This window comes from Salvia miltiorrhiza, chromosome 1 (genome assembly GCF_028751815.1).
Source record: "Salvia miltiorrhiza cultivar Shanhuang (shh) chromosome 1, IMPLAD_Smil_shh, whole genome shotgun sequence".
NCBI lineage: Eukaryota > Viridiplantae > Streptophyta > Magnoliopsida > Lamiales > Lamiaceae > Salvia > Salvia miltiorrhiza.
This window is the reverse complement of record NC_080387.1, coordinates 43,580,137-43,641,084: the sequence shown is the minus strand read 5'-3', so window position 1 is coordinate 43,641,084 and position 60,948 is coordinate 43,580,137. Positions and strand designations below refer to the sequence as shown.

General features: G+C 37.7%; 4 protein-coding genes and 1 pseudogene across 5 annotated transcripts; all 5 read right to left on the bottom strand.

Moving 5' to 3' along the window:
* Window positions 1-19,652: 19,652 nt before the first annotated feature.
* On the bottom strand, window positions 19,653-22,710 carry LOC131008452 (B-type cell cycle switch protein ccs52A-like; annotated as a pseudogene).
* A 160-nt stretch (window positions 22,711-22,870) lies between these two features.
* On the bottom strand, window positions 22,871-24,178 carry LOC131026391 (uncharacterized). Its single transcript, XM_057956265.1, has one exon. The coding sequence runs from the start codon at window positions 23,926-23,928 to the stop codon at window positions 23,032-23,034; it is 897 nt and encodes a 298-aa protein (XP_057812248.1). The 5' UTR covers window positions 23,929-24,178; the 3' UTR covers window positions 22,871-23,031.
* A 1,347-nt stretch (window positions 24,179-25,525) lies between these two features.
* Window positions 25,526-27,542, bottom strand: LOC131026429 (expansin-A18-like). Its single transcript, XM_057956300.1, has 2 exons — window positions 27,311-27,542; window positions 25,526-26,327 (listed from the first exon to the last, which is right to left on the bottom strand). The coding sequence occupies exons 1-2, from the start codon at window positions 27,474-27,476 to the stop codon at window positions 25,699-25,701; spliced, it is 795 nt and encodes a 264-aa protein (XP_057812283.1). The 5' UTR covers window positions 27,477-27,542; the 3' UTR covers window positions 25,526-25,698.
* Window positions 27,543-30,136: 2,594 nt separating this feature from the next.
* On the bottom strand, window positions 30,137-35,333 carry LOC131026356 (PGR5-like protein 1A, chloroplastic). The gene is made up of 11 exons (XM_057956226.1): window positions 34,948-35,333; window positions 34,195-34,307; window positions 33,919-34,015; window positions 33,720-33,820; window positions 33,325-33,381; window positions 31,426-31,502; window positions 31,174-31,225; window positions 30,896-31,006; window positions 30,710-30,807; window positions 30,558-30,633; window positions 30,137-30,428 (listed from the first exon to the last, which is right to left on the bottom strand). Exons 1-10 carry the CDS (start codon window positions 35,138-35,140, stop codon window positions 30,564-30,566), a joined length of 969 nt encoding a protein of 322 aa, XP_057812209.1. The 5' UTR covers window positions 35,141-35,333; the 3' UTR covers window positions 30,137-30,428; window positions 30,558-30,563.
* Window positions 35,334-37,381: 2,048 nt separating this feature from the next.
* LOC131026344 (glyoxylate/hydroxypyruvate reductase HPR3) lies at window positions 37,382-47,494 on the bottom strand. 2 transcript variants are annotated; one of them, XR_009102250.1, is made up of 4 exons: window positions 46,790-47,494; window positions 39,957-40,488; window positions 38,635-39,142; window positions 37,382-37,797 (listed from the first exon to the last, which is right to left on the bottom strand). XR_009102250.1 is itself a non-coding variant. In XM_057956202.1 (3 exons), exons 1-2 carry the CDS (start codon window positions 47,255-47,257, stop codon window positions 39,958-39,960), a joined length of 999 nt encoding a protein of 332 aa, XP_057812185.1. In that variant the 5' UTR covers window positions 47,258-47,494; the 3' UTR covers window positions 37,382-39,142; window position 39,957. The 2 variants fall into 2 exon arrangements, 1 of the variants encoding a protein (XP_057812185.1); XM_057956202.1 differs by having other exon boundaries at window positions 37,382-39,142.
* Between the last annotated feature and the right edge of the window lie 13,454 nt (window positions 47,495-60,948).

Genomic DNA, 60,948 nt, shown 5'->3' with positions numbered 1-60,948 from the left:
GATATCCCTTGGATCTCTTGAAACGAAGGGGTATGAATGGAGATCTGTAAAGGGTGGAGTTGTTGTCACCAAAGACAACAAGGTCATTTTGAAGGGGATGAGGAGGAATGGTTTGTATTACTTAGAAGCCACAGCAATCACAGGGCAGTCTGACTCCATGAAGAAGGATGATTCAATCTTGTGGCTAGGGCTGTCAAACCTTGCGGGCCGGGCCGGGCCGGCCCAACCCAGCGGGCCTAGACAATTTTTTGGGCCGGGTCGGGCCGGCCCAAAATTTCAGCGGGCCTCGAACAATGAAGCCCAGCCCGGCCCTATACGGGCCGCCGGGCGGGCCGGGCCAAAACGGGCCAAAAATTAATAAATATATATATATATATATATATATATATATATTTCCAAAAATTAATAAATTAAATCAAATTTAAAGAAAAAAATTGAAGACAAATTCGATGAAATAAAAAGGGCCTTAAACAATCTACATCTAAATTACGTAATTGACTAAAATTAAATGAAAAAAAATATGACTAAAACTAAATGTAAACAATATGAATACAAGTAAAAAAACAAAAACTAATTGCAAAAACAACAAAAACTGAAAACGATTTATTCACAAATGAATTAATATAGTAATCAAATCAATTGGAATCAAATAACAACCACTAAAAACAATCAAAAATAAATAAATCTTTCAAGTAAAAATAATTTAATATTGATTGTTGATTGCTAATTTAAATCCTAAGTTAGACTTTGACTCGTCATTGTCGTCAATTGAAGAAATGGACTTAGATTGGGTTGGGTCCATTGGGATTTGGGAGGAGATATAAATTTTTGAAATTTTCACCTTCTATACTGACGGGCCGATTTGGGCCCGAAAGCCCGGCGGGCTTTTTGGCCCGCGGGCCGCGTGACCCGGCGGGCCACATGGGCCGGGCCAGGGAGGCCCGAATTTTTTTGGGCCTTGAAAATCCTAGCCTAGCCCGGCCAAAACTACGGGCGGGCCGGGCCATTCTCGGCCCATTTTGACACCCCTACTTGTGGCATAAAAGATTGGCTCATGTTGGAGAGAAAGGGCTCAATCAGTTGCTGAAACAGAACAAGATCAGCAACCCTATTCCATTCAAGGTGGACATGTGTGAGCAGTGCATCTTAAGCAAAAGTAAGAGACTCCCATTTGATACAGGTAAACATACATCTAAAGCTCCTCTGGATTATGTTTACTCTGATTTGTGGGGACCAACACAAACTGAAAGTCTTGGAAAATGGAGATATTACATGTCTATAATGGATGATTACTCTAGGAAGTTGTGGATTTTCATCTTGAAGGATAAAACTGAGGCACTAGAGAAATTCAAAGTGTGGTGTAATGAGGTGGAGACTGAAAAGGCAACCAAGGTGAAGTGCCTGAGGACTGATAATGGTTTGGAATTTGTGTCCAAGGAATTCAATGATTTCTGCTCTGGAAAGGGAATCCAGAGACACAAGACAGTCCCAGGAACTCCACAGCAGAATGTGGTTGTTGAGAGGATGAATAGGACCATTCTGGAAAGGATAAGGTGTATGTTGTTTGACTCAGGGATGCCAAAGAAATTCTGGGCAGAGGCTGCTGTCACTGCAGCCTATTTAATCAACAAATCTCCTTCATCCGCTATTGAATTCAGAATTCCAGATGAGCTCTGGTATGGTTCTACATCCAACTATTCACATTTGAAGATTTTTGGGTGCAGAGCATACATACATGTCAGACAAGAGAAGCTTGAACCAAGGGCCTTAAAATGTGTGATGTTGGGCTACCCCAAGGGTGTGAAGGGGTACAAGTTGTGGTGCACTGAACCAGGAATGGGGAGAGTATACATCAGCAGAGATGTAGTTTTTGATGAAGCTCTCATGCCTTATAAAGTAGGATCTGATCCAGAGAAAGAAAATGCAGATGGTAAAATTCTGTTGGATGAATTGTTTGATAGAAACCATGCTGATAATGAATCAGGTGGAGCAACTGAAGTCTCTCAACAAGCTGCAGATGATGAAGATGTTGGGAGCAGCTCTGATAATCTAAGCTCATACCAACTAGCAAGGGATCGAGCAAGGAGGCAGCCCAAGCCACCTCAGAGATATAACCAAGCTGAGATGGTATACTTTGCTTTGAGCATTGCAGAGGAGCTGGAGTATCAGGAGCCCAAATCCTATGCAGAGGCTATGAAGGGACCAGAGAGAGAACAATGGCTCTTAGCCATGAAGGAGGAGATGAACTCTCTTGAAAGGAATGGTACCTGGATACTGGTGTCAAAGCCACTGAACAAGAAATTAGTAAGCTGCAAATGGATCTTCAAGAAGAAGATTGAGGTTATTGGGAAGGAGCAGACCAGGTACAAAGCAAGATTGGTGGCAAGAGGTTTCACTCAAAAGGAGGGAATTGATTATAATGAAGTATTCTCACTTGTGGTTAAGCATACTTCCATCAGAGTTATGCTGTCAGTTGTAGCTCAGTTTGATATGGAGCTTGAGCAGATGGATGTTAAAACCGCATTTCTACATGGAGAGTTGGAGGAGAAGATCCATATGGTCCAGTCTGAGGGGTTTGTACATCCAGAGACAAGCAACAAGGTGTGTTTACTTCAGAAAAGCTTATATGGTCTCAAACAGAGTTCAAGGCAATGGTACAAAAGGTTTGATGAGCATATGGAGTTGATGGGATTCACAAAGTCTGCATATGATAGCTGCGTTTATTTGAAGAAAAGGAATGAAGTTACTGTTGCATATTTGCTGCTATATGTAGATGACATGTTAATAGCTAGCAAAGATAAGGCTGAAATCAAGGTAATCAAAGATGGTTTGAATCAAGAGTTTGAAATGAAAGATCTTGGTGCAGCCAAAAGGATTCTTGGGATGGATATCGTGAGAGACAGGAAGGCTGGAAAGCTATGGTTATGTCAAAAAGATTACATATTGAAGATGTTAAGGAAATTCAATATGCATGAATCAAAGGCTGTTACAGTGCCCCTAGCTGTTCATCTGCAACTCTCAGATAAACAGAAACCAAAGAATGACACAGAGAGACACCAAATGATAAATATACCTTACTCAAATTTAGTGGGAAGCTTGATGTACACAATGGTCTGCACTAGGCCAGACATTGCATAAGCTATAAGTGTTATGAGCAGGTATATGGTGGATCCTGGTAGAGAGCATTGGGAAGCTCTCAAGAAGGTGCTGAGGTACTTAAAGGGCAGTGCAGACAGAGCTGTTTTGTTCCAGAGGAAGGAAGACATCAGTAAGCCTTTCTTGATGGGATACACTGACTCTGACTATGCTGCTAACACAGACAACAGGAGAACTCAGTTAGGTTACATTTTCACACTCTTTGGATCAGCTGTTAGTTGGAAATCTTCACTACAATCTGTAGTTGCATTATCAACCACTGAAGCAGAGTACATGGCTGCAACCGAAGCTGTCAAGGAAGCTGTGTGGCTCAAAGGATTAGTGCACGATTTTGGTATTGAGGAAAGTTCTGTAACTTTGAAGTGTGACAGTCAGAGTGCTTTGTATCTTATGAAACATCAAACTTTTCATGAGAGATCTAAGCACATAGATGTCAGAATGCATTTCATAAGGGATATAGTTGATCAAGGACTGGTGAAGATGGAAAAAGTTGGGACAGAGGAGAATGCAGCTGATGCGCTGACTAAGGCTTTGCCTACTGCTAAGTTTGAGCATTGTCTTAAGTTGGTAAATCTGATGATTTGAAGTTTGATATAGAATTAAAATGTTTCGGAGAAAGAACTGGAGCCTTTGTTATTGTTGTCGATTATTAGCTTAGAAATCAGGTGGAGATTTGTTGTCTATGATTTCGTAAGCTTATAATCTAGTTTGTATACTCTGGAGTTGTAAAGTTTACTCTGGTGAAGTTGCCAGAGCAGAGGAATCGCTGCTGCCAGAGCAGAGGATTCGCTGCTGGCAGACCAGAGGAATCGGTACGCCAGAGGAATCGGTTCGTCAGAGGATTCGCTGCTGGCAGACCAGAGGAATCGGTACGCCAGAGGAATCGGTTCGTCAGAGGATTCGCTGCTGGCAGACCAGAGGAATCGGTTCGCCAGAGGAATCGGTTCGTCAGAGGAATCGGTCTTCTGCCAGAGCAGAGAGATCGCGCCGCTGGCAGAGCAGAGAGGTCGCGCTGATGCCAGAGTCAGAGCCGAGGCATATCAGAGTCAGAGTTGCCAAGGCAGAGTCAACACTCCAGAGACAGAGTCAAAGTTTCTTTTGCAGAGCTAACTGTTTTGCATAACGGTTTCTTTGATGGTTGTTTACAGCTCGTTATTTTCAAAGCTTGCTATATAATGAGCAATTGGGTGTCTAATGTAAAAACACCAGTCAACACTTGTAACACCTTGTAAAATTCTCAGTTCGCGAATCAATAGTAAAAGCTCCCTTTCTTGGTCCCGTGGATGTAGGGTTTCAGTCCGAACCACGTAAATCATTTGTGTTCATCGCAATTTCTTCGTCAATTTACTTTACACTTCCTATCACCATTATTATCATCAAGGAATCACAATTGCTGGTAACCTTTGAGGATATTTCTTCGTCATAGGTTTCAGTATTTTGTTCAATAGATAATTAATTTAAATAGAAACGATTTTTTATTTTAATTTCAAAAATTTGGGTTGCGAACATTCGTAAGACTACCATCAATTTACAACGCTTCATCAATTTGCGAATAATTCTAGTACTGTAGGATGTGTGCGAATACAGGAATTTTGCAAATTTTGGGATGCATTTATCGGATAGCCTGCCCCGATTTGACAGTCCTAATTAATTAGAGAATTTCGTCTTTAATTTATCTTTGCAAAAAGACACAGGGCCGGGTCTTCAAAATATCATTGCTAATGGGCCAATAATGGCAATTCATGTACTACTCCTTTTTTATATTTTTTAGATTTGCAATATATAGTATTGTCGTTTACTAAATGTACCGACATGAAAATCATGGAAAGAGAAGTAGACACTGCGCTTCTTGTCAAGTCACCAAATTATCAGTCACGATTTCCATATTTCAGTTTTCATCTCTTTCTCAAATAATTGGACCATCACTTTGATGGTTCACATATTTTTGTGCACTGTCTTTACTACAAAGTGTTTTCAACTTCATTGGTTTGCCCTAGCCATCACGCTGAAAGATTGTGATACGCGCAGCCCATCTCTAGCTTGGCCCTATATTATGCTTCAGCCCATTAGCCCATTAGATTTTTATTATTAGATATAAATAATGTAATCTCTAAGTTTATTGAGTAAGGAATGAATATTTTGGTTGATGTTTATCAAATCTCTCTCTTCTCTCTTGATTTCTGGAGTTTGAACTACTCGAATTGCTCCAGCATTGATACGGATCGTATCAAATTGTTAGGATTTTGAGCTTGAAAGTTTGAGAATGCGTCCTTACTGATCTTCTAGTTTTAGGCGATCTTGAGCTGAAAATATCTTCTCTATCAGTTGGTATGTGATCAATCAACTTCTTTTCTTTATGCATATTAGACTTCGTGTACTGATCCTTTAGCTGGAGTAAGGCATACCCCCTAACAAAAGAGCTAATTATTAAAATAGAACCGTAACTTTTAGTGTTTTTTAAAAAGAGGAATATGTTATGGAATTTAAAAATAAGGACTATATATTACGAAATTTGAAAATGATGACTATAGCTTTCATTTTTTACATTTACACTCTTATTTAACACATCAAAATGAGGACTATAGCTTCCATCACAGCTCGAAATAGGAGTGTAAATGTGAAAAATAGAAGTTATGGTCCTCATTTTTCAAATTTCGTAACATATGAATTGCAATCTATAAGGTTACATCAACATACCATCATCAACAGAAGGCTTTAGTATATAATCAAAATATAGAATTTTCCTATTGGGTTCCTTCTTATATGCAAAAAAATGAAATATTTAGAGTTATGTAGCTCAATGTGGCTCAATTATGATTAAATATTCAATGAATTGAACGTTTTTATGATGATTGTTTTGTCATAAATATTTTAGTTTTACTATATGATGCCTATCTAAGATTAATCGATTTTAGATCCTAAGCGTATAGCTATGTGGGTTGACCGATCACAGTGTTCGTAGAAGGGGCCTTTCTCTCAGCATAGAATTACTGATATGGCTGCATTACAATTGAAAATCCTGCGGTCTATTTTTGAAAGAAATGAATGTTTAATGAGCACATGTATTGAAGGTAAGAACCTATGTGTGTTATTGTTTATGACTTCATAACAATTTATGAAAATATTTTAATGTACGAGTTTTGGCATATCTCCATTGAGTGTTTTTTGTACTAAACTTTGCACATGTTTTTAAATATACGAATTGAGCAGTGATGAATGACGATGAAGTACTGTTCAACAGAGCTTTATCGAGTATAGTTAGCTAGGTGCCCCGAGATACATGCTTTCATACATGTATCTCTACTAAGGCTGCGTTCTCTTTGTGGGAAAAGGATGGAAAACAAATAATTTCCCTCATTTTCCATCTTTTTCATGTGTTCTCTTTGTTAGCAAATTTTCTCCGGGCAGGAGGGAAAATTTTCCCGGGCAGCCCCTTTTCCCACATTTTCATCCCAAATCATGATAATATTATCATGACCTGCAGGTGTGATAAAATTTTCCCATGATGTATATTTTTTTGATCTTCCAATTTTACCCTTCACATTGACAATGTCATTGAGTGAGTCTTATTCGGATCGAAACCATTAATTATTTTTTTCTTTAATTTTACTCCCCACCCCCCACCCCACGCACCCACCCACCCCCTCCCCCAAAAAAAATTTTTTTTTTAATTTTTTCTCGCCACCTCCACCCACCCTCCCCTACCCCACGCCCCCAACCCCCATCCACCCCCCAAAAAAAAAAATTTAATTTTTCTCGCCACCTTCACCCACCCTCCCCTACCCCACGCCCCCACCCACCCCCTCCCCCCCACCCCCCCCACCCCTAAATTTTTTTTTTTTTTTAAATTTTTCTCGCCACCCTCCATCCACCCTCCCCTACCCCACGCCCCCACCTACCCCCTCCCCACCACCCCCAAATTTTTTTTTTAAATTTTTCTTGCCACCTTCACCCACCCTCCCCTACCCCACGCCCCCCCACCCCATTTCCACCACCCCCCACCTCCCAATTTTTTTTTTCTCGCCACCTTCACCCACCCTCCCTACCCCACGCCCCCACCCACCCCCTCCCCACCACCCCCCCTCACCCCCCAAAAAAAATTAATTTTTTTTTCTCGCCACCTCCACCCATCCTCCCCTACCCCACCCCCTCCCCACCACCTCCCCACCCCCAAATTTTTTTCTTTTTAATTTTTCTCGCCACCTTCACCCACCCTCCCCTACCCCACGCCCCCCCCACCCACCCCCTCCCCACCCCCCCCCCCCTCACCCCCAATTTTTTTTTCAATTTTTCTCGCCACCTCCACCCACCCTCCCCTACCCCACGCCCCCACCCACCCCCTTCCCACTACCCCACCCCCCAATTTTTTTTAATTTTAATTTTTCTCGCCACCTTGACCCACCCTTCCCTACCCCACGCCCCCACGCACCCCTCCCCACCACCCCCGCAAACCCCCAAATTTTTTTTTTAATTTTTCTCGCCACCTCCACCACCCCTTCCTACCCCACGCCCCCACCCAACACCCAACACCCCCCCAAAAAAAATTAAATTTTTCTCGCCACCTCCACCCGTCCCCCTACCCCACGCCCCCACCCCCTTGCCCTTTTTCCCGATTTTTATTTTTTTTTTTAAATTTTTCTTGCCACCTCCACCCCGCCCCTAGAGTTGTATTCGAGCAGGCTCGAGCTCGGCTCGTTTAAATATTCGGGTGTTCGAGCTCGGCTCGAGCTCGATTCGATCTTTTATCTTGATGATCGAGCTCGGCTCGTCACCCTCATACTAAGCTCGAGCTCGGTTTGAGTTCGGCTCGGGTGATGCTCAATAATGTCGAGTTCGAGCTTGAGCTCGAGCTCGGCTCGTTAGATGTTCGTATATATGATGTTCAAGTTCGAATTTGTTATAAATTTAACAAAATCTCCTTAATTAATATGTTATTCGAGTTCGAGTTTGACTCGTTTAAGGCTCGCGTACTAACTCGATTGAAGGCTCGACTAAAGGTTCGTGAACAGGCTCGCGAACATGTTCGCGAACAATCGAATTCGAACATGTTCGCGAGCTTAACGAGCCGAGCACTGTCAGGCTCGAGCTCGGCTCGATAAAAATTTCGAGCTCGAAATCAGGCTCGAGCTCGGCTCATTTATTATCGAATCGAGCTCCGAACGAGCTTTTTTCGAGCCGAATCTCGAATAGCTCGCGAGTAGCTCTGTTCATTTACAGCCCTACCCGTCCCCACTCACCCTCTCCCCACCCCCCCCCCCCCAAAAAATTGGATGGGGGTGGGAGTGACGAGAAAAATTAAAAAAAAAAAAATGGGGTTGGGAGGGTGAGCGGGGGGTGGGGGCGTTGGGTTAGGGGGTGGCGAGAAAAAAAAACTTGGCGAGGGGGGCGTGGGGTAAGAGGTGGGGTGGAGGTGGCGAGAAAAATTAAAGAATTGTTTTTTGGGGAGGAGGGGGTGGGTGGGTGTGTCGGGTAGGGAGGGGGTGGGTGGAGGTGGCGAGGAAAATTTAAAAAAAAATTGGGGGGTGGTGGGGAAGGGGTGGGTGGGGGCGTGGGGTAGGGGGGATGGGTGGAGGTGGCGAGAAAAATATTTTTTTGGGGGGGGGGGGGGTGGGGGTGGTGGGGAGGGTGGTCGGTGGGGGCGTGGGGTAGGGAGGGGTGGGTGGAGATGGCGAGAAAAATAAAAAAAAAAAAATTTGGTTGGGGGGGGGTGGGGGAGGGTGGGTGGATATGACGAGAAAAATTAAAAAAAAAAATTTGAGGGTTTGGGTGGGGAGGGGGTGGGTGGGGGCGTGGGGTAGGGGAGGGTGGGTGGAGGTGGCGAGAAAAATTTAAAAAAAAAAAAAATTTTTGGGGGTGAGGGGGGGTGGGGAGGGGGTGGGTGGGGGCGTGGGGTAGGGGAGGGTGGGTAAAGGTGGCGAGAAAAATTAAATTTTTTTTTTGGGGTGGGGAGGGGGGTGGTGGGGAGGGGTGGGGGGGCGTGGGGTAGGGGAGGGTGGGTGGAGGTGGCGAGAAAAAATTAAAAAAAAAAAAATTTGGGTGTGGGGGGATGGGGTGGGTGGGGGCGTGGGGTAGTGGGGTGGGGTGGAGGTGGCGAGAAAAATTAAAAAAAAAAAAAAATGGGGGGGAGGTTGTTGGTGGGGGCGTGGGGTAGTGGGGTGGGGGTGGAGGTGGCGAGAAAAATTATTAAAAAAAAATGAAGTATGTCATAAAATAAAATTGAAAGTATGGCATAAAATAAGTAAGTCAATAATAAGGGTAATATTGTCATTTAACAATTTATCCATCATTTTCCCACAAAGAGAACATGTGTATAGAATAAATGAAGTATAGGATTAAAAAAAAAAATCCATCAAAGAGAACACGAGATAACAAGAGTGGAAATGATAAAATTTTCCCACATTTTCATTTCCATCCTTTTCTCATTATAATTTTACAACCAAAGAGAACGCACCCTAAATTTTTTCGCTGCAACACTTTTGAATGTATAATAAGTTATGTCAACTTCTAGTAGAAATTTACTATTAATACTATGAGGGTGTTTGGCTAAGCTTGTTTTAAAGAGCTTATAAGCTCCAACAGCTTATAAGATGTAGTTTCTTAAGAGATTAAAAGTTGTCAAAGTATTTGGGTAAATGAGCTTATAAGCTAGAGAGAGAATTTTTAGTTAGTGAGAGAAAATCTTTGTTAGAAAGAGAAAATCGAAGAAAAATAAAATTAGAATCATATCATGAGTGAATCAACGGGGAGACATCGCGTAGGAGCGTAGCAAGGCTCTGGATACCAAGTGATGCAGGTAGAAGCGTGAAATATATTTGATATTGATAAATATACGAACTCCGTTGATAACCATTGTATGCCGGAATACGTACAATAAGGGTTAATCCGTTGATTCACTCATGAATACCGGAAGAACACCGCGAGAAGGGAACAATTCCACCCTCTACATTTTAACTCTCAATTCGACTCCCCTAAAACATAAATAAAACTCCTATTTATAATAAAACCCTAAACATCTAAAAGGAAACAAACTAACTTGACCAACAAGACAAATCAATAATTAATTAAAGATATAATATATTATACCATTCTATCTTCATCAGATATATGATGAAAATAAAAAATCATAATTGAGTTATTTTTGTAAAATGAGTTTTGCTTATAAGATAATGGAAAAATAAGTTAGGATAGATGAACTTATTTTTTGGAGAGTTTATAAGTTATTTAAACTTATTTTTACAGCTTATAAGCTGTTTAGAAGCTTATTTTACCACACTTTAAAAGAGCTTATATGCTCCTAAACAGCTTATAAGCTGTTTTGAAGAGCTTATAAGCTCAGCCAAACACCCTCTATATAGTACGTACTTGGGTCTACCCAAGTATTCTCGATTTAGTCGATCGAGCTTAATTTGATAATTTGAGATCTATATTCCAGTATATGACTGGAGCATTATTTGGAGTAGTGTACAAAATAATGGATGGAATGCACGTTGTAGAAATCATGCTCGTGGCCCCTTCTCTTTCCAATATGGGCCATATATTCATAATCAAGCTTCGACATATTTTGATAAAGTTGCTATTTTATGTGGTAATCGCTTGCCTTCTGTACTTTCGAATAAAGATAATCTGTGCAAAAGTTTGGTTACACCATTTTTTTTAAAACACACAAAATGAACATTTAGTTTTGTATTTGAATTAATTGATTGTGATATATATGATAAATTGAAAGTTTATGACGAAAATGTAGATAGAGAGAGCGCTACAGTAAAAAAATATTAGAGTTCCTTTTTCATAATCCTAGAAAAATACAAAAGATTGAGGACAAATATGTTTAGCAGCCGGGATAAGCTAAGATAGATAAAATTCAAGATATGTATTGTAGATAATGTAAAATTAGTATCGTATTCTAGTGTTTGATAGACTAAAATCAATAAATACTATGAGTGAGTTGTTTAGTAGTTTAGATTAAAATCTATATTAAGTAATCCAATTATTTACCATTTTAACTTTATATTAAAATTAAGGGGTAATTGTCTGTAAATCCCTAACGTTTACACGGAATTGGTTTTTGCACCTATTTTTATTTTTCTTCTTTTAAATACCTAACCTTTAGTTTTTGTCTGAAATATGTCCGGCGACCGGTTTTTCTTACGCCGGCGCCGAAAATGCCACTGTGGCAGCCGGAATTGATGAGGTGGCAGCCGAAATTGACACATAAACATAGTTTTTACATGTGGCAAAAAAAATAAAATAAAAAATATTTCCAAATCATCATCATCTTCCACACACCCTTATCCCTCCTCTCCCCAACTCGCAGCTGCCTCCCCTGCCAGCACCACCGGCGCCGCCCCTTCGCCGCCCCCTTCCCTCCCCCAACCCGCCGCCGCCGCCACCACCACCACCGGCGTCTACATCATCAAAAATTTGAAACCCTATACCCAATTCCTCTCGATTTCCACGAATTCAGCCCTTCCCACCACCACCACCGGCGTGAACAACGAACCACCACCACCACCAAATTTCGTCAGCCCTTCCCACCACCACCACAACCACCAAATTTCACGAACACTCTCAGCACATCTGGAATTGCAGAGCACCGCCCGCTCAACTCCCATGCCTTCAAGATCTGGAATTGCAGAGCACCGCCCGCACATCTGGAATTGCATAGCGCCGCCCGCTCACTCTCAGCACATCTGGAATTCTAGATCCGTGAAATTGATCGATCCATCTCACCCGTAGCATTGGGCTGCAGCGGAGGGTGGGGAATGGGGAGAGAGCGGCGGTGGGTGGGGGAGCTTCTTGATCTGGAGCTTGGTGAGGCGGAGGACGGCGGCGGGTGGAGCTTGATCGAGATCTGGAGCTTCTTCCGCTGCTCCAGGCGGTAGAACGTTGGTGGTGGTGGCTGCGGGTGGCGGCGCCGGCGGTGGCGGAGGTGGCAGGGGGCGGCGCCGGGTGGGGAGAGGGAGACTTAGGGTTTGGGCTGAGGGATGACGATTGGAGGGGGGAAGGGGGGTTGATTTTCCTTTTTGTTTTTTTTTTAATTTTTTTTTTCACATGTCAAAAAATGAGCCAAGTGGAGAATTTCAGCTGCCACCATCATCGATTCCGACTGCCACAGTGGCATTTCCGGCGCCGGCGTAAGAAAAAACCGATCGCCGGACAAATTTCAGACAAAAACTAAAGGTTAGGTATTTAAAAGAAGAAAAATAAAAATAGGTGCAAAAACCAATTCCGTGTAAACGTTAGGGATTTACAGGCAATTACCCCTAAAATTAATTAATAAAAAAAAAAAAAAGATAATTGAATGCCCCCAAATTACCATTTCAACCTTATATCTTTTCTGGCTACATATGAATTTCTCTCAATTCTTTATGTGTACATGGTTGCCTTGACATGTCTGCCGACATGACATAAAAAAAATGTGCATGAGTGAAATGTCTATATACTTTTGTTGTACTTTGATAGATAAGAGGGGTTTTTTTTGGAGGCAATGCTAGATAGAGCAAACTAATATCAATTGAATTGGCACATATACTAATAGGATTGGTAACTGAATCGGTTTACCGGTTAGTCGAAACTGGATAAGGGGCATTTTCCTAACCGATAACCGAATCGATTAATGGATCGATCAACCGATTAATACACAATTTCTGAATTTGTTCGAAAAAAACCGGTTAATTCGGTTAAAAAAAATGTTGTGTCTCTATTTGATCCAATTTAAACTCATTACTCGAATTTAAGTTCTAGTACCTAGCTACTTGAATAAAGATTAGTTCATCAAAATAAGTATTTTTGAAATGATAAATGCATTATTCAGTAGCATTTAGCAAAAAAACATTTTTCTTTAAAAAAGGGATCTTAAATTAGCAAACATACTATTACAGATTGAACTCCATACTTCAATCTGGTCCAATACTAATATTCGGTGTATATAGAATGCGAGCCTGCTGAGCCTGCGCGAGTGGCGTGCGAATGGGAATGGCAGAACAAAGAATGAGAGAAAGCCCTAGTCTAATTGTGATTTTTAAGTATTTTTTAAATTATAATATTAAAATATAAATTAATTAATTAATTAATTTAATACTTAAACCGGTTAATTCGGTTTAACCGGTTAAACCGATTAACTGGTTAACGAACAATACATTAACCGATAACCGAACCGGTAAAAACCGATTTTCGATTAACCGATAATCGATTTTTTCGGTTCGGTTACGGTTTTAACCGGATAATCGGAACCGGTTTACCAGCCCTATATACTACTCCCTCCGTCCACCAATTCAAGGGCTACTTGCCTTTTTGGGACGTCCACAAAAACAAGGCCTATCTATTTTTGGAAAGTTTTTATTAATTATTTAATCTACAAAGTCAAAGATTCTTTTAATTAAACAAGTAGATTAACCTAATTAATCTACCTACCCTTTTCTCGAAAAAATTAATCTACCTATCAATTACTCCAACTTTCATTAATTCCATTCCACCTACCATCTTCCCCTTTCACTCTGGATTAAATCCATCGAATACATCTTCAAAATCCAAAAACCCTAGCCGCCTCCTCCTGTTCTTCATTCTTCGTTCTTCGTTGAAATTTATCGCAAACCCTAGCCGCCTCCTTCTCCATCTTCGGTCCATAATGTCTGAGTGGGATCACATCCCTACACCACCTACTATCGACTTCACTCTCGATGCTCCCACCGTCCATTCGACGCCCCCTACTTACCCTTTTTCTTTCGATACCCCCTCTATATTGTTGGAGGGTTATGAACCCTCCTATGATTTCAGCGAGTTTGTCCCTGAAACAAACAAGCAAGAATCGAGTACATCTCTTCTCAGCGTTGATGGAGTAGAGACGGCGGATCTCGCCGCTGACGAGGAAGAGACGCCGGTTGTTGTCGCCAATGACGAGGAAGAGACAGCGGCTGTTGTCGCCAATAACGAATCCGAGGTTGAATCGAGCACAGGCGGACTCGCCGTTGACGGCGTAGAGACGCCTCCCTCTGCCGACCCGCTGTCTTGGAAGTATGGGCTCAGTCAACCTCTTATCAACATCATGTTGATATATTTCCCGGGTTTGCGTAATGTTTACTAATCAGGTGATATCTCTTCATATTCTTGGGCGATCTATGATTTCTGATGTTATTCTTGGGCGATCTTTGAATTCTGATGTTATTTGAGGTCGATCTGTGATTGCTGATGTTATCTTGAGCGATCTCTGATTTCCGATGTTATTCTTGGGCGATATGTGATTTCTGACATTTTTCTTGCGCGATTTGTGATTTCTGATGAAAGTTCTTTGGTGATCTCTACTTTATGATGTTATTCTTGGTATTGGCCCTGGATCTTGGAGGTTTTATCTCTGTGTTGGTATTCTTGCTGCCCTATGATGTTCTTGTTGGTTGTTGCTGCCCTATGATGTTTTTCTTGGTTGTTGCTGCCCTGTTCTTGTTTATTCTTGCTGCCCTATGATGTTTTATTTTTTCTGAGGGTTTAGATAAAGCCACCACTAGGATCTCTACGCCTAGTTCTTGGAGGTTTTATCTCTGTGTTGGTATTCTTGCTGCCCTATGATGTTCTTGTTGGTTGTTGCTGCCCTATGATGTTTTCCTTGGTTGTTGCTGCCCTGTTCTTGTTGGTTGTTGCTGCCCTATGATGTTTTATTTTTTCTGAGGGTTTAGATAAAGCCACCACTAGGATCTCTACGCCTAGTTCTTGGAGGTTTTATCTCTGTGTTGGTATTCTTGCTGCCCTATGATGTTCTTGTTGGTTGTTGCTGCCCTATGATGTTTTTCTTGGTTGTTGCTGCCCTGTTCTTGTTTATTCTTGCTGCCCTATGATGTTTTATTTTTTCTGAGGGTTTAGATAAAGCCACCACTAGGATTTCAGTGCCTAGTTCTTGGAGGTTTTATCTATGATGCATAAAGAGTCTATGATGCATAATCTTTACATAAGCCACCACTATGATGCATAATCTTTACATAATCTTCACCTGCACAGTCTATGATGCATAATCTTTACATAATCTTTACAAAATGAGATCCAAATAACCAATACTAGACCTTAGCAAAAGCCAAAATGCTGCATCATGAACCCAATGTCATAATTTGTGCCTGCATCCACTTGAAACTGCATCACATGTTCTAGGCTGTCCTTGAGTACTGAATGATGATATGAGCATTACCTGTTTGATTATGCATTCTTTGGTAACCTCTTTGGTTATTGATTGAATTGGCTTGACTTCTAAGACCCCCTTTGCTCTGTTTTTCGATTTTCTCTTAGTTGGCTCGACTGTTGTAAATGGAAAGATCCCAATCTTTCCATCGAATAATTGTTGCCCATCTGCTGAATATTGTGGCCTACTGACAGCGCACATAAACATCACTTTTGTGATGAAACGTTTGGACTTTGTTGCTCTATATGGGTCTGTTTCATCAGGGAGTAGGTAATATCTGTCCGATGTCTTGGTCATATAGAACCATTTCTCATCTATATGAACAACATTGTGCATGCTTTGATAACTGTACCTTGCGATTGATGCATCATACACAACATTGCTTAAGCAATACTTCATCCTTGCTATCTTGTTCACATCAGTCAAGAGTGGTTTGATTGCATTTGTATGTGGTCGTAGTTCCTTTCGTTTTATCCACTTCCCAAGTAAGCTCTTACTAACCTGAAGCTTGACAGCCATTTTACGTATACTAGACCTCTCTAGAATGGACAATGATTTTACTTTCTCAACATCCAATTGTTTCCTATCTTTATGTATCAAACCTTTGCGAGGTGTTGTGAACAGTACAGGGGTACCTGACTTAATCATTTCTTTTGTTTTGCTCCAGACACGGCGTACTGTTCGGGTCCCTATTCCATACAACAAAGCTGCCTCCTTTTGTACTCCATCCTTGCATTTCCCGTTGCTACTTTGCTCAAGAAGCCAATGAGCCAAAGCATTTTGCTCTTCTGAAGTTAGGACTTTTCTTTTGCTAGTGAACTCCATTTGTGTAAATTTTCCCTTAACTGCTGCAGATGAATTAGTGCTGTAATAGTGATGTCCTTGTGTTTAAGTAGGATCTGAATTTTAGAATTTGGAGGGAGCCGAAAATTTGTGGCCTTCCCTCCATAAATTTTCAGGAAATGAAATGATATTCTGCTCTTTTTAATCAAAAAAACGTGACTTTTAAAAATTGTGTGATTGCTGTATTTGTTTGTTCTAAATGGTGGGTCCCTTTTTAATCAAAAAAAGCGGCTGCCAGATGATGTTTGTTGTAAATGGTGGGTCCCTTTTTAATCAAAAAAAGCGGCAGCCCCTAATGAGGAAAGAGAAATTAAAAACTTAATCAATTCTCTAATTGTTTGCACTTTACAAACAAGTGGGACCCTTTCTCCACTCAACTAATAAAAATACACTTTTTCTTAAAACCCATGTTTTTTGCCCTAGGCCTTTAATTGGTGGACGGAAGGAGTACTTGCATGCATCCTCCTTTGATTTGAGTTAAAAAAATATTACAAAAAGTTGGTGCTCAACCCAAGTAAAGAAAAAACTATAAATTAGATGTCTGGGTTATAACCAAGTAAATTAGCAGCTCTGGCATACAAAACTTAAAACATCTTGACTTTGCATATAACAAACAATATCATACTACTAAAAAACCCAAAATATTTATATCACAAATAAAGGTACTGAATCACCTGATATTGATCCATTCTCATGGTCATGGAGAATGCCTTCTCTGCTGCAAATTATACGTTCATCAACTTGATCTCACCAACTATCTAGTTCCATGTAACCATTGTTTTCTGTAAGAATGTAGCAATACAAAATAAACAAAGCCCGGCAGTGTGGTTGAAGACCTTACACATCAACGAATCAAAGATCTCCCAAGAGATGAGGCCCCAATCTCACTCTCAGTTTTCTGCTAAGTAGGAGGTTTTCGAATTATCTATGTTAGATGCCTATGAGTTTAAGATAACTAACTAGAAAGTAAAATATATTGGAAATCAATAGGTAATTAAAACTAGGGATGTCAGTGGGTGGGTATTACCCGGACCAGAACCAGAACCGTTCATTACCCGTTGAGCTATAAAGCAACGGTTCTGGTTCTGGTTCTAAGACCCGATCCATTTAGACCCGAAACCTGACGGGTCAGATCCGACCCGACCCATTTGATATGGGTCCGGTCCAACCCGACCCGACATGTTTTGCCGCCACCCCCCACCCACCCCCCCTCCCAATTTTTTTTTTTTTTTCTAACATTTTTAAAAAAAAATTCCTTCCCAATCCCACCCCATCCCCCCCACCCCCACCCCAAAAAATAATTTTTTTAAAAAAAATTTAAAAAAAATTTCCTCCCCAATCCCACCCCAGCCCTCCACCCCCACCCACCCCACCCCTACCCCCCAATTTTTTTTTTTTTTTTAAATTTTTTCCTCCCCAATCCCGCCCCAGCCTCGCCACCTCCACCCACCCCCACCCCCACACCCCCACCAATTTTTTTAATTTTTTTTTTAAATATTTTCCTCCCCAATCCCACCCCAGCCCCGCCAACCCCACCCACCCCCCACCCCAATTTTTTAAAATAATTTTCTCCGCAATCCCACCTCTTCCACCCCTCACCCCTACCCCAAAAAAAATTTCCCCATCCCCACCCATCCACCAACCCCCTCCCCCCCTTTTTAAATTTTTCTCCCCACCCCTTTATAGGTCAAGAATTTAATTGAACAATGAAAACGGCGTGTATCATTTTGTAATTTTTTGTTATCGTTTATTAAATAGTTCGATCTATTATATTAGAAATTATGTAACAAAAGTGCGAGTGTTGATCGAAAGCTATAGAGCCGAACGACATAAATATAATTTTAAAAAATGGGGGAGGGGTTGCGGTCGGTCGGGGTGGGGTTGGGCTGGGTAGAAAATTTTAAAAAAATAAAAAAAATTATTTTTTTGGAAAGGGGGATGGGGAGAAAATTAAAAAAAAAATTGGGGGTGGGGGTGGGGTGGGAGGGGTGAGGGCAGTGGGGTGGGGCCTGGGGGTGGGGAGAAAAATTTCAAAAAACAAAATTGGGTGGGTGGGGGAAATTAGGGGGGTGGGGTGGGGTGGGGTGGGGGTGGAATTGGGGAGGAAATTTTTTTTAAAAAATTAAAAAAAAAAAAAAAATTGGGGGAGGGGGGAAGGGTGGGGGTTGGGGGTGTGTGGGGGTGGAATTGGGGAGGAAAATTTTTTAAAAAAAATTAAAAAAAAATTGGGGTGGGGGGGTGGGGGTGGGTGGGGTGGCGGGGCTGGGGTGGGATTGGGGAGGAAAATTTAAAAAAAATAAAGAAAATAAAAAAAAAATTGGGAGGGGGGGGGGGGGGGGGGTGGCGGGGCTGGGGTGGGATTGGGGAGGAAAAATTTTAAAAGAAAATTAAAAACAAAAAAAAATTGCGTGGGAGAAGAGTGATTGATTGTTGTGCGTGTATACTGGACGGGATGCCCATACCGCCTGAATATCCGAACTGAATTGATTGTTTGTTGAAGTGGCGAGAAGAGTGATTACATGGCTGCCTACTTTGACTTTTATTGGGCTTATCTATATCGCTTTGGGCCTATGCGCTTATTTTATGTCCTTTTAGGTTAGATTAGGTTTCTTTATTATTAGTGCTATATGGAGTATATTAGCATTAGTTGTTTTTTAAACAGGACACCAAACGCCAGTTTTCGGGAGCAGCAGTTGGACGCGAGTCTTGGAAGTTTAATCAAGCTTTTATTTTTTCAATCGGTTCTTTATTTTATTTTTTTATGAGTTCTAGCTAATTTCTTTTATTCTAGCAACGATTAGGGAAGCACTAGCAAGATTATTCTGTGAGATCTAATTTGTTCTTATACTTTATTTTATGCTTGTTTATGTGATTCTCTGTGTTTATCGAGATTAATTGTTTTAATTCAGTAGATAATGCGCAATATTTAGTGGGTTAGAATTAATTATACAGCCAATTGAATCGGTCATACGTAATTGTAGTTTAGGTTTGATTAGTGGTAAATTGGCACATCAGGGTCAATGGAAAAGCAGTCTTAATTCAATAATCCTGCGTAAGAGTTTATTGGTTTTGAATCGGGTTTCTCTATAAATTAATGATGTCAACTCATTAAACCTATAGAGCGTCTCTTACGGTTGTCAGTCGATTATGGTAGTAATTAGTGAAGTGTCTTCCTGGTTACCGAATAACTAAGGAGAAATAAGATCACGTCAGAAGCGTCTTCGGTGATTATAACTGGTTTGCTTGCATGAATTAAAGTTATATTTGCATCAATTATCAGAATAATTAAGTTAGGGTGGACTTAATTGATTGCTGGAAATCTTTTATTAATTGTTAGAATTTTCTATTTATTCTTTAGAATTAGAACCATTGCAATTCTTTTGGGTATTTTCTCATATTTTTCCATAAATTTAGTTTGTTGAGTTACTTTGCAGGTTGAATTTTAGGAGAATTCTTGCCGATCCCTTGGAAGACGATTTTGCTTGCTACTGTCTGCACAGTGTGGGAATACCGGCTGATTGCCGAATATTTTTGGTGTAAAACGACGCACCAAGCAACAGTGTGTTCACAGTACTTCACCACTGGCTGAGTTGTATGATGGTTCTATACTAAAAGCTAGCAAGAATAAGGGCATGAAATGAAGGTCATGTCTAGTAAAATTTATGTATCTAGAATTTTAGATAAATAAATACTTACTCGATTGCCATTTCCACTGGATGCTTAATTCTCGGTTTTCATGAGACCACTTCAATCCACAGACCTCCACAAATTATAGTTCGGATTCAGACAAATTACAGGTTAGTAAAATAGGATACACAACTAAAGCAAATCCATGAAGGACCTGACCGCTGATTTATGTCCATTTAGCTTGCTAACATAGTCCTCCCGAGTCCTTATGTCACATTGAAGAATAGTGTTCCAGAGGATAACAAGGTCAGACTCCAGGCAAGGGCACCAACTCACAGCCGGTAACCCTCCATAGTTCTTATTCTCTTGCAGCAAGAGACATCCCATAACTCTATAGCATAAAGTTTTCAAAAGAAGAGGTCATTAGAGTGTTAGTGCAAAATTCTCAGATCCAATTACAGAATACATCCAAGAAAATACTTCTACAAATTGGTATAGGATATATGGTGGTATAATCTGTTCTTGTGCAAATGGAAAATCTGGGTGCAGATGAAACGAAGAGCAAGAAACAACTCTTGCATGTCTAATCATACTGAAATAGAGATTCCTTTGTAAGTATCAAGATTCAAGAAGCTAAGCAGTTACTTCACAATGCCTTAACTCATTTATTTTACCCTTTGATAACTGACAATTGTATCAAGTTTGTTTGCTTCTTCATCTACTTCCACTTCCTGTCTTTTTTACTTTCTTCTTTTGCATTTTCTGCTGACTTATCAAGTTGGATAGCACAATGAAATCATAATATATCAATGACCAATGTTTTGCATAATATCTATGATTTCCATCAATAGGGCACCACCTTAGTCTCCACGTAGTCGTAAATGTCAATCAACTAAACCAGCAACTTAACAATAAAAGTTGGCAGTGTCTCATCTAAGACCTCATCACTATGCAGGAAACTGAAAGTTACAAAAGAACACAAGAAATAAAAAACTTGAGGCTGATTGCTAATACCTAACCTTCAATCAAGAAATGAAAAAAAAGAGGGTTGAATAAAGTTTCATGTCATACTTGAAGCTTGCCGTTGGTGGTTCCAATGGAAAGATGTGAACCATGGTGTGCCCAGCTGACTGAACACGCACTATCATCGATTCTCAAGTCACACAACTTCACTACCTGCATATAACATGGGGAAACAATAGCATATCATGAAGCTGGAAATGTCAAATCATCAAACCAACAAAAGTAAAGAAATCACCTTGCTGCTTGAAGCATTCCATAGTAAATACAGTCCCCTAATCCCACAGCCACCACATTACGCGAAGACCAGTCTACAAGGTCCAGATAAAAGCAATCTTGGAGTTCAAGTGCATCCAAAACCTATAACAAAGTTATTCAAATTATCACACATTAAAATACTACTATGATAAAATCAGAGAGAAGGGTGGATAAATTAAATGAAGGAACCTAAAACCATACCAGCAAACAAACCAAATGATCATCTTAACTTGGTAACCATAAACAACCAATACACGAACCATCAAGAACAAAATCCATGAGAGAGAGAGAGAGTACCTTATAACAAGACCTTGGAACCTTTCTGGGAGTCTTGACAGGGGTAAAAGATGAGGCAGGAATGATGAAGCTGACCATCTAGCTTAACAGAGAATGAGAATTCAAATATTTCTCATTTTCAGTCTTGTATTTGAATATATTACAATTAGGAGGACCAATATGCAAATAACTGTCATCCCCATCTCTCAATCTTCTACCGCTAGCCGGCGCCAATGGCTTGAAGGAGCCAACCTCACCTACGCAGTGGGGCCCGAATTTGGCAGACTTCAAGAGGGTAGTGTAGGTAGAATCGATGTCCCAAGACGAGGAATTGTCGTTGGAGGTAGTGGAATTGGCGAGGTTAATTTGAAGATGAGCGGCTCGGAATGAAACAGTCGCCGTAATTAGTGCGAGAGGATGAGGGCCGGCGATGGACGGACATGATGAGCTTCGCCGCCGGAGTTATGGGATCGGCGGTGGCAGTGCTCGTGCTGCTGGGGACTTTTTGTTTTTCATTTTTTATGAGATCCAACTTGGTGAAGTGGCGCACGGCAGCGGAACGGTGGTTGGCGGAGGAGTCGCGGTGGTTAAAATTGATGTAATAGCGGTTCCCGCGTAATATGTAACGGAATGTTGTATTTATTGCGCGAGACCTCGGGATTTGGAAATTGGAATGTGTAATTAGTTTTAGAGTGTGACATTTTTTTACAAATGATCAAATGATGGGCCAAAACTAACATTTACCCTTTTAATTATAATTATTATTTATTTGTTTTACTTTGTGTGAGTATTTTTTTTTTGGGTTTTTGTCTTTTAAAATAAGTAAAAACTACAATTAATCCTTTAATTAATTTTTTAGTGTATTAATTTTCTTTTAAGATTTGAAATAGAATTCGTTTCTAAGTCTATTACTTGTCTTGATGTATTATGAGGCAGACTTTGATATTATTTTTATCAATAAAATAAATTTTATTTTTTGTTGAAGAGAGTTTGTGTTTTAGTTACATGGCCAAGTATCATGTGGTCATATATTTTAAGATTAAGCTTAGATCAAACTTCAATTTTGTGGAGTTTGTGTTCACATTGACAATCTGACTCAATATCTGCTTACCAAATTTGTAAAAGCTAAATTAATCTTTCAATGGTTTCATAGGCGCACACGCTTGGTGCTTGACAGTGTGATCTGAATAACTCTAAGCTCGGATTAAACTTAACTAACCTTGCTAAAAACTCATGAGCTCATCAAGTCGAGGTCTGTTTAGCTATTTTGGGGCTGAGTTGGCGAGTAGTATTTTATACCTCGAATCAGGAAATATAACTTGAGTGGACTTCACCTCTCCAACAAATTGAACATCACTTTCTAGCATTTTCTATTCAATACAAGAAAACTGGGAAACATGCAAAAAAATATAGCAGACAGCAACAAATTAGCATTGATGGAGGCAACTTCTTTTGCATATAATCCCGATCACCTACCACCGCGGCCACGTTCATTAGTCTACTGAAATTAAATTAAAAGAATGATGGTAACCTAAAACAGAGACATTCTATTCCCAAATTGGAGTCAGATCAGCACAACTGATGAACAAATTATGTGTCAGCATCAAATATTCCTAAACCTCAAATAAATCACATTTCTTACATAGCCAAAAGTTAATAGAAACTAAAAAACGAAAAGAGAAAAGAGACTAAGAATTAGAGGGAGGAGGTCTAGAGTGATGGTGGTGAATGGTGGGCAGAGTCCTGGTTGCAGAAGCCGTAACCGCCCTAACATGGCCCACCATGGACACCTGCAGCGCCTCCTCCTCGTAGGCCCGGCGCTCCATCTCCTCCATCCTGGCCTTCTTCTTGGCCTTGAGCAGCACCGCCATCGCCAGTAAACTCAGCAGGAACACCCCCAGCGCCGCCCCGATGGCGCCCCCCACCGCCATCCTCCACTTGCTGGCCCTCCTCCTCAGCGGCATCAGCGGCGACTCCACCACCACCCCGAAGTGGCCCTGCCTCGTCGCCACGCACACGTTCGCCCGCGGCTGCCTCCACAGGCTCACCTTCCCGTCCTCATCAAACCTCGCGCAGAGCGGAATAATCCCCCCGCCGTTCCCCCGCGCCGCGCCCCCGAAGTCTATGGTGATGGGCCTCATCCCGGTCTGGATCCCGAGCTCCGTGGCCGCTGCGCCGATGTTGTAGGCCAGCAGGCCGAGCACGGGGGAGATGAGCTCGTAGCCGGAGAGCTCGTAGTTGGCGTAGTACAAGGATGACCAGTTGGAGCCCAGGTTTTGGCGGATGATCATCACGCGCTTTGCGCAGGGGTGCACGTACGTGCCCGCTCTCAGCTGGAACTCTTTGATGGTGGCGCCGTAGCGGCGGAGGCTGCCGCAGCGCAGGCGCACCGTGTCCACGTGTATGCCGGAGAGATTCGACGGCAGGTTGATCTTGTGGAGCTTGCCTGTCCGGAAATTCTTGGTGTACGATTTGAATGTGTAGTCGCGGATCACCAGATCCAGCAGCCGCGCGGATTTGATCTCTTGCCCTTGGATTCTCAACGATTGTAACACTAGGAGAAGAATCACAGCCATGCTCCCCATTGATAGATTCTCAAGCAACTGCTTAATTTCTTTAGAGAGAGGCACGCGGAACTGTTCTAATTTTTTAGGAGAAAAGGTGAGTGTAATCACTATAATTTGATCAACTTTGGCTAGTTAGTTAGGAAGGCGTTTCATTTGAGTCTAGCAGTAGAGATCGCAATTATTTGTGGAATTATATATGCTTAATTAGTACAACATAGTCCACTAATATCATGCTAGCTTATCAAGTGGGCAATGCTGCCATTCAAGGTTTAAAGTTTAGGATATAAGCAACACAACTTTATCCTACTAATTAAGTAGGAAATTATTTGATGCCGAAATGTCGGCATTAATCCTATTACAAAACTTAAAGAATGTCAAAACAGGGCATTAATTTCGCTTAGGATCCTCTTCCTGCTTTTTGTACTTCATTATCAATTTGTTTTAGTTTTCTGTCTATCGTTTTCTTCCACTTGAGATTTTCTATTCCAATTTTCGTAGTTCATTATCAATTTTTTATGTACTACTTATATTTAAACTTTTAGTTAACAATTGATTATCAGTGTTCATTGCTTCATAATTATGGTATATATACTTTTAAGCTCTGATTTTTAGTGAAATGTTAATTAGGATTTATTATTTGATAATATTTTTTATTTTTTACAATAGATATTATCAAAATAGTAATATTTTTAGTGAGATATATATGATGAAACATACAATTGTAAAATAAAGGACCCCAACGGATTAATTAATTTACTCAGAATTGGCCTTTAATTAAACCGACCAATTGTTCTTGATTGTCCACATTTTTGAAAGAATGCTTGCCTTAAAATGCAGTGCATGACTTGGAGAATCTAAAGGCCTTGGGGGAATGATTTAGGGAGCGTGGGTTTGTGATTATAATTGATTCAAAAGTAGGCAGAAAAAGAGAATGATGACACGGGAGAGTGAAGGTGAAGTAGTCTCACTTCAACTGCGTTTGGTGATAATAATCAATATATTTATATATACACCACATTTAATAATAAATTTGATTGTATGTTTTGATTACATGCCTCCCACTCCAACCACTTTTGTGGGCTACCATGCTCATTACATTGCTTCTTCTAAGGGGGACCATTCTTGCTTAATTATTTTTCTTCGAGTAATTAATTAAATTGGAGTACCTCAATCTCCTCGATTCATTTATAATATAGTGTATATATACACACACACACACAGTCTTTTTTTGGTGACCACTAATTTTGATTAACTTTCTCAGCATCCCAAAATTTTGAAATAAAAATTTGACTGCTTGTTTCATAAATATCGAAGGGATTTGAGTCAATGACTTCTTATTCACAAACTTGTCATTAAATTGGACCACCATCAATGGGCAATAAGAATTTGAAGGTTAATTGCTTCATATCCGTTGCGCCTTCCATGTAGACTTGATTATAATTGCACGCACGCGCCTTTATTAATTAGTTTTTGATTGGAGTATAAACGAAGTATCATTCTGTTACTGTGATAAATTATGCTAAAGGCGGTCTCTAAATAGATGCATGAACTACAACATTATTATGTATTGAATCAATCACAGATTTTCGCAAGATTAGGTGTAGGGAATCAATCATAAAGAAAGCATAATCTTATTTAGAGACTTCAAATGCCGTTGCTCATAATTTTTACGACATTTAAATTATAAATGGCCACTTGTTTACACGATCAGCGAGCCATTCCCTCACAAAACTCATCACAAGATGAGAGAGAAATAGAAGAAAAAAAAAAGCTATGAGTAGATATGGATCAATGGAAGTTGACATTGGAAGAATAAGTCATTCCGACACGCCAGTTGGAAGGAGCAACGTTGTAAGCAATGATAGTTTCATGAGAAGTGTAGGAAGTGAATTTGAAAGAAAGCGACTGGCCGCCAAGAGTTGCGAAAGCCTGGTAGGAAGCGCCCCAGTTGTGGCTCATGCTGATCCAGCCGGTCTTGCTGCCCTTGACCCACATGTTGGCGATGTCGCCGCCGCCGCCGACGTTCATGACGTACACCAGCAGCCAGTAGCCGTTCCCCTGGAAGGTCAGCCGCACGCCGCCGCGGCGCACGCACGTGACCCTGCGGAAGAGGACGGGAACGATGCCGGCCTTCCACTCAGCGATCTTCATGAAGGCCGGCTTGGCCATGTCGAAGTGGGTGCGGGGAGGGTTGCACCACCCGCCGTTGTTGGAGTCCTTGGACCAGTTGGGAGGGCAGAGATTGGTGGCGGTGATGGTCGCGATCGGCGAATTCCGATAGCAAAACTGCGATTTTACGCACCGCAGCTGGAAGCACTGCCCGCACCCGTACCCGTTGTTGAATAGCACTGAGCTCAGCGCCGCCGTGTCCGTGCCGTATCCGCTGCTGAACAAATTTCCGTACCCACAAGCCCCACCTGCATCCAATAATTCTAATTAATTTTACTTTTTTTCACTTCTTTGTATATTTGACATAATTTTATAGACTAATTAATGAATGGGTTATTCATGTTTTATGTCCTAATTTCCAGCGTTATTAAAAAAAAAATCATAACTAATGCTTTCTATTAAAATAAATTCAATTTTAATTTGAAAGAGTTTGATTTATGTTTCTGTTTTACAAAATTTGGCAACAGAATGATGAGTCATTTCGCCATATTTTTAGTTGGGATTTTTTTCACCTCACAACCAACAACCATTAGCTGATGTTGATTCACAAAAAGAAAGAAAAATAGGAAATGAAAAAATTCCACCTGAAGAGAGAGAGAGAAAGTTCTCCTCTATTAATTCTTAGGAGGAATTTTTTATTCTTTTGTTAATCGATATTATTTAGTAGGTAAGATGAAAATAAATTCACCAGATCTAGAGAACCAAGCGAGGTGACTCATCATTTCGTCATTGAATTCTATAAATACTTAAATCTATCTTTTTCCAAAATTGAAGGTTTTTCAATAAAAAACATTATTGGGGACATTTACTGAAAAATGTTAAAAGTTAAGAAGACAAAATATTGTTAACCTTTACGAATATACTCCATATATATGGTCTTAGAAATTTCAAATTGTTTTAGATTTCATCATTGTTATATATAGCCAATAGAAACTGTATATATATGTGACATCGTTGGGAGTTTGATTGTTCAATGTGTTTGCTACAATTGTTGATTTGTATGAAAAAAGAAAAAAAAAACTACTAATAAATTAAAATGGACCAGTGCAAATGAAACAGAAAGAGGAAGTATTAAAAGGGATATTAGAATATTGGAAGAAGGAACTATAATATTTTTATGATATAATATATATATACTTCCTATTCTTTCTTGATGTATTGAAATCCAACTATTTAGAAAAATCATTAATTAAGCTAAATTATTCTTACAAAAAAAAAAATGATAACGCACCCATAGTTTCAGAAGCTGTCTCATCGCCATAAAATGTGGCATATGCAAGTTTCCAAGGAGTAGGACGAAACACCGGCGTGGCGTATCCCGCTGCGGCAGCCTTGCCGACGGCCGCCACGGCCAAGAAGAAGAAGATGAGGCGCCATGAATGAAGCAAAGAAGCCATTGTTTTCCTTAGCTTAGTTTTGCTACTTTTGTAATTAATACTGGAATATAGTTTGTGTTTGATATGCCAAATTGACTTGGAGATGAGATGTTTATATAGTTTCGGCATTGTACATTAAGTAGTGTACTACGTGACCTTCACAAACATGCAATTTCAAGTCAAACATTTTAAAATTTTATATTTTAGAAGTTGGTTTGGAAGAATAATTGATTTATCTTGTAACACATAGTCTAACAGCAAGAATTTTTTATGCCCTAAATTCTATGAAGACGTGTGGGCATGTCGTCTTTGTTGTTTGGTGCTATGTTTTTTGGTGTGTTAGATTAGAAGTTCAATGTATGAAATTAATCTTATAATTAAGATAATTGCGCAAGAAACTTAGTCTTCTAATTACAAATTTAGGGGGCGGCAATCGGATAAGAAAATTGGCCTAAATGATAAGGTCTGTAAGGATTAAATATAGTTATAGCACTCTAATAAAATGAAGAGTATGTTTACTAGTGATTTTTTTTATTATGAAATGACATGATAGATTTTTATAGGATTGTAAATGGATAGAGTTATTTGAAAACTATTTGAAGCTCGGCTTGAAAATAGTTTGTTTGTATTGATTAGATAGTAAATAACGAGTCGAGCTCGAGTTCGATAAGTTGAGCTCAAGCATGACGGTGTTCGGCTCGTTCAGCTGATCACAAGCATGTTTGGATTCGTTTGTGAGCCATTAATTGAGCAGTGGATGAGCCTTAAACGATACAAGTTCGAACTGAGTAACGTGTTAATTAAAATCAAGAGATCGAAGGTCTTGAATTCTAATTCACTATGGTGGAGTCTTTAAATTTTGTGTTTAATTGTTAATTTTATATATAAAAAAAATTAAAAGCGCTTTTTTATTAGTTTAAGCTCAAACATTATTTATATACATATTTAACGAGTTAAATTTGAGCTCAAATTTAAATACAATATTACACGAATCCAAGTATCCAACTTGGTGAGGCGTCAACTCACCAACGTCCTAAAACTAGAAGATTAATGGAAGATCAAAACCTGAAAAATGAGGGCAGATGAATACTTCAATGTTCTTCGAGAATACAAACATGTAGTGGTGAAAACTAGAATTCGGTCTTCTATTCTATTACAGATGTGTTATTTATAAGGAACAAAGATGGAGGGGTAGGGTCGTCTTTTCCTTCATGGCACGTGCTCGGTGCGTCCTCGATGCCGTTGTCACCGGTAACTGTCCTTGCCCCAAACGGCTTTGCAGCTTTTGCATTCTTCAGAAAGTAGTTGGGAAACTCTCGCCCGCGCTAGCATCTTCGGGCACTTACGCGGAGATAAGCCTGCGTTGTCTTCTTGGCAACGCTGATGTCTGCGCTGTCTTCTCGGAGGCACTGATGTCTGCGTTGTCTTCTCGTCAACGATGGTGTATGCGCTGTCTTTTAGTCAGCACTGGGATCTTCACTCTTTATCCTGCACTTGTTAGTTTCCCAGTTTGTGCAGTAATAATTATAATAGCCAACATCAATGCTAGTAAAATTATGAAGTGTAAATCAGGTGCTGCGCTGATGAGGACCTTATCCCTCATCACAACTCAATCTATAAGATAAAAGCTCTGAGTCAAACTTGGACATTCAAATATTTAAATAAGTCGAACTCGACACTCGTACCGCCTAGTAATTTGCTCGCCTTGTTTTCGACTTTAATTTTCTATCATATCATTTTACCTTCTCACTTTATATATATGTTAAAATGAAATTCCATATACATCCTGACCAATAACTTTAATTGACTATGTTTCACTACGTTGTAATTCGTTTGTTTTTTTTTTTTTTCAATAAAAGAATATTCTGACTTTCTTCTTCTTTCACTTGTTTAAAAAGAGTACGGCTATTTTTTTTTTGGAGAAAATACGGCTATATTTTTTAATATCTCTCTCTCATTTATACGCCCTTGTCAAAGAAAAAAAAATGTGCTATTGTCCTTTTTTCTGTTTCTGCCACGTGTGATGTTGCCATGTACTCTATTTTATTGACTTTCTTTTCTTTCTTTTTTTAAACAAAAGAAGAGTTCAGAAAAATGAAAGTATAAAGTCAAATATAAAAAGTAAATGTGGCAAGTCTAAAATATACATTTTTTTATTTGCCTCATTTTAAGCATTTTATAGGGAAAATGAAGCGGTGGAAATTAAATAAAAAATATCGTAATGTATTTTTTGAAATATAAAATACATATCATGTCATGAGTGACAAACTTTTTTACATAAAGCTAAAAAATGAAGAAATAAAAATTTGAGATCTTTTTATATTAAGTTTGCAATTACAGATTTTTAGTTGAACTATAAACATCAATTAAATTTTATTCCACTATACCAATCACTTCCTTAATATTTGTAGAAATTAATATATATTTCAGAAAATTAAAAAAATTGATTTAAGTGTTTGCAGTCATAATAACTAATAAGGTAGAAGGCGGTAGATTATTATTATTATTATTATTATTATTATTATTATTATTATTATTATTATTATTATTATTATTATTATTATTTCTTTTTCTTTTTAAATTGGTGGTGATCGATAAGCTACCATTATAAAGGTAAACAATGAAACAAAGCTGCAAGACACAGGTAGAATGATAAGTTCCCAACTGTTTACACCGAAACATAAATAGAGGGCACACTAGATTTTTTATTTTTTTAAAAATGTATCAACACAACATATGAGATTAAGCGACATCAAATATGTGTAGTCATCCAATCTATCAAACCATCTCATTTCTTGAGACCCTCAACCTGTCTGATATATTCTGTATAGAATAATAATATACACACAATACAGCTTTAATTTATACAGCCATCACATAACAAACTACTTTCTACATCCTCACATTTACATCGCTTATGCATTCTTTTCCCCTCGAATCACCAGCTCTTGAAGATTACCCAAAAAATATTTCCTGATTTAAAATATATTTCAATTCATACAAACTACTCTCATATTCTTATTTGGTGGAATAAAAAGTATGCATGAATACCAATGATTGGAAATAGGAAAGAGAAGCAAAGCAAACAGTGAAGCGGAATACCTCAGTTCAAGCCTCACTTCCTTCGGGCAACGTAATCAAGCGTGTCTTAGAATCGTACACCATGTCCGTACCACAACTGAGAATCATGCCATAATACAGTTAGCAAAATGTCCGACTTAAATGTGTTAACTTCATCAAGAATGTCGACTTACTTTGAACATTTCACTTTGTTAATGGCTCCTCCACTAGATATGGACAATATGGTGCCAAAGAATGAAGTGTTCTCTGTGCCACAGTTTGGACATGGTCCCTGAAATATCAAATTTATTGAACAACTTGAGAACTGCGATAAGGAGAATGAATTTCGTCCAAAATTCAAGAATTCAGGAGAGCCTTACCACTAAGATCAGAAAGTCTTTTATAATGATGTTTGTAAAGGTGAAAGACAAGTATAGTATGAGTGGCAAAGCAGCAAACCACGTGAAAATGAAGCTGAATGGCTCTGGAAGCTGCAATATTTTTAAGTTAATGCGAGTAAAAGAATATCAGAGGTGAAGATGATAAGTATTTTGCTAAGAATCACTTTCCATTTCAAGTAGGGGATGTTGGATGCAGATGAGATGGTAGGTGTTTACGATAATGTTCATATCAAAATTGCAGAAACGGTATTGATTACCTCCAAGAGATAAGTGATCTCAAATCCAGTCAAATCATCGAGGAAGAAAAACCTGTCAATATAGGATAGAGTGAGATCTCGTTAAGCTGATATATATGTGTGCACTCTTCTAAACGAAAATATAGGTGCACAAATGGAAATGATAAAAATTAAAATTAGGATTCAGATAAAATTAGTAAAATCTAACTACAGTTCGGAGTTTGTTCTCCATAAGTAAAATAGCATTTGATGTCAAAATACAATGTCACTTACAATCCTAGTGCAACAACTGCAGCTGGTACATTCAGAAGAAACATCTTGAGGTAGTCGACAGAAAGGTCACTATATACCTGCACGTCCAAAATAAATGAGATGTGGACGGACACTCGCATATAATATTTTAATCAAAAAGGTTGATACAATGAAGTTGTTTCATGTTTTTAGCAGAAAGATAAACCTACAAAATCAAAATTTTCATCATATCAACTTTTTTACAATACAGAGGATTTTCTCCAGCAACCAAATGATAATATCATGCTACATACAGCTGCCGCCATAACCTAAGAAAATCATTATCGTGAGTTTTTATTTTTGTTAATGTATCAAGTAGGATTATCAACTCAACGAACGCATATTTTTTAACTGCACTCAATGTAGATATGCAAAGTGTAGGATAAATGAAAGATGGATATATTATGCCTCGTAATCAATCATGTGCAATGACTTCACGAACGAACTTAGGAATTTGGTGTAGCGAGTAGCAACTGAAGCAGAACAAGAAATATGGCATTATCTCGTCGGAAGTGATAGCATCTGAAGTTTTTACTTTTTTAATTTTCCAAGTTGGACGGATTAATTGAGCGTGAGCCAAAGGAATAAAATAAGGAAACCTCACACAAAATATAGTTTCTGAAAAAGGAAGTTCATCAGAATAAGTTTTTCGGAAACAACTTTCCCTTCTTCATCATTCACCAAAGAAGTTAAGAAAGCAAAGCACACATCCCCAGGATAAGAATACCCATTTCTCATTTTCTGAAACACACTCATATGCCTTTTTCTCAACCAAGCAGAAACCAAGGCATGTGTACGAGGAAAACCATGTTTATGAAACCAGTAATAAATAGATCCATCCCCTACAAAAAATATTGTAATAAAAAGTAGTGAAAGCTATCAGATGATATTACTCAGTAATCTAAACTGGAAATTCTCTGTTCGTGGACACCAAATGATAGGCCTCAAGAAAAACAGATGAGTCCATTCTTTGATTTAGTCACACAAAAAAATAAATTACACATTTAGAATTTATTTCTTTGAGTTCAGTGTGTAGCCAGTAGGGGTATGCATTCGGGTATTTGGTTCAATTTGTGCTAAAACCAAACCAAACCAAATTTATATTCGGTTTTGAAAAAAAAAAAACCAAACAGAAGTGAATTAACTGGAATTTTTAAATTAAAACTGAACCGAACCGAATAATAAAACCAAATTAATCCGGAAAAAAAAAACCGAAAAACCGATTTTTTTTTTATATATAATTAAAAAAATGCTCAAAATTATATTATATATTTTGTCATTATCCATCATTCATTTCAAGAACATATAATTAAAATATTATAATCAGGGTTAGACAATAAGTTAGATATTAGAAAATTATAATTAAAATATTTAATATATATATATATATATAATATAAATATAATTCGGTTTTGTTCGATTTTAAAAAATCCAAACCAAACCGAACCGAAAAACCGAATTTTTATGGAAAAGAAAAAAGAAAAAAAGAACCGAACCGAAAAACCGAACGATATTTTAAATTTTCAGTTTGGATCGGTTCGATTATTCGATTTCGGATTTTTTGCTCACCCCTAGTAGCGAGTGGCAATTTTTGTCCAATATGAGGTTTAATTTAGGAAATAAATGGAAAGTATCAATGCCTTAGACTTGTGTTGGGAGATGGAGATAAACCAAACAGTGTATTGACAAAACCTGAATCAATATTAGTCAAACAAACCGCCTTCAATTTTGCATATAAGTTTTCTACCAGCACAATCTTGTTAAATGACAGGTGCCAAAAGCTTGTAATTTACATTGTTGGGAAGAGTACAATAAATTTGTAATTAACACGAAAGCATTAGTCCTCAAGCATATACGTAAGGAAGGAGGAGAGCAACAAACCTTTTTACTACGTAGACTGCATCGAGGCCCCTCGACCACGATTTCACTCCCATCAATCTACAAGATACCAGTGAAATCAACAAAAGGGAGGGAAGCCGCATGAAAACAAGGCCGAGAATAAGGTCATAATATCAAATAAGGCAATAACAAAGACGATAGAAAATAAACAAACATTTAACATATCGAAAAAAATCATCATCAAAGAACTATACTGACCGTGAGACAACGATATATATAAACGTATGCAGTAATTCAAACAAGTTTCCTAAGAGTTCATATATAAAAGAAAATATGCAGAGCTTTTTTTCCCCAAAAGATTTAAAGAGACATTGAGGTTAGTTCTCATTGATTATATTGTTATTTACATTATTATTCGTGCCCTGGAGCTGACATACCTTAAGTTGTCGTTTCAGTTTATCATATTCCTCGTCTGACATAATTGGGTTCCCAGATACATAAGCCATTGAAGCTTCCAAAAACCTCTGTTCATCACCACCTGAATTGAGCACAGGAAGTTAAAGTGATCTGAAAATTTATTACCAAATATCTGAAGCCCTCCAAAAACTAGTAAATGTAAGAAGTAACAGTTATTACTTAGCATTACAACACTGCTTCCCTCCCACATAAGTTCTTCCTTGAGGTTATCAAATTCCTCGTTGGACATGATAGATTTTCCTTCATAGTAGAATGCCTGTAATTAAGTAATACTCACGGAACATCAAATATTATACAGAAATAAGGTACAACCAGCTTTTGATCAAGGCTAACATAGACAACATAAATCGTACCGATAGACTTTCTGGAAATAGGTCTATAGATAACATAGACAAAACAAGTTGCTAAAGAAAACAAAGGACTGAGAATATTTACTTGGAGTGCTTGCAGAAACTCCTGCTCCATCTCACCAATAGACTTTTTCTGTTTCTCTAAGCTGCAATAAGGCAAGACATTGCTGTCAACAACCTCATCTCCTTGGACCTGACCTGTAATATATATAAATTTCAACATGAGCAGCACAAGATATGACTGTAAAGCTATATTCTTTTGTAAAACGCTTCAGTAGAAACTAATCTGTAGTCGGGGCATTACAACAGAGTCAATATTTCAAATTTATATCACGTTGTTCGCTCTCCAAGGCAACAATACACATGGAGCTGGTTCATACAAAGTCTTCAAGGGCAACAACTGCCTCCTCAAATCCAAACTATTTATGTATCCGGAAAAGCTTCATTAAACCATTGGAGAGCGAAATAGGTCCTACTAGCAAAATTTCACTGCTGATAATTTGATTACTCGTTTGCATACTGATCTACTATAGTCTACTTCCATTGATTTTAAAATCTGAAATCTAGAAATGATCCTAGTGCCTACACTTACCACAAAAAGAGAAACAAAACTAGTCTATATGTAGCTAAGTAGATAACAATCCCCAAACACAACTTCGAAATCTTTGAGAATTCTACTAACTCTACTCTGTTTGAAGTGCCAAAGGAAGAACAATATTGACCAATACTTGAATCTATTTTCACTATACTAAAAAGGGCATCCAAAATAGTTGCAGAAAGAAGCGATCATAAACTAATTCAATCTGATCATCATTGATTTGAGGTGGCGAAACTAAACCTGGCTGCTCACTGGTGGCCTGAGGAGAAAGAAAGACCAGTCTGCGCGGGAAAGTTAATTTCTTGGCACCAAACTGAACCGAATGAACTCCGGGAGCAGGAGACGGCAAAGAAGACGCGAAGAAGAATGGTTTTCTGATTTGGGCAGTGAAAAGCCTGGGTTTTGCTAGGTTGAAGCCAAGTCTTGACGCCATCGGCGGCGGCGGAAGGAGGAGAATGGGAGGCGGGTTTTGGGAAATGGGTGCATTTGAAAGATGTGGGAAATTAGTGGGAAGAGGGAAGAGCTAGGAAGATAAGGCGAGTGGGAATGTGTGGCGGGGAATTTGGGAGAGTTTGTTTGAGTTGGTAATGAAAATCTGCTGCTTTGGTTGTTTTCTTCTTACGACTGTTGTGAATCTGCCGCGTCAGCCTTTCTTGATTTTGGGAATCATCTCACGCCGCCCTCGTCCTGACACGTGGATGATACTCACTGCATATGTTTCTCACGTGCATTGTTAACCTTTTTTTAAAGGATAAATTGTACGAAAATACCCGATCTTATACTAAAATCTGATTTTTTGACAAATTTTTTAATTGCAGTAAAAAATATACTAATGTTCTTGCAATCGGTTGCAATGTCGGTCCGAAGATATTTTCTGGCTAAATTCAATTAGAGTTTACTGCTTACGTGACGTGTGTGCTTTATCCGATGTGGCAAAAATTAATTGTATTCGTGGCCTGGTGTGTGTGCAATGACTGAATGATGTCGTTTTCGATTGGGACCAAAACGACATCGTTTCTAGAAATTGGATGAATTTCTGGAAGAATTATGTCGAAGAAGATGGAAGAACAGTGGGAAGAAGAGATAGTGAGATAAGCTCGATCGAATCCATAATCCTTATATGTATTGCAACCGATTTATTTCTTGCTAAAACGGCATCATTTATGCAAATGGAAACGACACCGTTTTATTAGTCGACCCGACTAGCCATCACTCAGCTGTCCGAAGATTCACCTCAACATCGATTTGAGGGGAAAATGTCTCCGAGCCGACATTGCAACCGATTGCAAGGTCGTTATATTTTTTGCTACAATTAAAAAATCTGTCAAAAAATTAAATTTTGGTATAAAATCGAGTATTTTCATGCAATTTATTCTCTTTTTAAATAAGTAAAGTTAACCATTTGCCTCAAGAGATTTTTTTTAATAACTGCTTGTTGACTTATAGCGTTCACAATGAACAGTATACATTTCGAATTAAGCGGAAAAATTCATACCTAAAAAATTAAAAATTCACAACTTATGCTTCCTTCGTCCCAATTACTCACTCTGTCACATAACAAATGTATACTTTCTTTTCGGCACGAAAATTTAAGTAGGTATGACTAAAAAAAATGATAAGAGTCCACTTTATTTTGTTAGAGAAATGTAATTTAGGTGGAAATGATTAAAGTGTAAATAAATAAATAAAATGGTGGTATATTTGCCATGGGACAATCCAAAAAAAATATAGACACTTGTTGAGATGCCTTTTTTTAAAAAGTAGACACTTGTCATAAGACAATTTAAAAAAGAAATGTAGATATTTGTTGAGATGCCTTTTTAAAAAAGTAGACACTTGTCATGAGACAATTTTAAAAAGAAATATAGACATTTATTATGATTTATGGGACGGATGAAGTATATATAAGTTTATTGGATTTTGCTTTTGCACAAAAATCAAGAAAGTTAGTTTAAAAATATAATTATACAAATAATTTTATAATATATTTATTTTTAGACAATACAATGAGCTAAAAATACATGACTTTTTATGGAAATCGAGTCAATATATTAAGAATATTTGAAAAAGGAAAATAAGTATATATAATAGAAATGAAGGGATTAGTAATTGTGAAAAATATTTTGGCTTTATTTTTGTAAATACCATGATATGTGTTAGTAGCGAGAGTTAGTCAATCAAATAAGTGAAAATCAATAGTTGTCTACTAATTTAAATTTAATAAATTTTAGTTAATTTGATTTTTTTTCCTTATCAAAGAGAATCAATAATGATTCCGTATTTTTTTTGTTGGTGACTCGAACCTCTGACCTATTTGTTGGAGGAAAGTGTTTTAAGCTGCGTTTCGTTGTCGTAGTTAACTTGAGTTAAAGAGACCAAATTACACTTTTATTTGTATCCTTTTTTTTGAATTATTAATTTATAACTTTTCAATCACATATTTTTCTTTCTTCTTTGGTCAACTTTTGAATTACAATTTTTTTCTCTCATCCGGATCTCCCACACTCTCTCTTTATTCGTGCATCTTTTTTCGCTCTCGGTGATTTTGTCTGACGAAGGCGCGTTCATTGACATATCTATTAGCATATTTTTTATTCTCTATATTATATTCCTAGTCATTTTATCCATTTAAATCCAAAGTGTAAGGTGTAACGAGAGAGGTGCAAACAACACATACACAATGTACAAGGAAAAAATAAAAAGGGAAACGAACGAGCTTTCCTCATTCACTACTGTGCCTTGGACAAAACAGGGAAAGTCTAACAGACTAGACCAAAATAAAACACAAACTAAGTTAAACAAAAGAGAGGATAATTAAGAGGATCCAGGTGGGTACTTGAACCCGATGTGGGCAAAGTAGGCAATTGGGGCATCACGTATTTCTGTCACGATTTCCATGATTCGGGTCAAAGTCCTGTCTGCATCAAGGGATCCTGGTATAGTGGTTCGGGTTGAGTTGATCCTGCCCTGGATGGTTGGGACAACGGCTTCTCTACAGTCTCTGCCATCCTCATTCTGAAGGCAGATCATGTCGAAGCTCTTCTCAGGGACAGAAGGGTAGCCCACTCCTTCACTCATTCTGGGCAAAGACTGTGGGCAAATGGGCGAGGGAGAGTCGCTGTTGTGCTTTGTTGATGATGCATTGCAGCGAAGACCCCAAAGTTTAGCTTCTTCTTATGCTCCATGCACCACAGGATATAAAGCTCTTGTTGGGAATTAGTATTACTGTTGTCTTTCTTCCCAAAAAGGTTCAAGGACAGAATCCTATGGCAGATAATCTGCAATACTCGGACACGACACTTTGGGCAAAGGTGTCTGTGTCGACACGACACGACACGACACTTACTAGGACACTGGATCCTTGTCCGACTCGTAACTTGCATTTCGGACACGAGATTTTTGGCATTAGGTTTCTTGCAGTTTTTTAACAACCACAATTTGCATTTATAGCCGCAACTTTTGACTGTTTGACTTCACTAACTTAATTAAAGTAATAGCTGCTATGTAGTAACAGCCACATACTAACAGCCGCAATATTCCCGTAATAACTTGATGGTTTTTGGACTTTTAAATTATGAATACACTTTATAATTTATAATATATATATTTCTATTTACCGTATCCCCGTACCCGTGTCCAAAGTTAAGACGGTGTTCCCGTATCTAAAATTTTCAAAATTTAAGTATCGGACTCTCGGATCCGCACCCGAGTCCGATACCCGTACCCGTGTCAGGGTAACTTAGGGCAGATTCCAAGTGCCGGAGTCTTGAGCGATGTGCCCTTGGATGAGCATGCCTTGAACTCTCCCCCCATTGCCAGCTCTTGCCAGATCGTTTCCCACTTTGCCTGGGCAAATTCGGGCACCACCGTGCCCGCAGTCTTGTACTCCATGGTCATAACGCCTTTGGAGTTCATCATGCCTAGAGCCATGTTGAGCTCATTGATAGAGAGGGCATATCGTTTGCCCATCAATTTGAATTCTAGCACCACCGGGCCTTCATCCACACTCATTTCCTTGTAAAATTCTCCCTTCCACTCTAGGAACTTTTCCCATCCAATTGCTTCAAATTTCTCTTTTACTTGGACCGCCAATCCTAGCCGCTCCAAGGTCTCCATATCCACAGATTTGGGCACGACTAATTGTTGTGATTATGGCTTGCTTTCGTTTCTTTCTTGGAGTTGGAGGCTTGGAGCTTTCCCGTTTTTGGACTCACCAGCTCTTCTTCGGCGGCCTCCTCAGGTTCCACTTCGAAGGTAACGGAGCAAGGGCTTCCTTTTTCCGCTTCTTCTCCAGCGACACCGGAGCCCGGTGGTTCTTCAGGTACTGCCCGAACGTGTTCGAGTCACGCTGCTTCAGGTCCTCGTAGCGGCTCAGGTTCGACATCCTGCCGCCGGTGTTAACGTTGTTGTTCTCCGAGTTGGAGCTCTCCACCTCCTGGCACGACGACGAATCAATCACTAGCCATATACTCCCCCCGTCCCAGCCAAGACGCTACATTTGCTTTTCGGCACGGGATTTAAGGAGTTGTAGATTAATGTTTTAAGTGTGTAATAATAAAGTAATAAAGTATGAGAGAGAAAGTAATAAAGTGATAAAGTAAGAAAGAGAATGTAATAAAGTGATAAAGTAGGAGAGAGAATCTAATAAGGAAATACTTAATTAGTGTTAATTAAGTGTTTAAAATCCTTATTTTTGCCAAATATAGAAATGTAGCATCTTCGTTGGGACGGCCCAAAAAGGAATATGTAGCATCTTGGGCGGGACGGGGGGAGTATTATATAAGAAGAGAAATTGCAAATCGAAGATATGGTTCTATGGTTTAGATGATGAGGAAATTCGGAGCAATCAAACTTACAATAATATACTGAGCTAAAAAGGGAAAGGAAAATAGAGGCGTTGGGTTGATTGATATATCACAAGATTGCAGCCATTTTAGAGAGAGGTTAAACAAAACAAACTTATTTGATCCTCCTCTTTCAATTCTTTCTTTTTTTTATTTTTACTCTTGTTTTCTGGTTTAATATTTGATCAAATGGATTCCTAGATATGCCCATAGTTTTGACTGTTTGTAGCTGTCTCGATCCATGCTCACTGAGGCTAGATCCCCCTTCACCTTTTGGTTAACCACAACGGTTACCAAGTTGTATAGAAGATTACAAAAGACATTTCATAACATAGCATATCCAAATCACAATCAATTCAAATTCATACCATTGAATATATGATTTATTCCAATAACATGACATACATTAAGGTGGAGGTAGGTGCAGCTCTGCCCGTAAAGGGCGGTTGGAGAAGAAAGCTTGAATGTTGGCCAACATGAGATCCTCAAGCGCTCCCAAGGAGTCCGGAGTCAAAACAGCATGATGCGGAGACAACACAACATTATCCAACGCAAACAGCTCTTGTGGAACATGAGGCTCCTTCTCGAACACATCCAAACCAGCACCACCGATCTCACCTCTCACCACCATCTCAACCAAGCACTTCTCATCAACCAGCGCCCCACGCCCTACGTTCACGATTATGCCCGACTTTCCCAACGCACTCATAACGTCCTTATTGATCAAGTGGCGTGTCTCGTCTGTGAGGGCGCTGCAGACGATCAAAATATCGGCGTTGGATGCGAGGTGAGCAACATCGGCGTAGTAAGAATAGGAAACATTTGGCTTCATCTTTGTTGAGGTGTAGGCGATGCTGCACCCAAATGCCTCAAACCTCTTCGCCACTCTTGACCCGATGCTTCCTAGTCCCACTATCCCAACTCGTTTTCCACTCACCTGTGCATTTCAAAATTTGGAATTTGCTGTTGAATGTGTAAATTAATTCAAGATGTATGATTCAATCACTGTTGCAACTTCTAGTGTCTCAATGCAGGCATTTTAAATATGTACTGCATTTATATTCTCTCTTTCGATTCTTCACACTGTTTCTTGCTCTTCGGACAACTAGCGGTTCCGGCCATTTGATTTGGCAGTTGATAAAAAATTTCAAAGGCTTTCATGTCCCTACACTTTTTAATGTTATTTTATTTGATAATAAAAAATATAAATATAAATATAATATCTATTATAATTAATTTTTCAATTAATAATTTCGTCAATTTAATTTTAATTACAACTACAGTAAATCCTTTTTAAAATAAGTAAATTCTTATTAAAATAATACTCCTCCCTACATCCCACGAATCTTGACACGTTTAGTTTCGGCAAGTGTAAAAGTGATAAAGTAGGAGAGAGAAGGTAATAAAGTGATAAAGTAAGAGAGAGAATGTAATTAAGACCCCATATATTTAGACTAATTATTACTCCCTCCATCCCAAACGAAATGTCCTATTTTTTTCGGCACGGAGATTAAGAAATGTGTATAGAGTAGATAAAGTGGGTTGATGAAAATTATTTAAATATTAAGTATAGAGAGAGAGTGTATTGCCAAAAAAGGAAATAGAACATTTCGTTTGGGGCAACCCAAAAAGGAAAACAAGACATTTTGTTTGGGACGGAGGGAGTACCTTATTTGGAAATGTGTCAAGATTCGTGGGACGACCCAAAAAGAAATACGTGTCAAGATTCGTGGGACGGATGGAGTACTCAATAAATTAATCAACTCTATGAACTCATAAATTTCTAATGTCCCGACGTGGGTCAATTCAAAATCATCAATTTGAATAAAATAATAAATTATAATTCTTTAGAGAACCTCTTTATAAATATATAGGTCATGTTACTATTATAAATTAATAATTTACATTACAATTATTAATACTATGGTAATTTATTAAAATATGAATTTATTGTTGAATCATCTTCAATTTGATCATCATTAGGATATCTAGTAATATCAACCACAATGAATTGATAGATACATGCATTTGTTTAACTTAAATATTATCTCTCATTTGTCTTTACACACCATAAAATCATAAATTAAAAAGTTATTAATTTATCAATAAATTAATAAAATATTAATGGGTTATGTATCAAATAAGCCCATATCATAGAGACCCTTATCACGTTTAGATCCCTATAGTGAAAGTTGGGCCAACTAAACCCTCAAACTGCCTAATTTCAAACAATCGAGCCCTAGCCTCTAACGGTCAGTTGATGCCGTTTGTTTTCATTTTTTTTTAATCGGTGGGCCGCAGATGAATTCTATGCCGGAGCGGCTCTCAGTTCTTGGGCGAAAATATCTTGCCTCAAATCCAGCAATATCAGTTGGAGATCGACGCCATTATTTGCAAACATGTAATGATTGAGATGCACCAATTAGATTTGTTGAATTATGATAGCAAGGATTGGAGAATCGGTGATGAAAACATTGAGAGAGAAAGACGATCAAATCAAGAAAATGGCGAAATTGAATCTAATGCTTCAGGAAAAAGCTAAGGGCCTCTACGTTGAGAACCAGCTATGGTGAGAGATGGCGCAGACGAACGAGGCGGCGGGAAATTCCCTGTGCATCGACCTCCAACACACCCTCGCTCAATTCGGTGCGGCAGCGGCGGATGAGGAGGAAGTGGAGTCGTGCGACAGCTGTGATGACGGGAGAGATATCGCCGGCGGAGAGACGAACAATGAGAGGAGGCTGTGCCGGATATGGAACCGACATCGGCCACCGGAAACACTCTGATGCTTCATCTTCTTCGAGGGCTCGATTGGAGAGAAAGCCCAGATCTTTGCCCAACTTAACTATTTTAATTCAGTGATTGGGGGAATTCAGTGAAGGTTTTGAAGAAGAATTCTGTAAAATTGGGGGAGATACCATTGTTCAAGAGCTCAACTCTTGTTGGCAGCTCAGGTGTTCGACGAAATGCTGCAGAAGAGTCTAATGGTGGCAATGGCAGCGCTGCGTCTGCGGTTGTGCGAAATTGATGGAGAAATTGAATCTGATTGGGATGGAGTCTCGAAATCTGCTTCTGCGGTTGTTTCCAGCGAGCTTGGTGAAGAAGAAGAAGAAGAAGGGGTGGGTCCCACCACCAACGAAAAAAATTAATTTAAAATAGTTAACGGTGTTAAACGGCCGTTAAGTCGGAGGGGCTAATTGTTCGAAATTAGCCAGTTTAAGGGTTTAGTTGGCCCAACTTCAACTATAGGGATCTAAACGTGATAAGGGCCTCTATGTTAGGGGCTCATTTGATACTTAACCCAATATTCATTTGTTGATATATTAGTATATTGTTAATTTTTCGGCTCACAATGAATTGTTGATTCTTTTATCAGTTATTGGACATCTGTAGTGTTGAAATTAAGCTCTATAACATTGTGTTGAACTATTAAAGCATCCAGAGTGGGATGACTTGATAGGTGACTTGATAGAAGGGGGGACCACAATGAGTTAGAAGGCCACAATACGGTGACTTGATAGATGATTTGATTTTTTTAGTTTTGATTTTTGTATTTTTCATTTAAATTTAATTGCACAAATTTAAATAACACAATTTACTTCAAAAGTAAATTGCATTAAATTTAAAATCATAAAAATTACATTAAAAAAACTAAAGAGTAAAGACATAATTTAAAATTACTTAATTAAAACCTAAAAACATAATTAAAACCTAAAGATCTCCCGTTTCTTTCATCCTAGCTATGATCTTTGCCACCCGAGCCTTGTGGATTTGGAGGGTTTCCGGATCCATGACATCCGTCTTCATGAATAAGATCCGATCATCGTGGATCTCCCTCTTGAGCTCATTCTTTTTGGCGTACTCGCCGATGATTTTTTCCAGCTTGTCGTCTGACCTATCCAACCTCTCCTTGAATTCCAGTGGAGGCTCCGAGCTTTGCGGCGCCGACGCCTTCCCTTTCCCCTTCGCTTTTGCCGCTCTCGTCACCGCCTTCGCTGCCTTGTTGCCAATTGGCCGGGAAGACGTGATCTCCTCGCACGACGCCGAGGTAGTGAAGTCGCCCATCTCCGACGCCTTCGTCCTCTTGGAGGAATGGACATCTCCCTCAAGGTACATGGACTTGAACCTCCTATTGACGTGAAACATCCTCCATGCATTCCAGTAGTTGAAGGGGCTGGAAGTTGGGCTCCTAGATTAGAACTTGGGCCTTCTGATGGAGCATGTCGTCAGAATGGCCGGAAGGCCACTTGGCCGTCGTCTCCACCCAGATATTCTCCTATAACTTCACCTCCGCACTTACTCGGGCGAAGTGTCCCTTTATTTGGCGGGGTTTGAGGTTGACGCCGATGAGGGTGTTCACTCGCTCTAGAATCCATCCCCAATAGGCCTCCATCTTCTAGTCGACACCTTGGACGGCATCGTTGGTCTTGTTTGTCCAAATTCGGATAATAAGGTCCGTCTTCTCGAGGGTGTAGGTGTGCAGAGCGACCCTTCCTTCCTCCGGCATAGGAGCCGGCGCCTTCTCTTTGAAGGCCATAGCCTTCCACCGCCCTCCTTTCTTGGGCTTCGACGCATTGTGGGCGGGCGGTGCCTCCTCCTTCTCGCCGCTTTGACGAGGTTCCTCCTCCAAGTTGATACCCGCCAAATCGGGATGATAATCGCCTCCGCCGAAGAGGTCGAGAACCCAATTTGGGTCGTACCAGTTTGGATTGTATGGATCCATTTTTTTTATAGGAATTTGAGAGAGAATGAGGAAAAAGATAGAAGAAGATGATTGTTGTGATTGAAGAAGAAGAAGAAGGAGAGTATATAAAGAAGAGAGAGGGAAAAAAAAAAAAGGCAACAGTCGAATGACCGATTTTTCAAAAAATAAAATAAAAATGGCCGAATTTTTTAAAATTTGATTTTTTTTTATTAGGCGCGTGTGTGACACGCGCCATTTATCGAAGGGATCGTGGCTCACCCGATAAATTGGGGCATCCTCGAGTCGAGGCCGTCTGTAGTAGGGGACCCGATAGTGTGGGTGACTCGAGTAGCCCCATCGAGTCGCCCCGTGAATGCTCTTATAATTCTATTAGTTGTATGAGCATAAATTAAATGCTAGCAGTTAAGATCCACTTTAAGTTTGAGTTATTCTGCAACTTTCAAGATATTTAAGGGTCGTAATACTCTAAAACCAAATTGAGAATAGAAGTTTATGAGCTTTTCAAGGCTCATTAACGATGGAGGTTCAACAATCGATGAAGATTAATTGAATTTATTTATATCAATAGTTTCTGATCAGGTGGAAGAAAAGTCACCAAAATCAAAATCCATATTTCTGTTTAAATATGAATTGAAGCATGAAATATAAAGAGAAAATGTGCTTTGGAAAGTTAGAGTTTATTGATCTTGGATTTGATCTATTTATAGAGCTTACAATTCTACATCTAAACGTCATGTGAGAATTCATGAGATAGTAACAAACAATGATGAAATATATATATATAAATGATTTTCAGCCCTTAGATCATCAAGATCTACGGTTGATTCTATATATATAGTGGAGGGCTAGAATAAAAACACTCTTAAGTGTATAAAATATAAATGATTTTCAGCCCTTAGATCATCAAGATCTACGGTTGATTCGTAACCCTTTTGGATGAATTCGTGGTCCTGGGTTCGAATCCCAAAGGTAGCAAAAATTTATTTTTCACAATTCGTAACCATGTTGGATGAATTCGTAACTTTGTTGGATAAAATTCGTACATTAAAAAACGTTTATATTCATATTTTAAGAAGTGTTTTTACCGTAGCCCTCCCCTATATATATATCAATATCTCTTATAACAAGTTTTTTAGAAAATCTATTAGCTTACTTCTATTAAATACTCCCTCCGTCCCACTTCAATTGGCACACTTGCATTTTTTGTTTGTCCCACTTCAATTGGCACTTTCCAAAAATAGCATGTGGTCCCTACATTCTCTACACACATTAAACAAATGGCCCCCACCCACTTTACACACTCAACCATTTATTCTTAATCTCCGTGCCCGAAGTAAAAGTGTCAATTGAAGTGGGACAGAGGGAGTACTATAATTTATTGAATAGATGTATTTATTTATAAGCCTTATCAATAGCTATAGATATTTCACTAAATCAATGCTATAATTTATTGAATAGATATATTTATTTATAAGCCTTATTAATAACCATAGATATATCACATAAATTTAGTAAAATATCTAATAAATTAATATATTTTTATAAATATATAACATGTAAAATAATATTAAAATAAAATATGTAAAATAGGTAAAAATAGGCAATCCACCATGACTCTTTTTCTACTCCCTCCGTCCCACCTTCATAATCCACTTTACTTTTTCACACATATTAAGAAAATACAATTAATATTGCTTGGAAAATACAAAATATATATAATTATTCAATTTGCCTTATTTATCTATATTTGACTATATTTAAATAAGGTTATTTTAATAAAAAAAAGATTAATGCTAATTTAATTTAAGAAGTGAATTATATATCAAAACATCTAAAACATGAATAAGGGACTATGAAAATGGGACATAGAGAGTATTAGTATAGATGAGTATTTTTATATATGCATTATCAAAGGTGGATAAGCTTATATATTAATTGTAAATTCAGTTTTAAACAATTATTATCAACATTTAATTTTTTAAAAATGTTCAAATCTAATTTAAAATAATAATTTTAAAATGTACAAGAATATTTTTCTGAACCCAGAACATACTTTGTTTTTTTTTTTTTTTGACTGATCGTATTTTCAGGGACGTTTACTTTGCATGATAGATAAGATGCATTAATGAATATTTTTATCCTCAATATTACTATTTCTACAATCTCACTATTTCAATTAGATAAAACTAATTTAAATCATAGAAATAATTAAGAACTTTGGAATATTTTAAAATTTTAATCTATTAAAATAAATAAAAATTTATTTTACTATTTTTATCGGTAAGAGTAATCTTTCAAGGTAAAAAATTCCCTTTGGTGATATGGGTATTATCAACTACTTTTGATGGCTACCTTTTAGCTACATGTATTTGTTCAATTGTCTTTTTTTTCTTTGAGCTTATAAGTTTTACTCATATTTTAGTGAATTATAGAGTCCAATTTCCAAACTTCAGCTATTACAAAATACTCCATTTTCATAACAAATATAAACGACAAATTTAAATGAAAAAAGAAAGATTATATGGAAACAAACCTTTGCACCCAGACCATACTCTTTCCTAACGGGCCAAGACCCGGCCCGTACAAACCGATCAGCAGCGGAGACCCGTCGCAGTACATCAATCGCGAGCCCGACGGCGTAATCCGCCACATCGTCGGAGAAGGAATCTCCGGCAGTGGTGAGGCGGACGCCGCGACGGCGGCATGCGGCGAGGTCAAAGTGGTTGACGCCGGCGCTGGAGCCGATCACGCACTCGAGGGCGGGGTACCTGTCGAGGTCGTCGGCCGTGACGGGCGTGGGCCCCGCGCACAGCATGAGGCGCGCGGCCTTCGAGAGGGTCGGGAATGACGGGTCGGGTGGTTCGTCGCTCGGGTCGAGGACGGTGTATCTGGCGCGGAGGAGAGGGAAAATCGGTAGCTTGAAATTCGGGAGGTGGTGGAGAATAAGCAGTGGCGGCGTTCCTTTGGGCTGGTGGCCTTCGTCGTCGTCGGCGGCGGCCATGTTGCAGAAGATCGTGGGAATAGCATTGCGTTTCGTGAGCAAAAATATTATTTATGATTTAAGGCTGATTACCTAATTGGTGGAAGAAAAAAAAACTACTTGCTGATCTTGTCTTTTCCTTTCTGGGCAGAATCTTCAATGTTTTTTTATTCTCATGTCAGTTCACATTTTGGATACACACAAAACTTGTAATGGATTATTAATTCAGCAGTCGACATTTTCTATGGGTTTGGATACACACGATAACTATATTTATGTCTCGATTCTTTCGTCAATGTCGTTGCATTATCTCTCCTTTTTTAAAGTATTCTTTCTTCTATATAATTGTATTATATCTCCTTTTTTAAAGCCCCTGTGAGTGTTATCCAATTCGCTACTAAACTTCAAAAGAAGTTTTTATGGGTAAAAAAATAATAAAAACACGATTGGTTGGGTTAAGTGAAAGATTGAAGGAGGTTTAGGGGTGAGAGATTTGAAGATGTTCTATCTCTTACTACTATTTACAAGTGGTTGTGGAGATGGTTGCGAGGCTAATTCTCTTTGATTAAAAGTTCTAAAGTCTAGGTATGGTGTGTTGGGCAATTAATGATGAGGGTTTTGGTTGGAAGAATAATTTGAAATCTTTATGGTGGAGGGATCTTACTTTCTTGTGGAAAGGGTTGGAGGGGAGGATTTTTTTGTCATAACTTGTTGCTTTTGTTTGGAGAAGGAAATATTGCTCGCTGGGAAGATTCTTGAGTTGAAACAAGTGTTGTGTTGTGTTGAGGTAAAAGTTTTGTGCTCTTCTTAAATTGTCAACACAAAAGAATTGTAAGGTGAAGGACATGGGCTTTAGGCAAGGCCGGTCTTATACCTCACATGACCCTAAGCAAAAATTATAAAATGAGCCTTTATATAATTTTCTTTTATATTAACGATACAATAATATTAATATATTAACTTAATCGTTTTCAGCCAATTATTTAAGAGTTTCCAAACAAAAGATAAGGCACTAAGAATTCAACACTAATGGTATAATCTAAATGACAAAAAAAAAAACCTTCACCATATCAGCACATGTCTTGAAATTCTATTTTATTGTTAAGAATAAAAATTATATATGTACTACATAAAAAAATGCCCCCCTCCCCCCCCCCCCCCCTCCCCAAAAAAAAATAGGGCTCTAAGTGGGAGCATATTGAGCATGTGTTCAGGTACGAACCATGGATTTAGGGAGAATAATTCTTGGGTTTGAGACTTTAAATGGAATAGAGTGTTTAATTCAATTGAAATGAAAGAATTTTTGAAATGAACAAAGTGGAGCCGGATTCATTTACATGGTAAAGCTCAAACGATGAAATATTTTCAACAAAATCAATGTACATCTCCCTATCCAATGCGGTCTTTGCGGAGGACAATGTTTGCTAAATTGTGGTGCAAAGGTGTCCCAAGTAAGGTCTATTCTTTTATTTGGAAGGCCTTATGGAATTGAGCTCTAACTAGAGATAATTTGGAAAGAATGGGGATTGTTTTAGATGGTCAAGATAAAAATGTGTATTTTTTGTTCCTATCCTTTGGATGACATTGATCATCTATTGTATTCGTGTAATCTTTCTTCTGATGTGTGGCGAAAGTGTTTAGGATGGTTTGATCTTCAAATGGTTAGATGCAGCGTTCTTAGATGTCATTATATTTAATTTGTTGGTGTTGGGGATGAATCCAACAATTACGGATAAGGACGTCGGGGTCGTCCGATACAATGGGCACTAGCAACCTGAAACACGAACAACGTTAGAGCCCTTCTTGGAGCACTGGTGGGGGTGTCGATGGAAGGGTTTCCGACGCTCAAGTCAGTAAATAATATTAATAAAAATCGTATTGAAAGCAATTGAAAGTAAATGAAAGGGTAAATCGGGTCGATCTGGTCGACGGATTTGAAGGCGATTGAGCAATGAGTGAGGCCGTTGGGTCGTCCCGGTTGATCTGATCACCGGAAAACCTAAGGCTGAGAGCGTGGAGGCAGAATAGTGCGAGTGGGGAGAGAAGAGTGAGAGAACGTGTTGGAGTGCCAATGAATGTGTCCTCTATTGACCTAATTCGTCTTTATTTATACCGTGATGGCCTAACGGCTAGGGTTTTGATGACATCTTCCCTTAAACCCTGGTTGTTCCGATATTTGTGGGATTGATATCATTGATCTGTTTCCTGCCTTCCTCCCCAAGTCACTGCCATATTTAGGGTTTGGGTCGATAGGCCTTGACGACCTAGAGCACGGGTTGAATCAATTGAAATTAATTCTATTTTTTGGATTGGGCTTGACGTTTGGGCCGCGAATATTTACTCGAATGGGCTATACGAATTTTGCCCACTACAGTTGGCATCCAAACGGGAAAGACAAAGAAGAAGATTTTCAATATCATTTGGCAATGTGTTGGTTGGAGCATTTGGAGAGCTAGAAATGATGTCATTTTCAACGATATCAAACCGGAGGTGGAAAGCATTGTGGAAGAAGTCAAATTTAGATCTTGTAAGTGGATTCACTCTTTCTTCGATTTTTCTTTTGATCATTCTCTTCATGGTTGGTGGTCTAGGCCAATTGTATGTATTCCGTCTATCCTTGAATAAGATGAATTGTTATAATTGGATCGTTTTGTAAGAGATTCGAAAACCCCTTATACTCGCTTTATTTAGTACTCCCTCTGTCCGCCAAAAGTAGACCATTTTTACTATATTGGGCGTCCGCAAAGAGTATACCACTTTCCTTTTATGGAAATGGTCCCACCACCCACTTTAATCTTTTATCCTTACAAACACTCTTTATTTACAAAAAACTCACCCCAATTCAATCTCAACCACACATCTAATAAAGTGGTGGGACCCTTTCTCCACTACATCAAAATCATCACCAATTTTATTAAATCTCGTGCCCAACCAAAGTAGTCTACTTTTGGCGGACGGAGGGAGTATATCTTTTTGATCTTCTAAAAAAATATTTGGTTCCAAAGCTTGTATTTGATGGATGCTTCCACCGGCACAAAAAAGTTAGTTTTAAGTTTGGAAACTACGGGAGAGCAAAAATCGGTTTCCAAAAAGTTGGTGAGAAATTAGTTTCAAATTGGCACCCATCTTCACATCAGACGCTATGGATAGGGTTGTATATGAACCGAGCCGAGCCAAATACCTCCAGGCTCGGGCTCAGTTCGTGAAAATTAGGCTAGGCTCGAGTTTGGCTCGAGCTCAAATTCGAGGTTTAAATTGAGCTCGAGCTCGGCTCGGCTATATAATACTAAGCTCGAATTTGGTTCGAATTCGGCTTGTTAATTATTCGTTTATCTCAAGCTCGAGCTCGGTTTGTATTTGGCTCAATTTTGGAGCTCGATTTCAAATTTGAATTCAAATTCGAGCTCGATTTCAAATTTAGGCTCGAATTCTAGCTCGGTTTGTGAATTAATAATATTTTCTAATGATTTTCTTAATCCTTGTGCAGAATTCAATTAGCCTATATAATTGGGATGAATGAAGTATTTTGAAAAAAAATTGATTCGTATAATATGCATCAAAGAATAAAAGTTCTAGAAAATCTTTTTTGCTAATATGCATAAAAAAAATTTAGAAAATCTTTCTTGCTTAGTAGAAACTTAAAATAAAAAATAGATGGATATTTTGATTAACATTTTAACTAGCTAATAATGAGCGTTGATAAAAATATGTTGTTAATTGAGATATTGGTCATTGATTTGACTCAAATACAACTATAAAAAGTCACCTTTATTTGAACATTATAGGATTAGTGAGATCTACTTATATAAGTTAAAAAAAATTATGAATGTTATCTTTTAAGTTATGAAAGTATTAATAATTCTATTATAATTGTATAATGTAAAAATACATTCATCTTTAAAAAGTATAGATTACTTATACTTTTTTAATAATTTAGTTAAATAACTATTATCCTCAATAGTACTATTTCTACCATCTCACTATTTCAATTAAATAACTATTGCACGGGAGCAAAACTAGCTAGTTTGGTAAAACAAAGCTCTTTTATAATAATTAAGTATAGATATTATTAGTATAGTTCATTTGTGTCACAACCGGACGTAACTAAGGATAGGTAAGCCGGGAAACCGTGACTAGGGAAGGAAAATTAGGAAAGGAGATAGAATTGGGTGATAAATGATAATAAAGGATTTGAATTAAGATTGAGATATAATATGAGAACAAGTCACACATATATAGATAATAGAACGTGCTTCATTTATGAAGACATGTATCGCCAAGAGTTTATTTAGTAAATATGACAAAGCTCCGCACGACGCCCCATCATCACCCATCACTGCTCAACCTGCACATTTAGAAATATATGCAGGGCTGAGTACAAAATACTCAATAGACATATGCCGAAAATCACATACATATTTAATTAAATTGTAAATTGTCATGCCATTTCAAAAGTATAGCAAGGGATTTTTATTTAAAAAGGCCCAAGCATGCTAAATTCATTTGTGATTCTAAAGTTCGACAGATCAGTCTAAATTCTTTTGTATTCTATCATATCTGAAGCTGTGTGCCGGAGAGGTGGCCACCTCTCACGGACACTTGACCGGCCAACCCGCTCGATGACTCACGGTCACTGTGTACACTAATGCTGGCAGGATAGCTATCCGCTCAGGATCCGAATTCAATTATAAACAAGCAAATAGATATCATACTAAAATCTAAAACATTTATGGCAAGACAATAGTTGAAATAATTTCAATTTAAATATTTCTAAAAATAATAACTTGCTCGAATGTAAACATTTACTTTGCTTGATATATATTTATGAAAGTAATGTCTACCTGCTTGTAGAGTTTCACTACTAAGGCAGTGATTCTTCTGAGAGCACTGACTCCCACGCTTGACCTTTTATTATGAGAATATAAGATAAGACATTCAGAAATCCTCAATTAATGAGAATGCATGTTTACTATGAAGTCATTATTAATCGAGAAATTATTATTCTAAGATAATAATCTAAGTAGTTTTATTAATAATCATGACTATGATTACATAATAAAACTAAAGTAAAGACTTAACTAACGAGTTGGATTAATAGCATGTATTAATAATCTAGTACCCTTCTTTAATAAATCAGTGTTATTCCAACTAACTCCAAAGTCTAAATAAATCGAATTAATAACTTAATTAATCCAAATTAATACTAATTTGAATTAAAGATTAATTGTGTTACCAAAATCTAATTTAAGGAAATAATTAATAGATTAAGTAATTTAATCAATTCTAATTAAAAATAATAATTAGACATAATAGGGTTCCAATAATTAATTAATTAAAGGAACTAAGTAATTAATAAAACTTAGGCAAATTAATACTCCCTTCGTCCCAGCTTTTTGTATCCACTTTTAGTTGTAAATACAACTAAAAGTGGATACAAAAAGGTGGGACACAACTAAAAGTGGATACAAAAAGCTGGGACGGAGGGAGTAATTAATCAAGGCTTAACTTAAAATTGACCAAATTCAGCTATATAGAAAGAAAAAAAAGACCAAATGAGCCCAATCCACACACACACACACACACACATATATATATAGGGAAGGGCTAAAATAAGAGCATTTCTTAAGATATAAAATAAGAATCATTTTCAGCCCTTAGATCATCAAGATCTACGGTTGATTCATAATCTTGTTGCATGGATTTATGGTCTTGAGTTCGAATCTCAAAGGTAGCAAAAAATTATTTTTCACAATTCATACATTTATACAGCGAATTCATACGTGTTCTACATAAAATTCATACATTAAAAATTGCTCTTATTTTTTATTTTAAGATGTGCTCTCACGGTAGCTCACCCCTATATATATAGGGGCGCGCTCGAGTGAGACCCCCTATTTTTCGTGTAACATGAGTACAATGAATAAGACATATAATACTAATGAACAAAACGTATATCTAATGAACAAGATGTATATACTGATGAAAAATAAAATTTAAAAAATTCGTAATGAACAAGACATATATACTGATGAACATGGCCGTATATACTGATGAACAATGCAGTATATACCGATGAATAACAAAATTTAAAATATTCTGCTCCCTCCAGGATTCGAATCCTGCGAAAAAAAATCACCCTCCAGATACAATATCAGCCATAGGATTGATAAAATAAACGCACCAGATCGTGCCCTAGATCTCACTAAAATTAGGGGGTCTCATTGGAGCGGCCCCCTATATATATATATATATATATATATATATATATATATATATATATATATATTAAATCAGCCCAAAGTAAGCCCCCAATTTTCAATTTTTAAATAAGGGTGATTCTATTCATCGCCCTCATTTTACTCCTTGTAGCCTCTTTTTTAAAATACTAATAATAATTAATGAGAAATTTACTATTTCACCCTATATTCTATAGCCTCAAATTAAATTAAAATTTAAATTCATCTTTTCAATTAGAGGCTATACGTTATGCTTATCCATTTCCTTCCTGAGCGCACTGACCCTCACCAAACTCCCAATGGTGTTAACAGCAAGCTTCAAGTCCACATGATTATACTGATCAAATGATTCCTAATGTGAAGCTACCTGATCCAAAATCAATGAACTTAAAGCAGCCTTCTTCACTACGTGCAAATGCGAGTCTGGTGGGGTCAGAAGAGCTAATAATTCTGGAACACTAGATAGGTTTGTTGGTTCTCCCTTTAGTGGGTTATATCCCATCAATAGCCACACGAAGAGACGGAACTTCCCCATCTCATCCACGTTCATTGTTTCTCAGAAGCTGCTGTAAATGGCAATGGATTGGATATAGATAGAGTATCCCCGAAGAGCTCTGAAGACAGATCAGACCATTCAGGAGAAAGAACTTTGAACTCAGGTGGTCTGGATCTGATGTCCCCATCAAGAAATGGTGGTCTTCGCCTGCGGCAGATCCATCTTCAATGGCTAAAAAGAAATAATGAATTTAAAATTTAATTCTATTTGAGGCTATAGAATATAGGGTAAAATAGTAAATTTTTAATTAAGTATTATTAATATTTTTAAAATAGGCTACAAGGAGTAAAATGGGGGCGATGAATAGAATCACCCTTTAAATAAAACCCTTGTCCCAAATAGTAGTCCAAAAGAAATTTGGTAGCCTATCTTCTATCTTTTAATCGGCTCTCCCCCAAACTTATAAGAACTCACGCCTTTCTCTCTCTACCGACACACATCTCTCTCTCTCTCTCTTGCGGCTCTCCTTCTCTCTCCCTTACTCACGGTTTTGCCGCTGCCGCCTGAGGTCAGCGAGGGTCCGGTGCAACCACCGCCGTCCGCCGACACGTCAAACCTGGAAAGCTTGGTTTTTTGTATCCTTAGTGATTGAAAAGCTCTATTTCTGATTTTTGTTGAAAGCTTGATGCGTATAAGAATTCTCTAAACTGCAAAATTAATATATGATTTGTCTATGAATTTCTACTGAATATAGACACTTGTGTGATGAATGAAGTTGAAGAACCAAGAGATTAGTATAGCATATACCTTGTTCTTCTGATGTAATTGGTTCTATTGAAGCTTTAAAAAAAAAATAGCTCTGCACCTTAGGATTTTGATGAGTGAAATTGTTGATTTGAGCTGAATCGTTGGCGTGATTATAAAGAGGAATTCCGCAGACAACGAAATTCATTATGAAGAAAATTTTCGTAGAGAGGTTGATGGCTTTACTGTGGAAAGTTGCAGCCTTTGAAAAAAAATGCAGATTATTCGGGATAATGTTGTAGAGAGTTGGAGAAGTGATTGAAAAGAAAATGCCAGCCGCTTTTGAAAAACAAAAGATTTATACGTAAGAAAATCTGCTTCTTTTGAAAAGAAGAATTGATGCAATAATGATGGGTTGGAGGAGGTGGTGGAATAGTGTAGTAATGTAACTATTTATCATGATCTAATTTATCATAGTTGTACTCGTTGCTGTAATAACTCACCAATCCTCGCTGATTAAATACTCGTCGTATTTATATAAATTAAATCCTCAAGGTAAAGGCCCTTTCATTCCCTCTAGCCCGTGTACTCCTATGGTCTCCGATGAACTACCTGTATTATCTTCAAAACCTAATTGTGATGCTTACCCCGATTCATTTTTTCTTTGTGAGAAAAATTGGCAACATAGGGAAATGAGTGATCGTGAGTTGAGGATGATGAAGATCCTGGTTCCTGCCTATTTTCTGGTGAGATCTACCCTAAGCCCTAATCTGGTCTTCACGGTAGATATATATGTGGCCGAGCCCTTGTTCTTAAGTTGGTATAGGCTGTTGCATGTGGAATTTGCAGTGTTTGTACTATGTGCTATGTGTGATTATGTGGGTCTGAAATGATGAAAACATGCTCATACTTTTGGTCCCTATTCTATTGTGCATCTATACTTTTGGTCCCTATTCTATTGTGCAACTAGATCACCCACACTTGTACAAACTGATTCAGTTTGTAGGCTCTGTATTGCCCTAAACCACCCCAGATCATTGATGTTTGTATCTGGGGAGTTTGGTGGTTGATGCACCAAATGAATGTCAAAGCCATCTGCTGATGCTGCTACCCTGAAATCTGGATCCGAGTCTTGAATGTAAGGCCTAGCATTTATCTTGTTGTATATAGATGGTTTTGCTAGCATTTGCTGGCCACTTTGCTTTAATAGCAGGAACAATCTGAATTTTAAAAATAAAAACATTCAGACTTTGAAACAAATGCATACACTGCCATTTAGCAATACATTCCATGCATTTAGCAATACATTACATTAACTAAGCATATATTGAAGTGAATTGAACTTGGTACATGCTATTGTTATATTTAGAGCATATATTATTTACCTTATGTACCTGATTGATTAGGTAATCTTTCACTACTTGTTTGGTGATGCTTTGTATTGGTTTCCATTCCATTGTACCTGCTGCCCTGTTCTTACTCTTCCTTTTAGCTGGCACCAATTCAGTGAATAGAAAAATTCCAATTTTTTCTTCAAACAAGCAACTACCATCACTACTAAAAACTAGCCTACATACAACACACATGAACATCACCTTGGTGATGAACTTCTTGCTCTTGCATGTCCTATGAGGTTCTATCTCTTCAGGAGTCGAATAGAACCTTTGTGCAATTTTTGTGATGTAGAACCATTTCTCATCAATGTGGACTGTATTATGCATGCTTTTAATGTTAAAAATCCTTGACATCATCTAATTATACGCAGCGGAAATACAATCAAGGATAAGATCTAGATTTATAATTATATTCATGTGTAGAGATAAAACACACAACAGTTAAAATAACTTACTTGTTGTGTGGTAGAACGATCGTGACGTTTCCTGCAGTTGAATCCACTACTAGAAGTATCCACGTGTATGCAGACTCGATGCAGGAACAATTCCAAGTGCAAGTTTCAATCACAGAAAGCTAGGAAATCCTGATTGAATACTAAAGTGCTCTATGTGTTTTCTCTCTTGTGTTTTCACGTATCTGACAAAAAAATATATTCATATTCTTATAGGAATAATAATCGCCCCTTAACCCTAGGTTAATAGGCCGGACCTTTTCTTTTGTCTACAATTAATTAGTCCAATAGTCCAACTAATAGCTAATTAATTAGGTTATTAGAATATATCATATATATCCTAATCTAGTCCATTAAAATATCTTTCAATCTCCCACTTGGACTAGCTAGTATTAGATTAAACACCAATCACTATCTTTGCACCTTTGAGCGAATCAACAATACACAAAAAGTGTGACCCAATAGGCCTCCATTATCGTTAATAATCAAATTAAAGTCTACACAAAACTCCTAGACTGCGCTGTGTAGCGAACTCGATATATGAAGAACGTTTACGTGGATTATGTAAACAAACCTTTATATGAAGTTTATGTAATATCCTTTCATTTACTGATTGGGCGTATTTATACGCATTTATTTGGGGGGTTTTGGTATGGTTTCTATGTTTAATTCGTGTTAAATATCGTCTTTTGGATATGAATTATGGTCTTATATGAATTTTGATGGTATTTGATAGGTTTTGGAGAAGAGTATTGATTTTGAGAAGAGTTTTGAAGTGGTGAAGCTGTGTGAAGAGGAAGCTGTGCACGTCTGCCATGCGGTGTGCCCATTCTGCCTGGACGTGGTCTGAATCCAAGCAATTATGATGAAAGTGCCGAGAAGAAAGGAATGTTGGGCTGCCATGTTTGATTTGGGCTGAATTATTTCTTTATTTTGATCAAAGGCCTTATGTGCCACTTTTTGTTAAGTTATATTAGATTAGGTTTTATTTTAATTAATTTCCTTGGCTTATACGCCACCTGTTAGTTCCCTTAGATTAGGTTAGTTTATCTTTATATATATAATAATTATAGTTTATTTACAACACATCATAACAGCCGCAACTTTTAGCAGCAGATTTCTGGACGTGATTTTGGAGCTTTTCTATTCTGTTTATTTCTTTCATCTTTTTCGTGCATTTATTTATTTATTTATTTATTTTGTTTAATTATTATGTTTTCTAGCTAAATTCGTTTATTCCGGCAACGATTAGGGAAGCACTAGCAAAATTATTCAGTGAGATCTAATTGTTCTTATACTTTATTTTATGCTTACATCTGCGATTCTCCATGTTTAATGATATTAATTATTTTAATCCATTAGATAGTTGCAAATATTTATTGGGTTGGAATTAATTATCACTACAAAAAAATCGTTGATTACCGACGGCGAAATGCCGTCGGTAACAAAAGACGGCCGCCGGTAAATAGTGTTACCGGCGGCGTTACCGGCGGCAACTCGCCGTCGCTAAACGGTTCGTCGGCAACGCCATTACCGACGGCGATCGGCCGCCGCCGGCATTTCCGCCGTTAAATACCGCCGTTGAACGGCGGAGACTTGCCGGAAAATTACCGACGGCGAGATCACCGTCGGTAATTTCCACCGGACGGTGGTGGCGCACACGCCGGGGTTGTTCACGATATTACCGAGGGCAAAATGCCGTCGGTAATTACCGACGGCATTACCGACGGCATTTGCCCTAGGTAATATTTTTTAATTTATTTTTTTAATTTTATTTTTTTTATTTATTTATTTTATTTATTTATTTATTTTATTGTATATCCACAATTTATTTCGGTATTTATACAGTATTGCATAATTTAGACGAACTTCCCAGTCGGTCACCCATCTTAGTTGTGCTCTAAGTCAAGCACGCTTAACCTTGAATTTCTTTTCGAATGGTCACCAGTACAGAACACTCGTATTATTGATATATATAGTATCAATTAATTCATTTAAAGTCTACTTCAATATACAATATCATATATATTCATAACCTTAGAATATGTCGAGATGATATACAAAAAATGTTGTTAATTACGGATTGGGCTCGTTTCCGTTCTTATTTTTATGTCGGAAAAATATTTATTAATTAATTTATTATTAATTTTTGAATTTTTTTTTTTTTTTTTATCAATCTAGTTTATACACCATTCATAACCTTAGTGTTGATTGATGAGTGAATCACTAATCAAATTAACATTCTTAAGTTATAATTATAAGTTACTTACTAAGAATCTTGAATTCTTAGTAATAATATTAGATTAGTGATGATTGATGAGTGAATCACTAATCAAATTAACATTCTTAAGTTATAATTATAAGATTCTTACTAAAAATCTTGAATTCTTAGTAATAATCTTGGATTAGTGATGATTGATGAGTAAATCACTAATCAAATTAACATTCTTAAGTTATAATTATAAGATTCTTACTAAGAATCTTGAATTCTTAGTAATAATCTTGGATTAGTGATGATTGATGAGTGAATCACTAATCAAATTAACATTCTTAAGTTATAATTATAAGATTCTTACTAAGAATCTTGAATTCTTAGTAATAATCTTGGATTAGTGATGATTGATGAGTGAATCACTAATCAAATTATCATTCTTAAGTTATAATTATAAGATTCTTACTAAGAATCTTGAATTCTTAGTAATAATCTTGGATTAGTGATGATTGATGAGTGCATCACTAATCAAATTAACATTCTTAAGTTATAATTATAAGATTCTTACTAAGAATCTTGAATGCTTAGTAATAATATTGGATTAGTGATGATTGATGAGTGAATCACTAATCAAATTAACATTCTTAAGTTATAATTATAAGATTCTTACTAAGAATCTTGAATTCTTAGTAATAATCTTGGATTAGTGATGATTGATGAGTGAATCACTAATCAATCTAACATTCTTAAGTTATAATTATAAGATTCTTACTAAGAATCTTGAATTCTTAGTAATAATCTTGGATTAGTGATGATTGATGAGTGAAACACTAATCAAATTAACATTCTTAAGTTATAATTATAAGATTCTTACTAAGAATCTTGAATTCTTAGTAATAATATTAGATTAGTGTTGATTGATGAGTGAATCACTAATCAAATTAACATTCTTAAGTTATAATTATAAGATTTTTACCAAGAATCTTGAATTCTTAGTAATAATATTAGATTAGTGTTGATTGATGAGTGAATCACTAATCAAATTAACATTATTAAGTTATAATTATAAGTTTCTTACTAATAATCTTGAATGCTTAGTAATAATATTGGATTAGTGATGATTGATGAGTGAATCACTAATCAAATTAACATTCTTCAGTTATAATTATAAGATTCTTACTAAGAATCTTGAATTCTTAGTAATAATTTTGGATTAGTGATGATTGATGAGTGAATCACTAATCAAATTAACATTCTTAAGTTATAATTATAAGATTCTTACTAAGAATCTTGAATTCTTAGTAATAATATTAGATTAGTGTTGATTGATGAGTGAATCACTGATCAAATTAACATTCTTAAGTTATAATTATAAGATTTTTACCAAGAATCTTGAATTCTTAGTAATAATATTAGATTAGTGTTGATTGATGAGTGAATCACTAATCAAATTAACATTATTAAGTTATAATTATAAGTTTCTTACTAATAATCTTGAATGCTTAGTAATAATATTGGATTAGTGATGATTGATGAGTGAATCACTAATCAAATTAACATTCTTAAGTTATAATTATAAGATTCTTACTAAGAATCTTGAATTCTTAGTAATAATTTTGGATTAGTGATGATTGATGAGTGAATCACTAATCAAATTAACATTATTAAGTTATAATTATAAGATTCTTACTAAGAATCTTGAATTCTTAGTAATAATCTTAGATTAGTAATAATCAATGTTTAAATTTTCACTTGTATTTCAATATATATTTGATTTCAATGTTTTTGTATTTTTATCTTTGATCAATTTATTAGATGATAAATGAAAAAAAAATTTAAAAAAAAAAAATAAAAATAAAAAATAAAAAAAATTTAAAAAAAATTAAAAAAATAAAATTAATTACCGACGGCAAATGCCGTCGGTAATTAGCATTTGCCATCGGTAATTAGCGGCGGAAAAATGCCGTCGGTAACGTTGGCCGGACGGCGGTTGTGATATCGCCGGATGTCACCGGCGGTGGCGATTAGCGGGGCCGATTGCCGCCGGTAAATACCGACGGCAAATGCCGTCGGTAATAAATAATATATATGTATATTAATATATATTTAAATTAGCGACGGCGTAACCGCCGCTAATTAGCGGCGGCCGTTTTGCCGTCGGTAATTCGCCGGTAATAG

Coding starts and splice junctions, on each gene's coding strand:
- LOC131026391 (XM_057956265.1), bottom strand. CDS start 23,928: ATGGGGAGCATGGCTGTGATTCTTCTCCTAGTGTTACAATCGTTGAGA.
- LOC131026429 (XM_057956300.1), bottom strand. CDS start 27,476: ATGGCTTCTTTGCTTCATTCATGGCGCCTCATCTTCTTCTTCTTGGCC. Junction 26,328..27,310: donor GACAGCTTCTGAAACTATGG/GTGCGTTATCAT, acceptor TATTGGATGCAG/GTGGGGCTTGTGGGTACGGA.
- LOC131026356 (XM_057956226.1), bottom strand. CDS start 35,140: ATGGCGTCAAGACTTGGCTTCAACCTAGCAAAACCCAGGCTTTTCACT. Junction 33,382..33,719: donor AACTGAAACGACAACTTAAG/GTATGTCAGCTC, acceptor GGTATCTTGTAG/ATTGATGGGAGTGAAATCGT. Junction 30,808..30,895: donor AAGACTTTCTGATCTTAGTG/GTAAGGCTCTCC, acceptor TTGATATTTCAG/GGACCATGTCCAAACTGTGG.
- LOC131026344 (XM_057956202.1), bottom strand. CDS start 47,257: ATGGCCGCCGCCGACGACGACGAAGGCCACCAGCCCAAAGGAACGCCG. Junction 40,489..46,789: donor AGTATGGTCTGGGTGCAAAG/GTTTGTTTCCAT, acceptor TGAAATGCACAG/GTGAGTGGAAAACGAGTTGG.